Genomic DNA, 69,906 nt, shown 5'->3' with positions numbered 1-69,906 from the left:
TGATGAGGAAAACGAATTCCGTTTCGAGGTGGGTTTTCATCTGCGGGAAGGCGCTCGGTCTGCTGTGCGCACGCGCGGGCTGATGAGGCGACTCTGAGGGACGCCGCCCGCCGTTCGGGCCTGGTCAGCCCTGCCGGGTGTGACACAGCAGGTGCCTCGCAGCCACACCCAAATGCTGCAGGTTTTCCCGGCTCAGCAGTTTGGATGAGTAGGTTCCACCACCTGTTGCGTCTCCCGCAGAATCAGGCCCGAGGTGGGGGCCGGCGGGAGCCTGAGTGTGCTGGGGCCACAGGAGGTCCCATTCACGCTTCTCCCACAAAACGTCAAAAGCCAATGGCTGAAAACTGCAGAGAAAGGGGAGCATGTGTGGTCCTCTGGGGGCAAAACACTGCCGCCTTTGTGGCCCCCAGTAGCAAAGGAGAACCGCGTCGTTGGCGTGGGCAGCCACTTGAATAGTTTTCAAACCAGTAGGGACAGCTTGGAGTTGGAGTGTTTCTGCCATTTTCCTGGGGGCCGCGGAGAAATCCACACTGCTCAAACCTGAAGTAAAGATAATTTTTTGTTGCTGAGGTTTTTGAACAAAAAAAGTCCACCGTGGGCTCAGGCCCTTTGGGGCTGAATTCCGTGGTGACACATGGCCAGCACCCTCCAGGGGAGGCTGGGGGCTTCCTTGTGGGGCAGGACTTGGGGGTTGCAGTGCTTGCTCCCATCCGCGATTTGGGAGTTGTGATGCAGCCTTTCTCTGAGACGCACGTGAATTTTGGGTGAAAGGCCTGAATTTGGATGATTAAGCGAAGCTGCCTAGGGAAAGCGCCTGGAACATAATGGATGCCCAGAAACAAAGGAAATTCCCTTCTTCCTGGTTTTTGTTTATTATGCATTTTTCATCACAACAACAAAAGAAAAAAGAAGAACATTTGCAGAGTCCCAACACACATGCAGAAATAGTTTTTACCAAGTGGTAACACAGCTTCTATGATTCTACCTTTTTTCTTCCAAGTGTTTTCCCATGTTGCTACATAATCCTAATTATTTTAATGGCCACATACTATTTTGTGCATCAGCTCTTCAGGAGCAAAAGAGCATTTAGTGAGACAAAGGCATTTCTCCTAGTCCACTAGTCTATGTTTTTATTTGCAGGGATTTTCTGGGCATAGTGAAGTTCAGGTCAGGACATTTAGAGCAACAAACCCAGAGCTGTGTCCCGGGGAGGGACGAGAGAAGCACAGTATTTTCTGGGCGCCAGGGCCTCCCTGGGCCTGGCCTCTGGTTCCTGACACTGTGTACAAAGTCACCCACCGTTTGGGCACGCGCTGACATTGACAGCAGCCCTGCGAGGCTGACCCTGCAGGATTGCAACACAGGTTGCCTGCCACACTGCCAGTCCTTCTCTAACACAAGAACCAAGAACAAACTAGAAATGTGGGCCCGTACTCTGCGTGTGTAAAGAAAAGGGGTCTGGAGGGTCTTAGGTTCTCATATTCTAGACTTGCAGGAATTTCTCCATCCATCTGTAAAATGGACATGTGAGCATGTAAAAATGAGTCATTGTTCATGGTGCCATGACAGCATTTAGGGCTGGGTGGGGTCTGTGGGTTGGAGCTGGGGGAGAGAGGGGGGCCTGTTGGAGAAGAGAGAAAGCGCTTGATTGCTGGTTTCCACCCATTTCCACCTCCTGTCAGGGGCTGAAGGGGTGGAGGGTAGAGAGGTACCAGGAGAGAACGACCTGGGAGCCGGAAGGGCTGGGCGGGAAGAAGCCAGTGGCCATAGGAGAATATTTATTAATAGAGGAAAGTTTGTAATATGTTACAGGGTGAGAAACTTGTCTAAAACAACATGTATGGTAGATTCTGGTCAAAAATGTAAAAGTACATGTAAATTCTGGAATAACATAGTGGTACCAACTGGTATTAACGGAGCAATGACTGTGTGCCGAGCCCTGCATGGGAACTGAGTGCACCTTAGCATCCCACGGAATCCTCTGGCAACGCAGGAGGGGGCCCCGCTGGAAGGTCTCCACTTAACAGATGAAGGTACTGAGGCCCTGTGCCCGAGGAGTGGGCTGAGCCTCAGATCCCAGCTTCTGCACTTAGAGACATCCTTTTGCTTTAAAATGTTTTCTATTTTACTTTTATTTTTAATTTTGTAAGTAACACACAAATGCATTCTCTTAGCAAGGTATTTTATATATATATATATATATATACACACACACACACATATATATAAATATACAAAGTAGGAAGTGAAGACTTCTGAGTTTCTGACCTCCCCTACGTTCTATCTGCTCCCTCTTGGAGTGAACCATGGTGGGTGTTTGTGCATCTTTGGACGTTTTTCCGCTGATTTCAGATGGCTAGTGAGACAGGGGGTGTGTGGAAAAATGGAGACCAGGCTGGACAGTGCTGTCCTTGCCCCAGAGCTGCCGCCTCAGCCTCCTGCCCGTCTGCAGACATGCACGGGGTCTCTGCAGGGCCCACGTGCCTCCCCCACTAATAAGGAGTGTGCCCCTCAGGCATGGACCATCCAGGCACCTCACCTTACAGAGGGCATGACCTTAGGCAGGATGTTTATCTTCTCTGTCCAAGGGCTGGACATGCCACAATAATAGTACAGTATTTTACCCTTGCAGGTTTGTGGCAAGAATTAAACAGGGAAATCTGTGTCAGGTACTGGGCACATACCTGGTGGAGAGGACGAGGGATCCCCATCACTGGGGGCCCACCCGCCACACACCACATACAACACACAACACACACCACACACCACACACACACACACACACACACACACACACATGCCACACACACCGCACACGGGGCACGCACACGCAGGCACGCACGGCCTCTACACAAGACCTCTCTAAGCAAATGCATGTTTCCCACTGTACCCTCCTATGCACGGAGTGAAGTGTCCAGACGCCTGAAACGGGGGTTCACTGTGGTGACCTAGTACTTAAAAGTTCCTGCTACCTCAGGACCCTCTAGAAAGCCTGTCAGAGGTGGCGGGTCGGGGCAAGGTGTCAAGAAAAATAAACAGTATTTCCTGCCGGCCTGGCTGGACCCTCCTGAGCGCAAAGCGCAGGACCGCAGCATGCGTCTGCTGCCCAGCCCCGCTCTGACAGCCCCGCCAGCCCCGCCGGCCCGCCCCCGGTCGCCATGGCGACAGTCTGCGGCACCCGGGCCGGCGCCCCTCGCCCGCCTTGCTGGCTCTCCACGTGCGGCTTTGTCAGGGCTCAGTGTGTCCCTGCAGCTGTGGGCGAGGAGAAGACAAGGCGGCTGCCGGTGGGTGCCGCGGGGACCCTCGGGGCTGGGCCGGGCGGCAGGACCCCAGCGGCTTCAGTCCTGGGCTGACCCGAGCCTGGCCCTCCCTTGTGACCCGCCCGGGCGCCTCCCGAAGCTGTCCCAGCTCCGGAGTTTGCCTGCGCTGGGCTGTGGGGAGCCTTGGGCTTTTGTTTGTGTTTTAAATGGTTTTCGTCCTCAAGGGAAGGCGGTGAGTAGGATTTGAAAAGGTGGAGACTTTCCCTTGGTTCAGGTGCCTTCGAGATCCTGTGTGGGGTCGTTTTTCGGGGTGTCTTGGGCTGAGCAGCTGCTCATTTTCCAGGGGTGGGGCCCGTGGGACCCTTCTTCTGGAGGAGGGGGTGGCCGCCTGGTGTGTGATTTGAAGAGGGGCTTTAATCAGCCCCCTGCCCCCTCCTGAGCGTGGCAAAGTCGGGACTGGGCTGTGGAGGACACCGAGGCTGGCCTTGCGGCGGGTCCTGGGGTCCCTGGCTCTTGAAAGAATGATGGAGGATACCTGCTGAATATGTGCTAGGTTGCACGCTGTGCTGAGACCTGGCTTATTTCTGGATTTCCCACCCATGCCCGCTCTTTCCATTTCTTTTCGAATGGATGGAAGGGAAAATAGTGTGCTTAAAAAACACACCATTGCCTGGGAGGTTGCCCTGGCAATGGGGACCCCATGTCAGACTGCTTTGTCTTTCTTTTTGTTAGTGTTACTATCGCTGCTCGACATGTCCCCTAAGTGTCGCCTCTTGTAAGGGAGAAAATAAAACCAGGGTGAAAAGGGGTGCGTTGCTGTGCAGAAGTTTGAGGTTCATTAAGACAACCGGCCCTTGGGATAAACACGGCAGGAATTTTATAGAAAGAGACTGTACAGCCAAGCCCTGATTCGTGGTTTGTACCTCTGGTCCTCGGGGACTCCAGGTTGTCACTGACTCTTTGGCTGCATGTTTCTTACACTCCATGTCTGTGCATTAGGATAGTTAGAATGTTGTCATTTTCTAGGATAACTGGGAAACACCGGCATCGTTGTCTAAAATCAGTTTGAAGTGAAAAGAATGAGTGTGTGTGTCGTTTCTATGTATGTGTCTAAGGTGGTAGGATGCAATTTTCAAACTGTTAAGATGACAGCAAACCCCAGCCCTAGTGAGTTGTCCCAGGGGATTTGTATTGTGCAGAAAAGTTACACATTTCTCAGTGGCAGCGAGTCCCAGCTGCTCTCTGGCAGCCACCTGAGGCTCTTCCTTTCCAGGGCCCTGTGTGGGGGCAGTGGGTGGTCAGCTGAAGGCCACCAGGCTTTAGACACATGGCCTTCTGGCTTTGGACACAGGGTCCCAGGGGCCAGGGTCCCGGCCTGGCTCACCAAGGGTCAGCAGCTCACTCTGTCTGCTCCAGGGTCAGGCTGTGTCCTGAGGGCACCTCTTCATCCTCAGGCCTTGGGACTCAAAGAGAGACACCACTGTAGGCAGGGCTTGGGTGGGGGACAGAGGCCTCAGTTTCCTCATCTGCAAAGTGAGGGTAATGACAGCTTGTCCCTTGGGCACTTGATGAGGCTCCTAGATGACTGTCATGGTCTTGGCTCTGCTCCGAGTGCCCAGGAGCAAGGGTAATGTGCGGTCTGGGGTGTCAGAGCAGGACGCATCCTCCTGCCACTATGGGGTACACACACTGAGGGGCTGGTGCCTCAAAGGGAGATAGGTGTGGATGGAAATCTGGCCCCATCCTGGCGTGTTTCCCCAGCTGTAAATGGGGTCATGTGTCACCTGCCGGTGGCTTGCTGTGGGTGAAGGAGCTGAGGGGTGCATTTGCACCGTGTGTGGCCAGTATGGGAGCTTCTCATCCTCAGCTGTGTCTGACAAGTGCATGCTCATCTGCAGTGGAGCGTCTGCCCTCCCTGGCTGTGTGGGAGACATGCACGTCCATTTCTCATTGTCGCCGTGTGCCCCTTCCTCAGCCCATGAGCACCAGTGCCCACTCAGGCCTGAAGCTTCAGGTCAGCGTCGGAGTGTCCACATTCTCCAGGATATCCCAAGGAGGGGTGCCCAGGGAGTCATGTGTGGGGACAGTCACCAACAGGATGGCTTTGGGGTGCAGATGTGGCTTAGCAATCCTGGGTTCGCCGGGGCCACTAGGTGGCTCTTGGCCTGGCGTGCATCTGCGTGGGCTGGCAGTCCGCAAGGGTGACGTGCTCGTGTGTACAGAATTGTGCCCAGAAAGAGGAGTCTGAGGCTGCCCCTTCCTTGCCAGCACTGCTGTCCCTGGTGTGCTGCTGTCACTGCCCTGCCCCTCCTCCTGCCACAGCCTCCTGAGGAGCTCCCACTGTCCCTCCTGCCCAAGGAGCCCTATGCCCACCATCAGGGGCTCACCTAGCCAACTAACCAACCAACTCATCCACTCCCTTCCTTCTCGCCGTGGTCTCCCTTTTCTTCCTGCCCTCTTCCCTCTCTCCCTCCTTCCTTCCTCTTTTTTCTTTTCCTCCTTCCTTCTTTTGTTCATATCTTGTTCTGGAAAGGATTTGGTTCAGCTTAATGTACAAAGGATAAAAATAAGCAGATAAATAAAAAATGAGAGCATCTGTACAGAACAGTAAGATGACTTTGGAAAAGAAAAGAAAGTAACAAAAAGTGAGAGCAGGTTGTGTTTTTCAGTTAGATCTTGGAGTGGGGACAGTAAAGCCTGAGTACACACTTGGGAGGTTCTGGCCCCCCACGGACTTGCTGTCCCTGGTTGCGTGGGCCAGGACTGTTCTGTGGGGATTCTGGACTTGGGCCAACACTCCTGAGTCCCTGACAGCGGATGGGGGACGAAGGGGGTGGGGAAGAGCCATTCATGGTTGGCAAATTTAGCCCGAGACCCAGGAGGGGTCTGCAGAACAAGAGCCCCTAAATGAGTGGGGACAGCTCAGGGACAGTACTGTCCTCCCTGCCTAGACAGACGATAGTGGTGCCAGGGGCCCTTTTTGTGCCACGAGGAGGAGGGGAGCTGACACCCCCCTCTCCAGTGCTGGAGGTTTGCTTCTCCCCAGAGCTGGCTGCCCCGGTGCATCTGGCCCTGAGGAGAAGGAGGAGAGGCGAGGGGGCAAGGAGAAAGCCTTGGAGGGGGAGGGAGCTGCAGGGGTGAGGGCTGCCTCACACCAGGATGCTCCACTCCAGGTCTAGCGTGTTCACAAAGGAATCCAATTGGTCTTTTAGAAATTCAACTGCGGGGCTTTTAAAATGAAAATGGAGAATATGAATATATGCTTGTTGAATGAATAAATGAGGGAGGCATTTTGTTTTCTGGTAACTAATTTCTAGTCATTCTAATCATTCCTAGCCTGTCTTCTCTGGGTAATTATTTTGCATCTCAGATATTCCAGCTAGACACAATCTACAAGGTATTTTAATAGAATTTTGTGTTGAATGCATCTTACACTGAACTTGTAACATTCTAAAATAAACTGCAGCTTGTGTCGACTTTGCTTCTTGGGTTCTCAGTCCTTGAAACATCCGTACCCCAAGGATCCATGCAGCAGCTGCGGCGGCTGCAAACTGAGTGAACAAAACTGCTGGCCTTACACCATGGGAGCGAAGGAGGCTTGGGGGTCCTGGTCAGCAGACCGAGCTTTCTGGCTGCAGAGAGGGTGCCCCTTCTTCCCCAGGTCCAGGACAGATGAAATTTGGGGGTCTAAGATCTTCAATGGCAAAAGGGGCATCTGCCTCTCTGACCTTCTCAGTGATCTTTTTCTTTCTTGAGTTCTAAAAAATTTTGTCTGAAAAACAAACTGTGCTGCTTAAGGAATAATTAAGTGCCCTAATTTATCTATTAGAGTCCACGCGTGACTCCCCGAGGGCTTCTTAACATCCCCTGGTTTGCAGCTCATGTGCACGGTGCATGGGGTTGGTGGGGGGGTGGTGACCAGAGCACATCTTTGTTCATTCTCAAGTATGCAAAGGCCATATTCCTATATTATTGTTGAAAATCAAAATGTTATACATAAAGCTGAAACCCCTGTTGTCTTCCACCCTCCAATTCTAAAGCTCCCCTTAACAGTGTGAACAGTTGTGCCTGTGCTGCTCAGACCCCTGCTGAGGGACACTCCTCCCTCCCTCCCTTCCTTCCTTCTTTTCTTCCTTTCTTCCTCCATTAAGAGAGTGCTGCTGTGAGCATCCTCAGGTGCCGCCAATCCCATCTTTTCTAGTTATCTTCTCCTCCCAGGCCCCCCAGCTCAGCATCCAGCCCTTAAAGGAAGCCCTCTAAATAAACACATGCAGTTGAATTCTGAATAGCCTCTGGTTAATCAGGAGCTGAGACTAAAGACTGAAAAGTAAAGGGTGGATCCAAGTGACTGCGAAAATACCACTTGGCAGAGTGAGATGTCTAGATTGGACAGCGAGTGCCAGGAAGGGACGCCGCATCTCCCTGGGCTTGTGAGCAGCTCTGGTTGACGCTGCGCAGCTGTCCCATAACAATGCTGGAATTATCCTTTATTCAGGGCTGATTGAGTGGGGGCGTGGCCACCCCTTCATTGCCTTGGTTTTTATGTATCACTCTCTATTTACACATCGATAATTTTTTCTTACAGGGTGAAAAAAAAAAAAAAAAGCACCAGGCACAGCACTTTTGTGTAAGTGTAGACACATCAGAGCTTTCTGTTAGAGATAAGAAACAATTGCTTCCACTTCAAGCTCTACGTTATCACAGCCTATGCAGCTCTGTAATTACGTCTCCTGAGTGGAAAGCTCTCAAAATGTCACTTGTCTAATAGGAATTGCCTCTCCAGTTCAATGCTAAAGGCTCCTCTTGGCTAAGATGACTAAACTGTCGACTATTTTTAAAGGAACTTTTTTTCTTTTTTTAACTATGGAAGTAAAGCGGGCGAGACTCGTCAGTCAGCCCCTCACTGCCACACCTTAGCATTTGACATTCGCTCTCCCAGGGAGCCCCCAGTAGCCTGGCGTGGGGTGAAGGGGCTCACCCAACGTCACCCGTGCACGGGCCTCATGCTTCCAGAGCTGGGCTCGTCCACACTCCTAGCTGCCTGACCAGGAGGGAGGGCAGGTTATGGTAAAGGCAGCACCAAGGTTTAGGAAACATTGTCTGTCTTTGGACCAGATGCAATTTTAGTTTAAACAACTTAGAAAACTTTTTGCAAAAAATGTGTTTTCAGAAAGCAAAATTATACTCAGAGTCCCTTCTTTTTTGGTTTCTTGACCACATTTTTCCTTAGAGAGATTTAGAACAGCTAAGTAGCAATTAAATTTTCCATACATAAACAGACGTGGAGACAGCTGGCTTTTATTGGGCAATAGCTCCAGGCTGGGAATCTCGGATGAGCAACGGGAAGCTTTTATTCTCTTATTTTTAAACAGGTTGGTTTTTCTCCCAATTACAAATATAATAGATGTTCATTGTAGAAATGTATAGGTTACTGAGAAACATCGAGAAGAAAATAGAAATTCCTGGAAGCTCACTGCCCAGAGACGGCCACAGTCAGGGTTGCACTCGGCCTCTCTCTGGGGCCTTCGTTTCCCCTGGTTCTGCCTGCTGTTAGGTCTAATGTTCAGCAGGACTTGTCTTGGGGCCTGAAAGCTGACAAAGGTGGCCCCTCTCCAAAGCTCACTGGAAATAACTACTCTGGTACCACCCCCCTCCACCCCTGGCTAGTCTGATATCTCTATGGCTTTCTCCTGTTGTGTCAAAAGGATGAGAATAGCTCGATGGAGACACTTTGTCCTATCCTTGGGGTCTGAAGGGTGCCAGCAAGGATATGGGACCTGTGGCTTTTGGTTCCCAAAGTCAGGTGGGTGATGGGAGAAGAAGCTGGGCTCTGAGCCCTGTGCCTGTGCAGCCCAAGTGACTGGCTGTAACCCTAACAATGACTCAGAAGGGCAGGTGCAGGGGCCACGTTGTTCAGGAGGAGTGGCAGCCTCCTCCTTTGGAAATGGTCTTCGGAGCCTGCTGAGTGTTCTTCTGTACCTCGTAGCTTCTCAGCAAACGGTTGTTGACTGATTGAGTGAAGGCATTTGACCTCTCTGAACCTCGATTTCCTGTCGCAGACTGGGACTCTTACTTCCAGGCTCTTTACTTGCCTCAAGCCCCCTCCCCAAACCCCTGGCTTCCCCTGTCGTGCTCCTCGGACTGTGTCCTAGGCTACATCTCGCTAGGCTCTGAGTGGCATGGCATTGGCAGTCACTCTACCTCCCTGAACCATGGCTCTCTCTTCTGGAAGAGAGAAACGGAGCAGATGCTTGCAGGTTGCAGCATAGCTCGCCAGTGTTGATGGGAACTCATGGTCTGGCTGGAGGATGACAGTGACGCAAGGTCTGCCAGCAGGCAGACTCTGGAGCTTGTGTGGGCAGTGAGAGAGAACTGGCCAGGTGGCCAAGGAGCAGAGGGACAGGCGTGAGGGACAGGGCGCATGAGGGTAGGAAGGAGTGCTCCGAGTGCTGCTGGTGAGGCCAGGAACCAGGCTGGGAGGCCGGCAGGGGCCAGGGCTCAAGATGGCCGACTCTGTGATTCTGCCAAGGAATCCAGACATTACCGCGCACCACTCGTCAACTCACTGTTTTCCCAAGAGTCAAGGGACTCCATTATCTCTCTTTTTTTAAATGAAACTTTTTATTTTGAAGTAACTGTACAATCCCATGCAGTTGTAAGAAATAACACAGAGATCTCTGTGGGCCTTTATCCAGGCTCCCCCCATGGTAACATCTTGCACAATGGTATAGGACCACATCATAGCCGAGAATTCAACACGGATACAGTCAAGATACAGAGCAGCCAACACCACAGAAACCCTCCTGCTGCCCTCTGACGTCCACACCCACTTCCTGCCTGCCCCTGACAACCGCTAATCTGTTCTCTGTTTCTATAATTTTGTCATTTAAAGAATATTATATCAATGGAATCACACAGTACGTAACCTTTTGGAATTGTCTTTTCTCAATCAGCGTAGTTCCCTTGGGATTCACCCACAGTGTTGGTGTATCAATAGCATATTCCGTTTTATTGCCGAACAGTGTTCCGTGGTGTGGACATAACACAGTTTAATCACTCATTTATTGAAGGACATCTGGGTTGTTTTGGCTTTACGAATAAAGTTGCTCTGAACATACTTGTACAGATTTTTGTGTAAATATAATTGTTCATTTCTCTGGATAAATGCCTGGGAGTGCAACTGCTGGGTTGTAGGGTAGTCGCATGTTTAGTCTTGTAAGAACCTGCCAAACTATTTTCCAGAGTGGCTGCACCATTTTACACTCCCACCAACAATGTATGAATGATCCAGTTCTTAACATCTTCACCAGCATTAGATGTTGTTACTATTTTTTATTTTAGCTAATCTGATAGGTGTGCTGTGATAGACAGCTCACTGTGGTCTTGATTGGCATTTTCCTAATGATGGTGAGAACACCTTTCCATGTGCTTATTTGCATCTGTATATCCTCCTCAGTGAAATGTTTCTTAGTATCTTTTGCTCGTCTTTAAATTGGACAGTTCGTTTGGTATTATTTTTGAGTTTTGAGAGTTCTTAATGTATTTTATAAACTAGTCCTTTATCAGATATGTGGTTTGCAAAAGTTTTTCTCCCAGTTTGTAGCTTGCCTTTTTGTCCTCTTCGCAGGGTCTTTTACAGAGCAGAAGCGTAAAATTTTGATGAACTCCTATTGGTAAACTTTTCCTTTTATGGATCATGGTTTTGCTGTCAAGTCTAAGAACTCTTTGCCCAGACCTAGATCCCAAAGGTTTTCTATTTTTTGTTTAAGTTTTATAGCTTTACATTTTACATTTAAGTCTGTGATCCATTTTGAGTTAAGTTTTGTATAAGGTTTAAGGTTTAGGTCCAGGCTCATTTTTTGACTATGGGTGTCCTACTGCTTCCGCACCATTATGTGTTGAAAAGACTCTGCTGAATTTGTTTGTACCTTTGTCAAAAACCCACTGGCCAAGACTGCGTGGGTCTCTTTCTGGGTTCTCCGCTCTGTCCCGTTGATCCATGTGTCCACCCCTCGACCAGCACCGCACCGTGTTCAGCTCCGTAGCTGTGGACTGAGCCTTCTCGTTGGTACCGTGATTCCTCCCACTTTATTCCCCTTTGCCAAAATTGCTTTAGCTATCTTAGGTCCTATGCTTTTCCATAAAAATTTTAGAATAAACCTGTCTATATCTATGAAAGATCTTGCTGGGATTTTGATAAAAATTTAATTAAACCTGTAGATCACTTTGGTGAGGATGGATATCTTTTACTGTGTTGTATCATCAATCCGTGAACACAGCGTGTCTATTTTTTAGATCTTTTATTTCTTTCGTCAGCCTTTTGTAGTTTTCAGCATGTAAGCCTTATGAATCCTTTGTTAGATTTACACCTAAATTTTTTTTGAATGGGTGTAAATTGTGATGTAGTTTTAACTTTAGCGTCTGCTTGTTCATTGCCAGTATGTACAAATTCAGCTGATTTTTGTGAATTCATTTGGTATCCATGACCTTGCTGAACTCACTTATTAGTTCTGGGAGTTTTTAGTAGCTTCGTGGGATTTTCTTTGTGGACAATCATGCCATCTGCAAACATGAACAATTTTATTTCTTCCTTTCTGCTCTGCCCGCATTTTACTTCCTTTTCTTGCTTTATCGCACTGGCTAGAACTCCCACCACCATGTTGAATAAGTGGGGTGAGAGCAGACATCCTGCCTTGTGCCCATTTTTAGGGCTGTTATGGGCTTCAGTTATGGACACAGTTCACTGTGTCCCTGCAAAATTCATGTTGAATTCCCCACTGCCAGTACCTTAGAATGTGACCGTATGTAGAGATGGGGCCTTTAAAGAGGTAATTAAGTTCAAACGATGCTCTTAGGGTGGGCTCTGATCCAATATGACTGGTGTCTGATCCGAAGAGGTGATTAGGACACAGACACACAGAGAGCGAAGACCATGTGAGGACGCAGAGAATACGGCTATGTGCAAGCTAAGGAGAAAGGCTTCAGGAGAAAGCAATTCTGCTGACACCTTAATCTGACACTTCCAGCCTCCAGGACTGTGAGAAAGTAAATGTCTGTTGTTTCGCTTTCTCAGCCTGTGGGGCTTTGTTATGGCAGCCCTGGTAAACTAAGCATCACCCTTCAGAGCTCCACAGGTTACCACTGTTCTGACTTCATGAGCTAGTTCTGCCAGTCCTTGAACTTCATCTGATGTGGTCTTTTGTGTCTGGCTTTTTTTAAGATCCATCCGTATCATCGTTGTGTTGGTGGCTCATTCCTTTTTATCGCTGAGTCATGTTGCATGCATATTACAGCTACACCATGCTTTGTTTATTATGCATTCTCCAATTGTTTCCAGTTTTGAATTATTGTGAATACAGCTGCTATGAACATTCGTGTACAGGTCTTTGTGTGGACAGATGTTTTCTTTTCTCCTGGGTAGATACCCAGAAGTGGAATTGCTGGGTCATAGAGAAGGTGTTTGTTTAACTTTGTGAGAAAATACCAAACAGTTTCCCAAACTGGTTGTACAATTTTCTGCTTCCACTAGCATAAGAGTTTTGCCCTGAGAGCTCTGTTTGCTCCACATCTTTTGCATTGTCAGTCTTTTTAATGGTAGCCATTCTGATGGGGGTGTAATAATACTTCATTGTCGTCTTAATTTGAGTTTCCCTGATGGCGTGGGATGTTAACTACCTTCCCTTATGCTTATTGTCCATTTAGGTAACTTTTTAGTCAGATACCTGTTCTAGCCTTTTTCTTATTTTTTAAATTGAATTGTTTGTCTTTTTTCTTATCAATTTGTAGGAATCTTTATATATTCTGGACAAGTCCTTTTTCAGATGTATGTATGGCAAATGTTTTGTCTGAATCTGTGGGTTCCCTTTTAAAAATTGTTTTAAAGACTTAATTTTTTAGAGCAGTTTTATGTTCACAGTAAAATCAAGAGGAAGGTACAGAGATTTCCCGTATACCCCAACCCTGCACATTCAGGGATGCCCCCATTCTCCATACCCCCCACCAGCGGACACCTTTGTTACAGCCAATGAACCTGCACTGACGCCTTATCACCCGGAGTCCATATGGGTCTTGCCTTTTCGTGTTCCTAATGGCACTGTTTGATGAGCAAAAGTTTTTCATGTTGAAGAAGCTGTTTATCAAGTTTTTCTTTTGCGGTTAGTGCCTTTTATATCCTAAGAAATTTTTGTCAATCTCAAATTCATGAATATTTTCACCTATGTATTTTTACAAACTTTGTACTTTTAGCATTCACAGTTAAGATTTTGGTTCATTTCTAGCTATTTTCTGTGTCTTGTGTGAGTGAAGAGTCAAGGTTCATTTTTCGGTATGAATATCTAAACGTTCCATCACTATTTGTTGAAAGGACTTTATCTTTCCCCATTGATGTGCTTTGGCACCTTCATTGAAAATCGAACAATTGAACAAATGAATGAAAATCTATTGGTACCACTGATCTATTTCTCTATCCCTATGCTGATACCACACTGTCTTGCTTTTAAAATGTATTTCATTTTATTTATTATGGTAATTACTTTATTTAATAAAATAAATTACTGTACTTACTATAGTAAGTCTTGAAATATGGTAACTGACATAACTAGCTCTCTGTTGTTGGACATTCAGCACATCTCCAGCATTTCCGTTAGAAAGAGGACTGTTCGGATCGTCCTTGCTCATTTGTGTGGGTGTTTTGGAGGGTTGATGCCTGAAAAGGTGTTCCCTATGTCCTCATGTCCCCATATCCCCATGTTCCCATGTCCCCATGTCCCTGCTTCCCCATGTCCCCATGTCCCCATGTCCCCGTATCCCAGTATCCTGGTATCCCAGTGTCCCCATGTCCCCATGTCCCTATATCCCCATGTCCCCATGTCCCCATGTCCCTGTATCCCAGTATCCTGGTATCTCAGTGTCCCCATGTCCCTATGTCCCTGCTTCCCCATGTCCCCATGTCCCCGTATCCCAGTATTCTGGTATCCCAGGGTCCCCATGTCCCCATGTCCCTGTATCCCAGTATCCTGGTATCTCAGTGTCCCCATGTCCCCATGTCCCTGCTTCCCCATGTCCCTGCTTCCCCCTGTCCCCTTGTCCCCGTGTCCCCATATCCCTGTATCCTGGTATCCCAGTGTCCCCATGTCCCCATATCCTCATGTCCTCATGCCCATCACAAACGAGCCCAGGGTTTGCCTCATGCCATGTGTTTAGTGAACATAAGTGGCCTTCCTCCTTAAACCTTCCACTCAAAGGCTGCAAGAGCACAATGGGTGGCACGACTTCCCTGAGAAAGTACCCCCCAAGTGTCACCTCTAGACACCAAGTGGACACTTTCCCCACAGGGGCAAACTAGTAGCTCTGGGGAGGAATGGTGTGTGGTGGGGGTAGCCAGCCCATTATTTTTTTCCTTCTCCATATTTACTGGGTGGTCCGTCCTCTCCTCACTGATTTGTAAAGACATCCCTCTCGTGTTTGCTTCTGTGCACACACTCATACGTGCACACATGTATATGCAAACATCACACGCCCTTCCTCGCCTGCAGTCTTGTACCTGGCACTTTAATTGGGCAACCTGTTTGCAGGTCTCTCTCCTGCCAGCCTTTGGGCCACCTGAGGCAAGGTCTACATTCCTCACTCCTTGAGAGCTTGGCCTAGATTCAGGCCTGGTCTTAAATTCTCACTCTCCCTTTCCCCAATTGTGAGGCTTTAAGAAGCTCAGCGACGTGCCTGAGGTCACACTGCCTGTGAGCCGGGGTGTGAGCCCGAGTCCAAGCCCAGGTGCCCTTTGAAACACTGGTCACCCCATCCCTGTCACAGCTGGGCGTGGCAGCTCAGCTTCCTTAGATGGGTGGGGACAGGCAGGGTCAGATGGAACCTGGGGACAAACTCCATATCACCTTGGTCTTCGGCTTCCTGGAGGAGGACGCTCCACATATCCGGGGCTGGGATCCCAGGATCGGCACGTGGTCCCTCTCACTGCGTGTTTGTCGAGGGGGTGGACAAATGCTCCATCAGCTTGTCACTGTAGAATTCTTCCAATCTTCTTGGGTCGAAAGGAAGAATACCTGGGGGGTGAAATGAGTAGCATATTCCAGCCCAGCACCCCCACCGCACGCCCCACAAACTTTGTGAATATTTCGAGGAGCTGAGTGTGGGAGCAAGGCCCGCAGACGGCATCTGGGCACTCGTGGCGGAACCCCTCGACTTCGTGCTCCGTGGTGAGGTTGAGGGAAGCCACTACGGGTTGCAGAGATCATCCTCTTAACTGGTCCCTTTGATGTTTTCTTTAGCCATAGCTTGATTTCTTTTCTTTTCTTTTCTTTTATCTTCTCTTATTTTTTTTAGCACAGCAGAATATCAAGCAACATAGCTTGAATTTTTTGGTCACACACCCAAATGACGTTATGTCCTCCGTGCGAGGTGCTCCCACAGGTGCCTTGTCAATGATTGCCCAGGGAGCCCCCTCATGGCACTGTGAGGGACTGTACCCCTGTCTGACACCAAGGAGACTGAAGCCCAGAGAAATTGCTTTGTTTTTAAAGTAAGAATTCAAGGCTGAATTAAGAAGCTGTTACTAAAATTGAGGCAGAATTTGCAATCTAAGCCTTTTAAGACACCTATGTCATTGTTTATTGATTCTCCCCCAAAACAACAAGGGAGCCCTCCTGGTGAGTCTGTCCAGGGGTCAGGTGCTGGGCCCTGCCGCAGCAGCCCTAGGGACCAGGTCTCCCAGGGAGCACCTTGAAAGAATCTGTCTGCAGCAGGGCCTCTTCATTTCCCAACTTTCCGTGGCCATGCCACTGTGCCCACCCAGAAAGGTCTGAGGAAGCCTCTAATGGTGTTTCTGGGCCCTTTCCGGGCCTGTCTGGTCTGGGGCCAGCTCCCTCGCCGCCTGCCGGACCCCTCCTCCCTGAAGGCCTCTGCAGCCACAGATCTACTTGGCAAAGCCCACCGAGGCAGAAGCAGGCTATGGTGGGTCCTCTGTGCCCAGAGCACTCAGGGGCCCTGCAGGCAGCACCTGTTAAACTTTAAACCAGCACTGGCTGCTGCGGGCCAAACAGCCCGGCGTGGCGAAAGCTGTGGACGGTATGTTCACTGTTGTCCCGGCCACCCTGCAAATGAGGCACCTCCAGAACCAGCCAGCCAACCTCCTCTCTCTCCGGTGTAATGATGCGGAAATGCAAATACACCGTCGTTTTGTGACCCATATTGTGAAAATTAGAAAAAGGAAGTTGTGTTTTGCTGTTGCATGAGTTCAGCCCCGGAGGAGAAACACGCTCGACTTCGGAAGACCGGTGAGTGGGGCTTGGCTCCCAGGGTCTTCTCTGAGCCCTAAGAGCCTGCCTGGTTTTGTGAGGGGGATTTTGGGGTGGTGGGGGCATTCAGAGCAGGAGCCATTTGAGGGAGACGGATGTTTTCAAGGCAGGAAGCTGCTCTGGTAGCTCTGAACAGTGTCTTGTTTTTGTTCTGTCCTCTTTCTGTGGGTTCCTCTGGCATTATCTGCAAAAAGTTGGAGTTATTATGAGCATCAAATGGCAAGTGTGAGAAGCCTTTGTAAACTGCCAAGCACCGGGACAGTGCTGGCCGTTGTCTGGGGACGGCTCAGCTCTAACGAGATGGACAGTGGCTGCCTGCACCCTCAGCGAAGCCCGGCGAGGGCCCGGGTCCGAGGCTGACCAGATGCAGGGGCGCCTCCCTGGTTGGGCTGCAGGTGCCCCTGCCTCAGGCAGCGGGACCCTGGCCCAGGCCCTCTCACAGGACCCAGGCTGGGGGGCCAATGGTCTTCCTCTGTCTGAACAGAGGAGGATGGTCCCAGACATATCCTGGGGGCTAGGCCTTCCACGCAGTGTGGCTGCGGAAGCCTCCTCGGCAATCTGCTGTTTAGATATGAACAGACCAGGGCCGCGTAGTGCGGCGCTACTAGGAAGGAGGGCTGAGCCCACCTGGGCCTCCTCAGGACACCGTGCCATGGCCAGACAGCACCGGGCAGCTGCAAGGCCACCTTGAGAGGCTCATAGCCTGAGGGCAGGGTCACGGTGGCAGTGGCCGTACAGCCTGATTCCACCATGGTCGTGCCCGCTGTGCAGAAGGGAAGATGGGGGGGAGGGGGAGGGGCATATTCACGGACACAGGGCATAGCCACACCCAGAGTGCTGGGCTCCTGGGAACCTGCGGGGTGCGCAGTGCGGGGGCTCCTGTCATTGTGGCTCATCGGGGCCATTTGCATGTTCCTGGGGTCGGTGAGTGCTATGGGGTGGTGAGCTGCTGCCGGCCCCTGAGGGTGACAGAAAGGTGAGCCTGGGGCTTCTGAGACCAGGTCAGAGAAAGGAAGCTGGGGTGGCGGGGGGACAGGAGCTGTGGGGTGCAGAGCCCCTGCTGGAGCCAGCCCCAGTGCTGTGACTTTGGGTAGCTGCGCAGACTCTGCTTCCATTTCCTTGTCTGTAAAGGGGCACCTAAGTCGCGCCAGGCTCACCGAGTTTTGAGGCTGGGTGTGCTGAGTGCAGCTCTGCTACTATTCACATCCGTCCTCACCAGTGCCCATGACGGACGTTGTTCAGCCATTCTTGCAGGAGAGGAAACTGAGGCGCAGAGCACTCCACTAGCTCGCCCTGGGCCCCAACACAAGTCTTCTGAGCCCAACAACTTGTTCAGCGGCCCCGGAGTCGGGTGGGGCTGGCCAGCTGGGTATGGAGGGGAGGAAGTGGTTTGTCCCCAGCTGGGCTGTTGACGGAGGCAGGAGGCCACTGGTTCCACTCCTTGGGGGCTGAGATCTGTGTCTACACAAAGACCAGCACCTCCCCACGTGCAGGCCCTCGGAGCTGCACCGGGCTGCACTCTCTGCACACAGAGGCCTGCGGCCGTGCTCTGCTGAGGTTACAGCTGAAGTGACCTGGTCCCGAGAGGCCTGGCCACTGCGCGAGGCCAGGAGGGCCACAAGCCTCAGAGGACGTGTCTGGCTTTGCTGTCCTGTGCCCCCTTGAGGGCCCCGGGCGTGGCCTGTGGACTAGGACAGTGACCCAGGGAGTGGCTGCTGCGTGTGCTGAGAGCTCCCGCTGCATCCTCCCCACCTGCCCCAGGTGGCCCATCAGGACCCCCATTTACAGATGAGGACACTGAGGAGCCCCAGTAAAGCGAGGGGCAAGGGAGTCAAAGGCAGCGTTGGGCAGATGTGAAACCCAAACGAGAATGGGTCTGTGGAACATTTTGGTGGCCACAGGAGGCCCAGGGCCAAGCATATGCTGAAGACAATGAACAAAGGCAGAGGGAAGAGCAGAGCTGGTCACTGCGGTGCCTGCCTGTTCCTAGGCAGGATGACCATCAGCTGGTGGGGACTGAGCCAGCCTGGGAAGGAAACAAGAGATGAAGGGACCCTTCATTCATCCCTGACATTTCCCTCCAAGTGCTGGTCCCTCTGTTCTGCAGATATTGTGGGTCCTGGTGGGTGAGAGGGCCTGGTGTCTGGTGGGGTATACAGGAGCCGTATGCCTGCCACGGACCAGTCTGTGCTGGCTGCAAGGACGGGGTTGGGGCTTTACGTGAAGTGGGGGCAGCCACATGTGGGTCTGGAGCACGTCCCTGTGCCCACGGCACCCCCAGCTCTGCAGGTGAGATGGACACTTGGCCTCCCTGCTCTTCCCCTGGGGTTCCCCTTCCCTGCCCCCTCACCACTGCCCCACTCTCTTGCCCGGACGTGCGGGAGTCCCTGGCAGGCCTCCCTGCCTCCTCTTCAGCTTCTACAACCCTTTAAACACCTGAATGGGATGCCACTCGCCAACACGACCCCTGGCTGCCCGCTGCTGTGAGATCCGTCCTGATCCTACCCCCTCCCTCCCTGGTCTTGCCTGCCTGGGCACGCCGCAGCCCTCATGGCCTGGCCACTCACTCTCCTCTGCCCTGATGCCCTTCCCTCGGTCTGTGATGCTGTTCCCTCTGTCTGAGCCCCACTGAGAAATGAGGGATGACTGGTCACTTAGGTCCCTTGATGTGGAATCCTGGTCACTTAGGTCCCACGAGGTGGGATGACCTGGTCACTTAGGTCCTATGTGTTGGCTGATGATGGACCTTCCAAATCTGCCCTGGGGTTTTGGGTCCCCGCGTATGTACCTCTTGCGAGTCGTGTATGTGGCCACAGGAGGTGAAAGCGACGTCTGGGCCTCCCTGTCACAGTCATCGCCTGACCAGTCACAAGATGCTGTGGGGGAGCCGGGCCTAGTGAGGACCACAGGGGGCGGGCTTTGACTTTCCACGAGCTCAATTTGGATTTTGGATTTTCAAATTTGGACTCAGCTAAAGCACATTTTTGTTTGTTTACATAAAGTACATAATAGAAGGGAAATAAAAATTCCTTGCAATGCTGATTCAAAATCTATTTCTTTACTTACCAAAAATATTTACCGAGTTCTACTGCGTGCCCGGCTGGGGTGTGCGTGGTGAGAGCTGGATGGGAGGGCCACGTCTTCTCTAGGGAGGGCCTGTCTGGGGTGGAGCTCGATACAGCAGGGAGTAAGTGTGCTGCGGCTCTTGCTCAGGCTGGTCTCAAACTCCTGACGTTAAGGGATCCTCCCGCCTCGGCCTCCCAGAGTGCTGGGATTACAGACGCGAGCCACCGCGCCCAGCCTGAAGTTGCTTTTTGTGTATAGCAATGGACAGCGATTTTTCATTCATGGCTATAATGTTTGTATTTATATTCCTTCTAGATGAAAGAAATAAAAACAGAAACAGAAAAGAAATGTAAAATACAACTAAATAAACAATATTTAAAAAGAGAAAGTGAAAAGTAAGAGAAAAATATTCAGTATAAATAAAAAGTAAAAAGACTAAGTAAAAATGGTACAGGTGGTCGTTTCCTGACACTCCAATCCCGCATGTGACGGGGCCCTGTCTGAAGACGTGCCGGGACTTCCTGTTACAACCCCTGCATTGGACCGAATGCATTCCCGGGCTTGCTATCTCGGGCTTGCATCTCTGTGAGCTTCCTGTGCTTGTCGCTTGATTTTACCCTGTCCTGCTGTAGCTGAGCAGGCCTTGCGGCCTCTGCTTGTGACAGGGCCTGGGAGCGCATCAGGTGACACTCACCTGTTGGACTGACGAAAGCATGTGAAATGGCCAGTCTGAGGGTGTAGTTGTTGTGCGCTGCCTCAGGCTTTGGGAATCTTTACAGGACTTTTAATATGTCTATTGTACAGACAAGGAAACTGAGGCTCAGGGAAGTTGAGCTTGTTTGGGGCTGTCCACACAGTACGGGGTAGAAACAGGATCATGGTGGATCCAGAGTGTCGGGGTCAGCCACACCTGCACTGCCTTCAAGATGGTCTTACCGGGGCCCGGAATGCCGTGTTCAGTCTGGGGGTGCTGTCATGTCCCAAGAGACCCCTGGGGGTGGGCCTGGGGCCAGAGCCTCCTAGGAGGCTGGGGCTGTCTTGAGCCTCCTGTCAGCTTGACTGTCCCTCTGGGTGGGCAGGGGGACTCCATCTCTCCCCCTTCCTCCTTCTGCGTTTGCCACCCCCCTACGGTGAGGTGTTCACAGTCTCAGGAATGTAACCCACCAGGAGAGTGTTCCTGCATTTCCCCACAATCATTTATAGTAATATCAGGGCTGCCAGGATGGCACTCCTGCTCTGTGTCACCATGCATGCTGTCCCCCAGCCTCACCCCCCAGGTGGTGGCACCGCACTCTGCAGCCTGGAGGCCACACTGTGGGGCCTTGACTAGGGCCCACCCCACCCTGGGGTCTGTGCAAGCCCCTCCCCAGGGTGCCAGTTGCCTGAGGAGCAGCAATGGCTGCACAGTGGGGACCTGGAGGAGGAGGAGGGCAGGGGCCTCAGAAAGGGGCACTAATGATTCACCTCTGCTGGATACCCCCAGCTGGGCCAAGAGGTTTGTAAGGCGACAACTGGCCTGGTGCAGGGCTTTGTCCTGTGGGGCACATGCTTCCAGGTGGGACGTGTGGAGAAAAGGCTGCAAGAATAGAGGCCCTGGGTCCCTGGCATGGCTGCGAGTGAGTTTAGCTACTTTTAAATCATTGTCATCTTGGCATGAACTCACAGAACTTCCCGTAAGAACCTTCTGAAATGCATTTTTTAAAAGTTTTTCCTTTTAACTGTGGTAAAATACACACAACACGAAATGTAATACCTTAACGATTTATGAGTGCACAGTTCAGTGGCGTTAAGAACATTCACCATCCATCTCCAGAACCTTTTCATCTTCCAAACTGAAACTCTGTCCCCATTAAACACTAACTCCCCGCTCCCCCTCCTCCAGCCCCTGGCAGCCACCATTCAACTTTCTGCCTCTATGACTGTGACAATTCTGGGTCCCTCGGATGAGTGGAGTCACACGGAATTTGTCCTTCTGCATGTGGCTTATTTCATTTAGCATCGTGCCCTCAAGCTTCATCCCTGTTGTGGCATGTGTCGGATTTCCTTCCTTTTTAAGGCTGGACAATATTCCATTGTATGGACAGACCGCATTTTCTTTATGCTTTCGTCTGCGGGCGAATGCCTGGGCTGCTTCCGCCCTTTGGCTATCGTGACTATTGCTGCCGTGAACAGGGGTGTGCAGAGTCTGTTCCAGACCCGCTTTCAGTTCTCCTGGGGGAGACAGTGGACTCCCTTTGGAAACTGGTGTTGGCGCGGATGTAGCAGGTCTAAGAGAAGCTGCCGCGTATCTAGGAGAGGCAGAACCTCGGCCCCACCCCTAGCCTGCCCGCCCCCCTCCACGCTCACAGCCTTGGTGCCAGAGCTACGGGTCATTTTTACTTCCTTTTTGTTTTTGTATAATTTCTAAGCTTTCTAAGAGGACTCATACAGTTTTAAACAGTAACTTTCAAAGGTGGTCTGAGCCAATGGAGAGGTGCTGCTTTCATGCGTCTCCTCTTCCCCCTGCTCAGTCCCCATGCCCTGTCCTCTCCAAGGGCCACCGCCCCCCACCCCAATTCAGAAGCCTGTGGCACCCCACTGTGTTCTCTGCAGAGAGGATGAAGACCCCCGGCCATGCCCATAGCATCCTGAGCGTTTCCCAGGCTGGACCCCAAGGTGATAACTGTGCACTTCCAGGCATCTCTGGGTCACGGAGTGGCTTTAGTGAAACCAGCCGCCAGTCATTCCACTGGGCGTGGCCAGGGCACCTTGGGCCTTGCTCCCTGCTGATGTGTCCTCTGTGGGATTGGGACCTAAAGGCACCAAAGTTAAGCCAAGGAGAATCTGTCCGAGGACGAGTGGTGGCCTGTGCCCTGCAACTGCTGGTGTGCGCGGCACAAGCAGTTTATTGTGTCGCCTGCTGGCGCTTTCACTATTTGGATCCTCCATTGCAGCATATCCAACTACCCGAGTGGCATGAAGCTATAGCCACCCCATCATCATCATCCGTCATGACTCTGGGGCCGAGTGGGCTCAGTGGGGTGGCTCTCACAAGGGGTCTCCTGAGGCTCTCGCACACAGGGCTGGGACACACCTGTGTGGCCTCTGTGTGGCTGAGGCTTCCTCACAGCATGGCAGCTGGCTTCCAAGGGTGAGAGTCCCGGAGCTGTCCTTCCTACCTGACCTTGCCTCGAAGGCCACTCGGCCTCATGTCCACTGCTCTCTCTGGCTGGTCCGTGTGTCAGAGTTTGCCTCTAGATTAGAGGAGTGTTGAACATGTGTGCAGTTTCTAAACCACCACAAATGTGTTTGCTGCTCCCTCCACACCTACTTATGGAGTCCCTGCTGTGCACCGGGGCCACTGGGCCATTCCAGTGACAGCCTTGTGGGGCTTCCAGGGTGCTGAGGGCCAGGTAGCAAGGTGGATGGGTGCTGTGGTAGATTTTAGTGGAGTGACTCCCACCCTGCCCCTGGGGGGAGACATCTTACGGCAGGTGGAGCTGGGCGGTGGGCAGACTCATGGCCCCTCTATGGTACTGTCCCTGTCTGTCTTGTGGGGCCACTGAGCCATGAGGGCCTCCAGGGTAGGGACTGCAGCATTCGCCCCACCCTGTCCTCTGATTGCTAAGACGGAGCCACACAAATGGTCCAGGGCACCCTGGATTCTGGGGCATACTTAATTTCTTCATACTTGTGAGTCCCTTGTGTTGGATGGTGTCCAGGACACGTGCTCTGGCTGAGTCTGCAGCGGGTACAGCTCTCCTGGGTCAGCAGGCACCGACCTCACTCGGCCTAGGTAGCCTGGGGCTTCCTACAGGGAGAGCTAGGGGTGCCGGGTAGAGAGAACTGACCGCGGCTCCCTGAGCACCCGTGTGGTGACATGTATGCAGCCCTGGGTATATCAGAGTAACCCAAGTCCAGGGGGTTCCAGCGTGGCTAGGGTCAGCCTCTCTGAGCCTTAGCATCCCTGTGTGGAGGGTAGAAATGTCTCCCACCTTGGGTGAGTGCGAGTAAGAGAGTGTGAGAAAGTGCTCAGCACTGACCCTGCACATGGGGGTGTGGGGAGGTGTGTGCATATGTGTACATGTGTATGCATGTGTGTGCACACATGTGTATGTATGTGGTCATGTGCACTTGTATATGCGTGTGCACATGTGCCTTGAACTCCAGGTAATGGCCTTGCTGGCCCAGGGAGGCTGCTTCAGGTGAAACCTTTGGCTGGGCCAGGGCTCCGCCCAGGTACCTGCTCATCCTCCACCTGCCCGTCTATCCATCTTGCTCTGTTTTGTTACTGAACCAAACCCGGGTGTGCTTACCTGGCGCAGTGAAGCCAGACACTGACGCCGAGAGCTGCAGTGGGAGAAAGACGCTTTATCGCAGGGCCGAGCGGGGAGTACAGCAGCTAACACTTGCACCTGGACCCGCTGATGGCTTATAAACAGGGTGTTGAAAGGCAGAGTACATTTCAGGCAGGAAAATCGTAGACCAATAGTGGAGGTTATACATTGGCCTGACATCCTGCAGGGGCACGATGGAGTCAGAGATGCTCAGATTAGTGGACAGGAATGCTAAGGTGGTTGGTCCTGACAGGCCCCTCAGGGGGACATTGAGAACAAAGAAAGGCTGTCAGAGTTCAGCTCCTCAGTCCCCCTTATCTGCATTTTCCTTCTGCTGGGGGTTCCTGAAAAAGGACTCAAGGACTGTTAAGCTCTCAGTTTCCACAGGGAACCACACGCCTTGTGGCTCTGGCGTCCCTGGAGGGCCTGTCCTCATCAGGTTGCCCTTCGCTTCTCAAAGTGCCCAGAACATCCTCTGAAGGGACTCAAGAAGGACTCAAGATTTTCCTTCATTTCCAAGCTGTCCCCCGACCCCCACACCCTAAGAGGGGTCTCTGCCCCATATCATTTTATTTTTTCATTACTTCTTTTATTTTAGAGCTACACATACTCTTTGTAAGAAGTCTTTGCAACAGAACAGAAGGGAGTGAAGTGACAATGACAGGGTCCTCAACCAAGCCCCGCAGCCCCCTTTCCGCCCTCCCGCTCCCCTCCCCAGAACCCCCTAAAGACTTCACTTTAATTTGATTACCTCTGTAAAGATCCTGTCTCCAAATAACGTCCCATTCTGAGGTCCTGGGAGTTAGGACTCCAGTGTGTAGTTGGGGGAGGACCAGCACAGACACAATCCAATCAGCAGCACAGGTATTTGAAAAGCAAACCAGCAGGTGCAAAGCTGGAAGTGAGCATCCCACAGAAGCCCTTCCGTAGCCAGCCAGTGGTGATTCAGGGCCTCCCGGGAGCACAGCACACCCCTCTTCTCTGGACGGGGATGTCCAGGCGGCCGCCCCAGGCTGGTGGCAGCCACACGCCCCATGGCCTCCCGCCTATGACCCACCCTCCCTTCTGGATTGAGGAAAATGACGCTGGGGAATGTTTGTGACTCACCAAGTTCCGGCTACTCAGAGGCAATGAGGGTGGGATTTTTCCTAAGCCCTGTGAGGTGAAACTGACGTACAGTTAACTGTGTGCAGTTTGTAAGCCTTGACACATGTGTGTGCCCGGGAAACAGCCAAGGTAATGAGCACGCACATCATCCCCCAGAAGCTCCTTATGCCCCTTTGTACCTGTTAGGGTGGAAAACTTAGTAGGTGCTCGCTGAGCGGTTGGGAAAGACTCCTCACCCAGAGATTAAGATATATGATAGTAAAAAAAGTTTCTTTTACCCTTCTTAGAGGAGAGGGAGGGAGAGAGAGAGAAGGGAAGGGGGGCAAGAGAGCAGGGAGACGTGTGGCATCCCAAAGAAAGAGAAGGGAGATGCCAGCAGCGAGGCCAAGTGGCTCGCTGATTTTAAGGGGGACGAAGAGAAGAAAAAAACTCTGATGCTGTCAGTTGATAACAAAAGCAGCAGCGGGTAGATAACGGAAACTACAAGGATGTCACAGTCCAAGACTTGGTTTCCTGCCTTCCTTGGAGAAGGGATCATCACAGGAGATGCGACTGTGTCCTGGAGATACGGTTGAGGCTGTAGCTCGTTCTTCTGCTGTTTGCTCAGAACTCTGTAAAAGCAGATTCTCAAAAAAAAAACGATTTAGAACAAGAGAGATTTACATCTCTTTTCTGTTCATTCAGCTCTTTCCAGAAGTTGTGCAAAACAAAACGCCTGCAGAGTACCTGTTAGTGAGAGAACTCACAGGATTGATCTTTAACTCTTACTGGGGAAATTGTGGGATTCGGTACTTTCCTGTTATTTTTGCAAGGCTGCCCCTTTCATCACCCCTCCCCCACCCACACCTTCTGGGCACCCACTGGGCACCCACTGATCTGTGTCCTGTCACCACAGACTAGTTTGCATTTCCTAGAGTTTCATACAAATGGAAAAACACAATGGGTCTTCTTCTTTGTCTGGTTCCTTTTACTTGGCATAATTATTACTAGAGTCACTGATGTTATAGTCCCTTTTTAGTAATGTTCTGGAAAGGTTTGTGTAGAATTAGTACCACTTCTTCCTAAATATTTGATAGAATTCGCCAGTGAAGATCTCTAAGCCTGGAGTTTTCCATGTATAAAAATTTTAACTACAAATATTTCTTGTGCTTGGTGTTCATTGAAATTCTTAGATATGTGGATTTGTAGTTTATATCAAATCTGGAAAAACAATCTGGAAATTTTGGCCATTTTCTCCTCAAATATTTTTCCTGCCCACTCCTTTTTGGGACTCCAATTACACATATGTTTTGCTGCTGAAGTTCTCCCACATTTCACTAATGCTCTGTTCTCCTCCCCACCATTTCATTTTGGATAGTTTCTCTTGCTGTCTCTTCAAATTCATTATTTTTTCTTCTAAATTTCTAATCTGCTATTAATTCTTTTCAGTGTGTCTTTGATCTCACACTTCATGGTTTCCATCTGTGGAAGTTTGACGTGGGTCTTTTTATGTTTTCTACATCTCTACTTAACTTTTGAACCTCACAGAATGCAGGCATAATAGCCATTGAATGACCCTTTCTGCAACGTCTGCATCGGTTATGGGTCAGTGTCAGTCGACTGAGTTTTTTCTCCTTATTATGAGTTGTGTAGTCCCTCTGTATGCCTGGTGATTTTTGATTGGGTGCCAGACATTGTGAATTTTCCCTTGCTGGGTGCTGGATGTTTTGATATTCCTATAAGTATTTTTGAGCTTTGTTCAGGGATGCAGTTTTGTAAATAATGTGGCCTTCCTGTTAAGATTTGTTAGTATTTGTTAGGTGGGACCAGAGAGATGGTCAGTATGGGGCTAATTATCCATCACTACTGAGGCAAGACCCTGCTGAGTCCTCAACCTAATGTCCCGTGGACCTTGGGGCTTTGCAGGCTGGCTGGTGGGAACAGGCATATCCCTTTCCCGTGTGAGCTCCCTCTGGTCCATTCAGGTGGTTCTTTCTCCAGCATCGAGCAGTTTGCTCCCACACATGTGCTGAATAGTTCTTAAGGGACCCCCCTGCAGATCTCAGGGTTGTCTCTCTGTGTGCAGCTCTCTGTTCTCCAGGGCTGCATCCTGTGAACTCTGACCACCTTGGTTTCCTGGGACCCCCAGTTCTGTCTTCCCAACTCAGAAGGTCCACTGGGCTCCCCTTCCCTGATCCATGGGCCAGAAATGGTCTCCAGGCAGTGAGCTGGGGCAGCAGGAGGGCTCACCTCATTTGTCCCGTCTCTCAGGGATCATGGTGCTTTGCTGCCTGGTGTAGTGTCTTGCAGACTATTATTTTGTATGTGTTGTCCGTTTTTCTGTTGTTTCAGGTGAGAGCCAATCTGGTTTCTGTTACTTCATCCTGACCAGAAGCACAGTTACCCGAAAGTGGGGCTGCCAGGCAGCTGCCTGTGAACACAGCAAGGCTGAGCACAGCTCACATTCCACCTGGTGTATTCTTTTTGCTGTGTCATGTCTGACTTCTGGAAACTTGAGTTTATCTCTCATGCTATGAGAAGAATGCAGCAAAACATGTATTTTCTGTTCAGAAATCTTAAGATAGCTCCCCGTTAAACGCATTAAGAATGTGTCAGTAGCCAATAATAAATACCCACCTCAGTGATTTTGGAGTCACTTAAAGGTCCTCTCAAAAGGGGTTTTGCCACCCATCAACGCCCAGGAGCTTGCACCTGGTGGCGGGGGCTCCCCCATGGAGCCTGCCGGCTTCCACAGCCACGGGGGACTCCGCTGGAGCCGGAGCCTGAGCCTGAGCCTCGCTCTGCCCGGAGGCACATCTGCCTGCCCAGGGAGCAAGGCGCAGGCTCTGGGACAGCTTCTTCACTGTGCGCGTGTGAGTGCGTGAAGCCTGTTTCTTCACTGATGGTTCTTTACTCTGCCTAGCAAGTGAGGAAGGCAGCAAGTGTGGAAGCTGCTAGCAGAAGAATATCTGAGTGTGAGTGAGTCGGCGTGTCAGTGTGAGTGTGCAAGGGAGCTACCATGTGCATGTGACCAGGTGAGGGTCTGGGGTGTGGGCTGGGGAGGCATGTGGTGCTGCCTGTAGGCTCGCGTCACGCTGGACGGTGCCTACGCGTTCAGGTGACCCTTCCCCTTGGCCACCGGGCACTGCGTGGCCAGGAGCAAGCTCAGTCCTGGCCCCAGACTGACTTTCACGCTGAGCTGAAATGCTGCCCATTCCAGTGTGTGGCCACTGGGGCTGGCCCTGCCCTGCTCAGGGCTGTGTGTGTCGCCTGGTGGCCAAGGACATGGCTGTGCAAATGCCTGGGTCCTCTGGGCTGGGCAGTGGCATGGAGCTGTCCTCCTCCAGCCCCTCCCTTTAGAATCGGTGCCTCCGGCTGCTCCAAAGGCCAATTGGAGAAAGTGGTTTTCATTCTTCTCTAACGTTTTTCTCAGCTCCTCTTCAAACCTGCCAGGCAAGAAAGATTTCCAAGGAATCGCTCCAGCCCTGTGTGGGCCTCTGCGGGCCAACCCCAGCCCCCTGAAGAGAGCCAGGCGCCCGCCCGCCACCCTCAGCACCCTCGCCAGACGGACAGCGTCAGGTAGGGGGTGGGTGACTGCCGCTAGAGGCCCCCACTCCTCTGCGGCTGCATCTTGGGTTCAAGAGAACGATCTCAGGGAGTGTCGCCCTCCCTCCGGTCCAGTCTCCCTCGGGTCCTCTTTAGAGGAGCCCAGTGAATCCCTGTGCACTTAGAATTGGCACTTGGATTTGCCCTCCCCTTGAGGGTTCCAGCAGAGGCATGTGGGCAAATGTGAGGTGGCCCCAGTGCTCGGAAGGGACGAGGAGTTCCAGGACAAAGATCTTGGTGGGCGTCCTTGGGCGAGACCTGCCTCTTGTGTGGCAGGTCTGGCCTGGGGAGACGACGGCACAGCTAGGGCCGGGGCCTCTGGAGGTTGTCTTCTCACTTGTCCAACAGGCAGTATGATGGAGGAGGAGGCGGTGGCGATAGGGACACTGGCCTCATCTCCTGGAAGCGTCCTAGGGTGCAGCAGCACTGCGGATATGAAAGTGCTCTGTAAACAGCTGCGGTGCTCCTGTTGGTTATTGTCGCTATTTTGTGCATGTATTTTGAATTTTTTGAATAGTAGATAGCTTCATGCTACAGGATTACTTTTTTCCATATAGAAGAAACTTAATTTTAAAATAAAACATTTGCCATTTGCCATTCCCCAAAAGCCTGTCTGGACAGGACCCAACTGAAGCTGAACAGGGTGCTCACATTCCACATGCAGCCCCCAGCTGCCTCCTCTGGGCTGATTTTCTCCTGGGGGGTGCTGCCTGGGGGCTGCATTTGGGGGGCTGCAGCTTGGGGGGCTGGTCCGTGCCTGGCTGGCATTGAGCGAGGCTCGTTTCTGCCCCACAGGGAGCCCTGGTCCAACCTCGGACAGAGCCTGGTGAGCTTGGCTTTGAGGATGGAGTCAGACGAGACGCCCTCAACTCTTCCAGGACCCGCTGCTGCTCTGGGGATGCCAGACGCTGGCCCTGACAGCACCTCCCTGGGGAAACTCCGAGGGCTCCCCATCGGGCCCAGGGCCCATTGCAGGGACCCTTGTAGCCCAGCTGCAGCAGGGGATGGCTCCCCAGACACTGGCTCCGTGGGGGAGCTGAGCAGTGGCGCAAAGATCCCCAACCGGGACAGTGGAATCGACAGCCCATCCTCCAGCGTGGCCGGGGAGAACTTCTCCTGCGAGGAGGGTGGTGAGGCCGGCTCAGGCCCCGGAGTGCTGGGGCTGAACCCTGAGATAGCCCTGCACAGCCAGGTCCCACAGGACACCCCCCAGGAGGAGGCCAACAGTGACGTGGGTGAGGAGCCCAACCCTGAGAACTCTCCCCCGAGGGCTGACAAGGATGCCAGCCTGGCCCAGGTAGGCCTCCCCTTCTCTGTCCCAGGCACGGGCTGCAGGGCTGTCCTTGGGGGTTGGGAGTTGAGATTTTCTGTGGGCATCACCCCACACCTTGTTCTCAGGAATGAGGTGCACGGGCTTGTGCCATGCAAGGGGAGGCTCCAGGGATGGGGTCTCTGGGAAAAGCCCATGAGAAAGACTCACACACGCCAGGCTAGGCCCACCTGACACCTTGGGAAATGACCTCCATCCTGAGCCTCAGTTTCCATGTCTGTGTGGTGGGCACATCGCCTACCCCAGGAAGGCATGATGGCCAGTCTTACTGGTGGTGCTGCCCACAGCCCCCCTTCACAGAGTGCTCACTGTGAACCTTGCAGAAGTTCTAGGAGGGAGGCAGCATGAATGGGGAAAATGGCTTTTCCATATGGGGAAACTGAGGCACGGAGAGCGTGGTCCCTGCCCAGGGTCACTCATGGGGTATGGCACAGCCCTGGTGCTCTGTGCTCCTTGGGATGTGGGCAGGACCTGGGAGGCCCACACCATGGTGTGGAGGCCAGAGCAGAGCATTCCCAATACAATAGCAGGTGCCTGTGGCCTGGTGGGTCTGCCTTGAGAGAAAGTTTGTTTGCATCCTCTTTAGCCTTCACTGAGCTCTGGGATCCAGGCAGGGGGAGATGGAAATGCAGTAGATTTCCCAGGCTTAGAGAAACCTCGTGTGCACTGAGGGCACAGCATGGGTAAGCCGCCAAGTGACCAGGTCCTAAGATCATTTGATGCGTCAAACCTGCTGGCTCCTGGGTGATGACATTACTGGCGGAGATGGTAAGCATCAGGAGGTAGGCTGGGCAGGTGAGGGCAGCCCCATGCCTGGGCCACTGTGAGCCAATTTCAAGGAGGGAAGGCTGGGCCTTGTTTTAATGCAGGTTTTATATATTATTACTCAGGTACAGTAAGGCCAACAGATCAGGAAATGACTGCTGTTGAAAAGATAGTTTGCTACTCATGGTTCCCAAGAGGACGGGGCATGCCATGTCATGGGGGGCCACACGGGAAGGACCAGGGTCGGTCAGGAGGCAGAGAGAGCGAGGGGAAAACATGGACCCAAGCCTTTATTGTGGTTTCCATGGGAACGAACAGGCGTGGCAGGGCCAGCAGGCTTAGGATTGGCTAGTTTGAACCATTTCAGTGGGCTCTGGGCATAAGGGCTGTCCCTAGTTGTTCGGTACCTGCCCTGGGGTGACGAGGGCAGGTGGACAGTGGCCCAGAGTGTGAGAGACCCAAAGAGGAGCTGGGGCATGTGAGCTCTGGGTTGGTTGGTTTGCATTTGAAAGATGTGAGCACCAGTGAGTCCTTGACTGTCTCTGCGAATTGGCCAGCCCTGGGAGGGGCAGGCCCTCCAGGGTCAGCAAGGCCCAGATGTCAGAGCATCAGAACACAGAAAATAAAAGACCTGGTTAGTAGTGGCCACACCCTCCGAGGCTCTTAAGTTGTGCTCCAACCAGGACTGTGCTGGCTGCCTCAGTCTGCGGGTGCGGGGGACGGTGCAGACCCCTAGGCCTGGTGATTCAGGTCCTGGGGTGTGGCTGGAGTCAGAGGCTTGGCTGGGGAAGGCGCAAGTCTTTGTGTCTGTAATAGGAGGACTCTGATGCGTCTGTCACTGATGGGAGTGCGTTAGTCTTCTCTTTCTTGGGGTGGCTGGGTGGAACACTGCCCACCACACACTGGCCTGTCCTCGGTGCAAGGCACTGGGCCAGGAGCCTTGGGACCCTGTGCCTCATCTCTCTCCATGCTAAGGTAGAATAAGGGGTCCTGACGTGGGGAGGACAGTGACACAGGTGTACACACACGTCAGATTGGCAAGCTGGGCTCCGCACATGAGGAATTAGCTAGAAGAAAGCTGAAAAATTATAAAGGAAAGGCATTAAGGAAGGATTAAGGACATATTTCAGCAGCACATTTCTTGGGCCCCAAACCGTCCAGCTCTCAGGGGCACGTGGTGTTTCCTGGGTCAGACGTGAAGCTGCCTCTCACATGAGGATGTGGGGCCCTGGGGCTGAGGCCGCATGGGGGACGGGGGGGCTGGGCCGGTGCCCCTGGACGAGTGGGAGTTTGGGCCCCTTCCCAGAGAGGAGCTCTCTCCTAGGCAGGGTCTCCGCCCACCCTCACGGCCTTTATGTTTTTCAAGGGGGTGTCTTTCACAGTTAAGTAAAATAATTAAGGCTCAATTAGACGAAAACGTTTAGTTCCTTGAGTTTCTATCCTTGATACATGGTGGGGTGAGGTATTGAGAGGGTTGAGGACACTGCTAGTTTGTGTGCCCTTTCAAGGTTGTGCATGGGGGAGCCTGGGAGCAGGTCTCTTTTGCAAATAGAGAAACTGAGGCACAGAGGGACTGAATTATGTGGCCCGGATCAAGGTACTTCAGGCTGAACCCCTCACCTTCTCCCTGGTTCCCCTCCAGGCCCGTTCCTGTGAACGCACCCTCTGGGCACCCTGCTTTGCTCTTCAGAACTCATGGCGTCTCCCAGCTCTGTAGCTCGGTCCTCAATAATTGTGCCCTCCCCTCTGTGCCCACAGCCCTCCTGGCAGCACCCCCACCCCCACACTGCCATCAAAGACCTTCCCTCTCCTCCAGTTTCCTGGGCACTGCGGCCCCACCTGAAGGCGCCAGCTCTGGCCCGCCCCTAGCCCCAGGCAGGCCCCCTCCCACCCGGACGGCCTCACCCCTTCTTTGCTGGAGGCCTCCGTCTGTGCCGTCCTCCCTGGAGCCTTCCGGAAAAGTCGCCCGGAGGATTCCGCCCTTGGGTGCTGGCCCGTCTGGCTGCCTCATGCACTTGCCCCACTGACCCGCGGCTCCTTGCTGGGGAAGCGCCCGGCCTCTCCGCAGGCGCGCAGTCAGGACTCAGCCCCGGATCGGCCAGTGAGCGAATGAGCAAGCCACCCCCAGAGTGTTCAATAAGCTGAAAACGCAGATCCGAGACAAGACCGTTTGTCCACAAATAGGTTTGAGGAGGGATCATTTATCGGAGGTCTGTGAGAATCTGCCATGAAAACGATTGGCGGGGGCAGATGATACTGACCCCTGGCGAGGGAAGACGTGGCTCTGTCTGGTGACCAGCCGCCGCCTCCGGGACACGGGCTCCCCGCGCCTTCTCCGCAGAAGGCTTCGTCCCCACCCGGCAGCGGCGGAGCCCTGGGCGGACTGAGACTGGAGGCAGCTCGGCACACGTGCGACAGGCGCAGAGGCCAAGCCAGGAAGGGACGGCACCCCGGAAGTTAGCGAGGCCCCCTTGCCGGCTCGCCGGGAGTCGCACTGCATCTCTTTCTTCCCTTTCCTTTCTCTTTCTCCAAGCTTTAGCTTGAGCGTGCTAGTCTGCTAAAAATATTAACACAGGAGGCTGTGGGGGGAGGCCGAGGCCCCCCAGCAGACTGTCATCCCACTCTCCCATCTGTGCTTTCCAGAAGGTGCTGCTGTTAGCCCCGTGCTAGAGACGGGGAAGCCGAGGCACAGGGCGAACGTGTTCCCAAGTCTCTGTGCAGGGCTGTCGCGATCTGAACTCTGCATCCCCAGGCCCAAAAGACTTTTGTGTGTTCTTTTGGTATCCTGTGACTTTGCTGAATTGGTTCATTAGTCCTAACAATTTTTTATGGAATCTTTAGAGTTTTCTGCATATAAAATCATGTCATCTGTGAACAGAAAATAATTTTACTTCTTCCTTTCCAATTTGGATGCCTTTGTTTTTTCTTTTTCTTGCCTGATTGCGCTGTCTAGAACTTCCAGTACTACACTGGATGGAAGGTGAATTATTCCTGTGACATCGATTGTAATGTCCCCTCTTTCATTTCTGATTTTAGCTATTTGAATGGTCACTTTCTTTTCCCTAGTTAATTTAGCTAAAGTTTTGTCAATTTTGTTGATCTTTTCAAAAAACCAACTCTTAGGGGTTTTTTTCCTTGTCTTGTTTCTAACCTTAAAGGGAAAGCTTTCAGTCTTTCACCATTTAATATGATGTTAGCTGTGGGCTTGTCATATATGGCCTTTGTTATGTTGAGGTAGTTTTATTCTATTCCTAGTTTGTCGAGTGTTTTTATCATGAAAGGGTGTTGAAGCTTGTCAAATGCTTTTTCTACATCAATTGAGATGATCATGTGGTTTTTGTCCTTCATTCTGTTAATGTGATGCATTATTAATACATTAACTGATTTTTGTATGTTGAACCGTCGTTGCATTCCAGCAACAAACTTGGTCATGGTGTATACTCCTTTTAATACGCTGTTGAATTTGATTTTCTAGTAATTTGTTGAGGACTTTTGCATCAATATTCATCAGGGATATTGGCCTGTAGTTTTGTTTTGTTTTTTGTTTTTTTTCCTTTTTGGTTTTGTTTTTTGTTTTTCTTGTAGTGTCTGTATGGCTTTGGTATCAGGATAATTAATGCTGGCCTCATTGAATGAGCTTGGAAGTGTTCCCTCCTCTTCAATTTTTTTGGGAGAATTTCAAGAGGATTGGTGTTAATTCTTCTTTAATGTTTGGCAGAATTCATCAGTGAAGCCATCTGGTTTCAGACTTTCCTTTGTTGGGAGGTTTGTGATCACTAATCCAATCTCACTCATTATTGATTTTTTTCAGATTTTTTATTTCTTAATGATTCAGTTTTCATGGGTTGTGTTTCTAGAAATTTTTTTCCATTTCTTCTAGGTTATTCGATGTGTTGGCATAGAATCGTTCCTAGTATTCTCTCATAATCTTTTTATTCCTGTGGCATCAATTGCAATGTCCTCTCTTTCATTTCTGACATTTGAGTGGTCGCCCTCTTTTCCCTAGTTAATGTAGCTGAAGTTTTGTTGATTTCGTTGATCTTTTCAAAAAACCAACTCTAAGGGGTTTTTTCCTATTGTTTTTCTCTATTTTATTTATCTCTGTTCTGATCTTTATTATTTCCTTCCTTCTTCTAGCTTTGGGTTTAGTATGTTCTTTTTCGAGTTTCTTGACGTGTAGAGTTCAGTTGTTGATTCAAGCTCTTTTTCCCTTTTCAACGTACATATTTATAGCTATAAACTTCCCTGCTGGCACTTCTTTCACTGCATCCTGTAAGTATGTTGTGATTTCATTTAGTCTCACTGTATTTTCTAATTTCCCTTGTGACTTCTTTTACCCTTTGGCTATTCAAGTGCGGTAAATTTGCACATGTCTGTGGGTTTACATTGTGTTATTGATTTCTAGTTTCATTCCGCTGTAACTGGAAAAGTTACTTTGTATGATTTGTCTTTTTGAATCTTTTAAGAATTGTTTTATGCCTAACCTGAGGTCTGTCCTAGAGAGTGTTCTAGGCGTACTTGGGAGGAATGCATCTTCTGCGGTTATTGGGTGGAGTGTTCTGTATTTCTCTGTTAGGTCCAATTGTCTATAGTATTGTTCAAGCCCTCTATTTCCTTATTGATCTTGTGTCTGGTTCTATCCATTATTAACAATGGGCTCTGAAATCTCCTACTATTATTTTGTTGCTCTCTCTTTCTCCCTTCAATTCTGTCAAAATTTGTTTCACATATTTAGGAGCTCTGAGGTTTGATGCATAAATATTTATGCTGATTGTGTCTTCTTGGTGACTTGACCCTTGTATCATTATATAATGTCCTTCTTTGCTTCATAGAACAGCTTTTGATTTAAAGTCTGTTTTGTCTGATATAAATGGGACAGCTTCTGTTCTTTTTTGGTTACCATTTACATGGATTATCTTTGTCCATCTTTTTACTTTCAGCTTATGTATATTCTTATAACTAAAGTGAGTCTCTTGTGAATAGCATAGAGTTGGACGCTATTGTTTTTACTCCATTCAGCCAGTCTGTCTTTTGATTGGGGAGTTTAACACATTTACATCAAAAGTACTTAATGATAGGGGAGGACTAACTATGGCCATTTTGCTCATTGTTTTTTGTATGTCTTATAGCTTTTTCTGTCCTTCCTTTACTCTCTTACTGCCTTCCTTTGTATTTCATTGATTTTTTGTAGTGCTATGCTTTGGCTCCCTTTTCATTTTCTTTTTTATTTTTAAAATTTTATTGTTTTTGAGATAGGGTCTTGCTCTGTCACTCAGGCTGGAGTGCAGTGGCATGATAATAGCTCACTGCAACCTCAAACTCCTGGGCTCAAGTGATCCTTCTGCGTCAGCCTCCCAAGTAGCTGGGACTATAGGTGAGTGCCATCATGCCTGGCTAATTTTCTTCATATTTTGTAGAGATGGGGTCTCACTATGTTGCTCAGGCTGGTCTCGAACTCCTGGCCTCAAGTGATCCTCCTGCCTCAGCCTCCTAAAGTGCTGAGATTACAGGCGTGAGCCACTGTGCCTGGCTTGCATTTCCTTTTGTGTATATTCTATAGATATTTTATTTGCATTTACTGTTGCAGTTATGTAAAACATCTTTAAGTTATAGCATTCTCTGATAACTGCAATCGCATATAAAACCTCTACTCCTTTACAGTTCCACCTCCCCCTCCCTGCTGTATTCTTGATGTCACAAATTCACCTTTGTATATGGTATACCGATTAAAATAGATATAAAGTTTTTAAATGTTTTTGTAATTTAAATTTCATGGGCCAGAATTACAATAGTACAGTTTATTTTATTTGTCTATGTATTAACTTTTACTGGAGAACCTTATATTATCATGTGGCTTTGTGTTGCCATTTACCATCCTTTTGTTTCAATTTGAAGGATTCCTTTTACCATTTTTTTTTTTTAGAGCAGGTCTAGTGGTAATGAACTCTTCTTAGCTTTTATTTATCTGGGAAAGTCTTAATTTCTCCTTCATTTTTGAAGGACAGTTTTGCTGAAGACAGTATTCTTGGTTGACAGGGTTTTTTGTTTTTGTTTTTTGGTTTTTTTCCTTTTAGCACTTTGAATATATCATCCCACTCCCTTCTGGCCTGCAAAGTTTCTGCTGGGAAATCCTCTGATAAACGTATGGAAGCCCCCTTGCAGGAGACAAATTGATTTTCTCTTCCTGTTTTTAAGATTTTCTTTGTCTTTGACATTAGACAGTTTGATTATAATATATCTTGGTGTGATTCTCTTTTGATTTATCCTTGTCGGAATTCTTTGAGCTTCTTGAATTTTTATGTCCATTGCTTTCTTCAGATTTTGGAGGTTTTCAGCCATTATTTCTTTTCTTTTATTTTCTTTTACTTGGGAGACAGAGTCTTGCTCTGTCACCCCAGCTGGAGTGCAATGTATGTCATCATAGCTTACTTCAATCTCAAACTTCTGGGCTCCAGCAATCCTCCTGCCTCAGCCTCCTGAGTAGCTGGGACTTCAGGCACCCCCCACCATGCCTGGCTAATTTTTGTATTTTTGGTAGCAATGGGGTCTCGCTCTTGCTCAGGCCAGTATCGAACTCAAGCTCAAGTAATCCTCCCACCTCAGCCTCCCAGAGTGCTAGGATTACAGACGCGAACCATCGTGCCTGGCCTCATTATTTCTTTAAATAAACTCCCTGCCCCTTTTTCTCTCTTCTCCTTTGGAGACACACACATTATATATTTGATGGTGTCTCATAAATCCCTTAGGCTTTCTTTGCTTTTCTTCATTCTTTTTTGTTTTTACTTCTCTGACTCTATGATTTCAAATAACCTCTCTTCAAGCTTGCTGATTCTTTTACCTGGTCGAGTCTGCTATGGAACCCCTCTTATGAATTTCTCAGTTCAGTTACTGTATATTTTAGCTCCAGAATGTCTATTTTATCCTTTTGTATAGTTTCTGTCTCTTTGTCAATGTTCTCGTTTTGTTCCTGCCTCAATTCCTGGTTTTATTTTTTCGTTGTGTGCGTTCTCTTTTAGGTCATTGAGCATCTTTATTATAGCCATTTAGACTTTTCTCGAGCCGCTCATAGATCTGTGTTTCTTTGGGGTTGGTTTTGTAATTGTTATTTTGTTCCTTTGACTGGGCTGTGTTCTTCTGTTTCTCTGTAGCTTTCTAATCCACTATCTTGCTGACATTGCTCTGCGATATATTTTGATGTGCTTGCTGCAGCTGCCCTGTCACAGCCCCAGGAGGGTAGAGTCACCTCAGGGATGGAGAGGGTTTTGGGGGATTGGCATAAACTGTTGCACTTTTCCCAGAAACCTCCCTGGAAATAGCATCCACGAGAACTGGGTGCCACATCCCAGTCCCAGCGGCCTCATAGCCCTGGTTATCCTAGCACACAGCGGCAGCCGCTGTTAGGTGCTGCTCCCAAGGCTCGGCTCCCCAGGTGAGCTGCACGTCCTCTCTCCACAGCACTCTGACCCCCAGAAGCTGCTCCACATTGCCCAGGAGCTCCTGCACACTGAGGAGACCTACGTGAAGCGGCTGCACCTGCTGGACCAGGTAGCGCACGTGGCTCAGGGGCCTGCCTTTGTCCATTTTCAGAGTTTCAGTGGGCAGTTTCAGAGGCAAACTTTCTATCTCTTAGCATTGGTTGGGCATTACAGTTGGAGAACAAATTACTTAAATACTAAAACTCAGACAAATTTAAGTCTAATCTAGAAATATTTTTTTTGCTTTCAGTGGTTGTGGCGTGGGGCAAAGGATTTGTCCAGTAACCTTTCGGACATTTCTTCTTGGCAGTTGCATTATCTGAGAACACAAATGGGTTCTGGACACTTTTCTGCATAAATAGATGGGACAGTGGATGCTACTCATCCCTGTCCCTGTGGCAACACAGGGCTTATGAGCACAGGAAATAAAGCACCAATGGAGCCAGGGTTTTGACAGAGTGTGTTGCCTATGTTTGTGTTTCACAAGCCAGAGAAGGAAATCTGGACCTTCCATTTCCCATGCAAGGTGGCTGAGGAAGGATGCATATAAACCCCTCAGGGCACGGTCCCTGCCTCACCCACAATCCTTACCCATAAGTAAGCTTGCGTTAAGACCATGAGTTCTTCAAAGCAGTTTGACGGAAAGGGAGGAAAATGACTCTGAAGTTCATTAAGATAACACGAGGTGGTGGCAGCCCCTCCTGAGTGTCCACATATGTGGCTGATGCCCGATCATAACTGTCTGTGGTGGATGACCTTCAGTGGCCATTGTGTGGGCTTCTCCACCCCAGGTTTTCTGCACCAGGCTGACCGAAGCAGGGATTCCTCCTGAAGTCACCACGGGCATCTTCTCCAACATCTCCTCCATCCACCGTTTCCACGGGCAGTTCCTGCTGCCTGAGCTGCAGACTCGGATCACGGAGGAGTGGTGAGTACCGTCCATGGACACCTGGGGGTGACACTAAACGCCAGGCAGGCACTGGGGGAACTGTCTCATGGTGGCCTGCACGCCTCCCTTCCCTACTGTCCTGGGTCCAATCCTGACCCCACTCCTTTCTGGTTGAAAGTCTATCAGTGTATTTTTCTGCTTCTCGAAACTTATTTGTAAATTCCTGTCCAAAGCAGCAGTTAGTTTTTATTATCAGTACTGCAAAGTGCTACTTTCCCCATGACTTTGCCAGCAATGCACAGAGCCATGGTTTCTAAACTTTGCTCGCTGCAAGGGAGTAAAAATGTATTTCACTGATCCTCTTTGAGAACTGTGGCCCATCACTGGAGTGGTCCTACTTCTAATACCTCCTGTATTTGGGGCACTGGCTCTAATCCTGCACTGGTGAAGTGTATTATAGGCATCCTCTCATTTAATCCCTCAGTAACATACTGTTTTCTAACCCATGTGATATAGGGGAGGAAACTAAGCCTCAGTGAGGGTGACCAATTTGCTCAGCATCACACAGAGCTGGGAGTCAGGCCTTGCCCCGAGCCGTCACCCTGCCCGCCCCCCCGGGAAAATTCATGTCCACTAACCTCAAGCCTTTGTCCCACCTGGGCTATTTCTCTGATGATTTCACTCCCCCACAAAGGGACAGGAACCCCCGGCTCGGGGACATCCTGCAGAAGCTGGCCCCATTCCTGAAGATGTACGGCGAGTATGTCAAGAACTTCGACCGGGCCGTGGGGCTGGTGAGCACTTGGACGCAGCGCTCCCCGCTGTTTAAAGACATCATCCACGGCATCCAGGTAGGGTGGGCTGCAGGCCTGTGGGTGCAGACATCCCCGAGGGGCACAAAGCTGGGTGTGTTATTTTTAAAAACATAAATTTTTTACTCCAAAAAGTATTAATAATATATGACATTATTGAAATTTTGGAACATAGAGAAAATCACTAAAATTATGAGATGTGTCCAGATGCTCTGCTGATGTTTTGATCCTTACCATAACTGCCAGAGACAAATCATCATTCCCATTTCATGGGTGAGAAAATCGTGGCTCAAGAAGTCATGCAACCTACAGCATCATGAATAATTATTTGATAGAACCTGGGTTCAAAGGACAGTCTAGGATTCCACAGTGTCCCTCAATATCTAGTGCAGGCACTTTTAAAATGTTATATTGATCTTTTCTTTTTCTTTTTCCACAAACAGCCTACTCACAGCCCTTGCTGCTGTTGTCTCCTGCAAGGCTGGTCTTTTTCTTATTGATTTACAAGGTTTTTTTATGTTAAGAGCATCAATTGTTTTGTCTTGCATGTTGCAGATTCTTTTGACCTTTTATTTTTTAACCTTGTGGTGATATTTGCCATACAAAATTTTTGTTTAACTACATTTACTTCTTTATAAATGCATTTCCCACTACCTAAGATTATATAAATTATTTTTTTTCCCTAACTTTATGGCTTAATTTTAAAAATTTAAAAAGCTACCCCAGCATAGTTTTCAGGTAGATTGTGGTACGTGGCAAGAATCCAGTTTTATAGTTAGCTGCTTGTCCCAACATCACCAGCGACCCCGCACGCACAGGCACACATGTGTGCACATGCACACTCTCACACACTTGTGCACGCACACACATCCCCTGCCCCATTTACCCTGCAGGGCTCATGGGCCCTGAGCATTCTCTGTGGTGATCCTGGATTTGGGGTGGCCCCTTGAAACTTTCTGCATTTTCCCCAGACCCCACTGCCACCAGGTTACCACAGTTTCCTTGTGCAGAGTCCTAGGTCCTTTGAGTCCTTCAAATGTCCCCATCTCAGTATCAGCATCGGGTCTTAGAGAGGAGAGCCCTGTCCTCACACAGAGCCCTTCCTTCTCCCCTTCTGTGTCCCCATGCCCACGCCCCTCCATACCTCAGGCCCTCCACGTGGCTCTCACTCCAGCTGTCCCCACCGAGAGTCACTTCCAGCCTCCCCAAGCTCCATTTCTGCTGACCCAGCAGCCCTGCAACCTGTGCTGCCTGCGTCTGTGGGGCCAGGGTCCAATCGTCCCAGCTGGGGCGACAGCCAGGCCTATGGGGCAGACGGGGACCAGTCGAAAAGACGGATGCTTAGGCCGGGCAGGTGCTGTGGCTCTGCAGTCCCACAGAGGGGACAAGAACAAAGTCCTGCTTTCTAGGACGTAGTTTCCTTTTCCAGTAAGTGTGTTCCCCTGTGGTCTTGTTAACCATCCACGCCAGGTTTGCAGCTGCTCTTAGAGCCAGCACCGTAAGTTACCAATAGGGACCATGGCTGGTGTCTCCAGCACCTCCCTGACCCAAGGTCCACGGGGCCCTGGTGTCCTTCCTAGTCCTGATGCGTAAGTTTGCTATTTTTCTTTTCCTCTCTTCCCCCACCCCTCCTCCTCCCCCTTCCTCATTGTCATCATCATCATCATCATCATTATCATCAAAGCCACAATTGAGGAAGTTGGAATCTGTCTAAATTTGCATTGGCCAGTTAGTATCTGATTTGGTTATTCTCAGGAAGAACAGAAGAAAAAGACAAAATCAGGATGCATTTGGTTTTCTTCTCAGGTAGACGCCCCTCTAGGCTTCAGGATGAAGGGGTAGACGTGGCCACAGTCTGGGGTTTGTCCTTGCTCTGGAGGCGCCGCAGCACTGAAATCCTCCACAGCCACGAGGCGTAGTGGGACACGTGTGCTGTCGAGTGCGAATGAGTTCCTCCAGGTGCAGCGAAACAGGCTCTCACCTGGCACAGGCTGCGCCCCCCTGCACACCTGGCCAGCCAGGTCCTTGAGTGTGGCCAGCCTTCGGCGGGTAGACACCTTCTGTACAGGGAGGATGGACAGTCGTCTGCGGCAGCCGCACCAGCACTGCCTTGTCCTGGGCGCCGTCTGCCCAGGGATACTTGTGGACAGTCACGGTCCCTGGTCACAGGCCAGCTGCCAGTCATTGCGTCCCCTCATCCTGGGCAGATCTCAGGCGCTGGGCTGGGCAGGCTGTGGGGAGGACTGTCCACCCCAGGCGTAGCCACCCTCCGCGGATGACTTCACCGTCAAGGACCCAGGCTGGGTCTGCGCATGTCGGTGGTGCTCCTGGCACCTGGTGACAGGAGGGCTGGATGCTGTAGCAGCCGCAGGGCAGGACAGGACACTGCGACAGAAAACCGTCCCACCCAGATGTCCATAGTGCCGAGGCTGAGAAGCCCTGGCGTGGAAAAAACGGGATTTCGGCCCACCCCTTTCCCTGGCAGCAAGGAGTCCGCGGAGAACCCAGCTACCCTGGCCCCAGCAGGGATGCGGGCGCCCCAGGAGTGCAGGGCTACCCTGGGCTTCCTGGCCCTCGAGGACTGGCCAGAGACCAAGGCTTGCCGGGACAGCCTGGGAGACAGGGCCTGGCGAGCAACTGGCAGAGGTAGCTGTGAGTGCCAAGCGAGAAGCCTTGGGTGCTGCAGGGATGATGGGCCCCCCAGGACCTCCTGGGCCCCCTGGGTACCCAGGCAAACAGGGACCCTGTGGGAACCCTGGCCCTCGGGGCATTCCTGGCATCATCGGGGCTGTGGGTCAGATTGGCAACACGGGGCCCAAGGGAAAACATGGAGAGGAGGGTGATCGAGGAGAAGTGGGACGTGGGCACCCGGGGATGCCTGGGCCCCCAGGAATCCCAGGTCTCCCTGGCCGGCCTGGCCAGGCAGTCAATGGCAAGGATGGAGACAGAGAGTCCCCAGGGGCTCCAGGAGAGGCAGGCCGACGTGGCCTGCCAGGCCCCGTGGGGCTGCCGGGCTTTTGTGAGCCTGCAGCCTGCCTCGGAGCCTCAGCTTATGCCTCTGCCCGCCTTACGGAACCCGGGACCATCAAAGGGCCATGAGCATGAGGCCCGAACAGCAGCGGCATCCTGGGTGGGGTAGAACCAGGTCCCCTCTGGGTGGACATGCACCTCGTCCCTCAGCCCAGGAAACCAACTTTCCCAGGACCATCTGTCTGGAACCCAGGAGCCCTGAGGAAAAGGAATTCTAAAACATGGGGGAAGGGGAGGTAGGGCACTAGAGTGAAGAGGTGAGGCCGACAGACAGGGCAAGGGTCGCTGGAGAGTCGAAGCTCCGAAGGGAGTGGGGTGGCTTTCCTTCCCGGAGCATCACTCAGCTGTTACCACACAATGTCTCCTTAACCTGCACCGCTCTCCACTGCCATCTTGTCCTTGGGGCAGGCGGACTGAGGTCTCTGCTGGTTCCTGATCCCATTTTCACTCTCTGGACTTACTGGGTGACTGCTGATGGGTGACAACCCTGACAGCTATCCTTAAGCCAGCCCCACTACTTCCTTCCCGCCTCCCATCTGAGTATTTAAACATTCGTCTCCCCTTCCCTCTCTGGCATAGCTCTCCCTGCCACCCCCAACCTCCACGTTCTTCCCAGATCTACCCAGGCCTTTCTGTAAATAAAAGCCCCCAACCTGGGTACAAACCAAAAAAAAAAAAAGAAAGAAAAAACGGGATCTCGTGACAACGAAGGTTCCTGTGGCCTTTGGAGGTTTCCTTTGTTCAATCCAAAGCATATTTTAAATTATTTAAACTTTTGTTTCGAAATAATTTCTGATGTTTACAGAAAAGTTGCAAAAATGGCAACCTGTTAACATTTTATCTTCTGTATCTTTCTCACTGAACACACGTATGATTATTATTTTTGAGCGTTTCGAGACTCAGTTGCAGGCCCCGCAGCCCTTCATCACTGAATGTGCACAGGTGTTCTCTTTTATGACCACAGCGCAGTGACCAAAATCAGGGAATTTTACACTGATGTCACAGTACTGTCTACTCCACAGCCCACACTCAAATGTCACTTGTCCCAATAATGTTCTTTTTTTTTTTCTTTTTCTTTTTTTCTGGTCCATAACCCAACCCAGGGCCATACATTGCGTTCGTTATTGCATTTACCTCCTGTCGAGAACAGGCCTCTCTCCTTGTCTTCCTGCGGGGTATAGGCCCTGCCTGCAGCCTGTCATTGGTCCACAGTTGGATTCGGGCTGTGCCTTTTCACCGAATGAGGCTGTGTCCCTGTCACGGAGCTCTGCCTGGGGGCTGCGATCCTTGCCTGTCCCTTTTCTGGGGTTGCTCACCTGATGAAGGTGCGTCTGCCAGGACTCTCAGGTGCAGTTAGGTTTCTCCCCTGTCAAGAAGTTCCTGTCGGTAGACACTTTGAGACTGTGTAAATATCCCCTTCCTCACCAGCCCCTGAGATTCTCACAATTGAAACGATTGTCTTTAGCAAGGTTGCAAACTAGGGTTCTCCTCACTCTGCTGTATCCAAGGCATCTTTGAGCTCATCCGAGCCGGAAGCCGTTCTGTTCTGGGCCCTGAGCCCGGTGAGAGTGGCTGAGGCCCTCGAGTTGCTGGCACGTGGGTGGGGGATGCAGGTGGACGATGACAGGCAGCAGCCCTCTCAGCCAGAGGCACTGCCGAGTGGGCATCGTCGGGGGAGGAGGAGACAAATGGCATGGGCAGGAGGACCCGAGTGGGGAGCACAGGGGTGACTGGTGACAGCATTCAGCACATGTGTGTCTAGGGCTCAGGTGCTGGCTGGAGGGTCTGGATCCCCTGGCAGCAGCGAGGAGGAGCTGAGGGGCTGGGAGGGAGCTGCGGGGCACCGGGGACAGTGCTGGGCAGGGACAGGGCCTCGAGAGTCCCAGCACCCTGCGTGCCACCTGAACACTCACGCTGTGTTTGTGATGAGAGGAGTTTGCAGAAGGACCGTCAGGGCGGCTTCTGGCGTGAGAGAGACACCGACCCGATTCACGGCGAAGAGAGCTGGGCAAAGCTTTGCTTGGTTTCTAGGCAGAGGGTGGAAGGCGCTTCGGGCCCACGTGGATGTGAGTGGGGAGAGACCATTCGGGGGCCGGGGGGAGGCGGTCTGGCCTGGCGCTCACTCTCTCCAGTGAGGGCGTGATAGAAGAGCAGGCTCTGGATCCAGAGCCGGCCGCCTGGGGCCATCCTCGCTCCGCCAGTCAGCGTTGCTGAGCCTCGCTTCTCCCAGCTGTCAAGTGTGGTCTGTGCCAGCCATCTCGGCCTCCTGGGGCTGGTGTCCACACGCTGCCCTGTGTCCCCCACAGAAGGAGGAGGTGTGCGGGAACCTGACGCTGCAGCACCACATGCTGGAGCCTGTGCAGAGGGTCCCCCGGTACGAGCTGCTGCTGAAGGACTATCTGAAGAGGCTCCCGGGGGATGCCCCAGACCGGAAGGATGCAGAGCGTGAGTTGGGAGGCTGCAAGGCTGAGGGCTCCTGTGGGAGGCAGGGGGATCTGCCGAGAACCCTGGAGGCGGCGAAAGGGGGAGGGGGAGACAAAGAGAGACAGAGGGGGTGGAGGGAGAGAGACATCCAGAGAGATAGAGACAGAGAGAGAGTGGGGGGGAAGAGAGACAGAGACACAGAGAGATGGGGGAGAGAGAGAGACAGAGAGAAAGAGGGAGACACAGAAAGAGAAAAAGGAGAGACAGAGACGCGGAGAGATGCACAGAGAGAGGAGGGGACAGAGAGAGCGGGCCCCCTGAACAGCTCAGGAAGTGACTTAGTGTCTTCGAGGGCGGAGAAAAATCGCTCCTACTTGCAGTGTGAGGGCGGATATTGGTCTGGGTGAGGTGCTGCTGGATGCGGGCCCTCTCCAGAGCTTAGACCCAGGAGTGGGCCTCATGAGGCTGGCGGGGCCCCTGGGCCAAGGGCAGTGACCGGCGTGGCCGGCGGGCAGCACAGGGCAGGGGTCTGTGCAGGAGAGTGGGAGGCCCTCCTGCTGTTGGCCCCAGCAAAGGGGCCTGTCTGCAGGTCCACGGGTCACACCCCTGGTCCCCAGGGCCAGGCCTCTGGAACAGCCCAGGCACCCGTGGGCAGGGCCAAGAGCAGGGACAGAACCTCTCCCTGGCAACAGCTGCCCCAGAGCTCCAGAGTCAGCTTCTCGGGAGAAAGTGTGGAGCCCCCGTGGCCCCCAGGCTAACCCTGCATCTTGCCCCTGCAGGGTCGCTGGAGCTCATCTCCACTGCCGCCAACCACTCCAATGCAGCCATTCGGAAGGTGGTGAGTGCATGGGGAGGGGACCAGCAGTGTGGTGCAGGGACAGCCAGGGCGGGTAGGCCCCACCCACGAGCACCTCCACCCCCTGTGCCCCAGGGAGCCCCCTGAGTGAGCACCTTCACTCGCATGCGAGCACACTCACTTACACACACACACATACACACACACCCCCATCCTCAGGGGGCCGGGGGGCCGTCTTGATCTGCGTGGCCTGCCCCTTGCTAGCCCTGTGATCCTGGGTGAGTTATTTAGCACTCTGTGCCTTAGTTTCCTCCTCCGTGAAACGGAGGCACCGACAGGACCTGTCTCACTGGGCTCTTGTGGGAATTAAAAGAATATCTCTACGTAAAGTGCTCAAGGCAGGACCTGGCTCAGTAAGCATCAGCTCTCAGAGTTGGTGTCATTCATTCATTCATTCATTCAATGAAGCTGTAATCGTCGCTTTCATGGGCTGCTCTGTGCACACCCAGCCCCCCAGCACATGACAGGTGCACACCCAGCCCCCTAGGTGCATGCCGGGCACACGCAAACTCCACTGGTACACCCAGCCCCTAGTAGAAGGCAGGTGCACGCCCAGCTCCCCCGTATCCATACCAGGGACCTACCCACCTCCCCGATTCCCACAAGGCCCTCGGCCCTGTCCCAGTCTGCCCCTCTAAGCTCTCCACTGCTGGCTGCTCTCGTGCCCCTACACTCTGTGCTGTGCCCTGTGGCCCACTTGCATCTACCTGCGTCTTGCCAGAGGCAGAACGGCCAGCAAAGCAGCCTGCTGAGGGTGTGTAGGCTGAGATCACCCACGTCCAAGGTCAGGGGCTGCTGAGGCACGGCAGGTCCAGACTCAGATAGTGCTGTGTGGTTGAGGTTCCTGCGGGCTTGGCTCTGCCTTCTGTGTGTTGGCTTCCAGCTCAAAGCTGCGGCCATAAGCTGTGACCCTGTCCCTCTGCACCTCAGACTCCTGGTCAGCCATGTGACCACCCACCAATCACCACGGCCAGGGGAAGGTAACGTGCAGATTGACCGAGTCTGGGTCATGGCCACACAACTTCTCCATGCCTCAGTTTCCTTGTCTGTAAAGTGGAGATATTAATGGCACCCACCTCATAGGGTCGGTGTCAGAATTAAATGAGTTAAAACATGCATCATGTGTAGACCAGCACCTGGCTCAGCAATGAAGTTAGCTGCTGTCGTTATTTATTATTGTTGTTGTTATTCCCTGCATGGTGAACTTCTATTCATCCTTCAATACCCAACCGGAATATCACCCCATGTTTTCCATCCCCACCTGTTGTCGGGAGGCTCACTGTCCTATCTGGATCCCGGGTCACGTGGCAGGACAGGGCTCAGTGCCTCTGAGTCCCCAGCAGCCCCCACATGCCTTGCATCTACCTGAGCCTCGTGTCTCTTGCAGGAGAAAATGCACAAGCTCTTGGAGGTGTACGAGCAACTGGGTGGGGAGGAGGACATTGTCAACCCGGCCAATGAGCTGATCAAGGAGGGCCACATCCAGAAGCTGTCAGCCAAGAACGGCACCACCCAGGACCGCCACCTCTTCCTGGTGAGCCCAGCCCTGCCAGTCCAGCCACAGAGCCTCCCTTGCCTCCTCCCCATGGCCCCGGCTAGTGCTGGCAGGGCTCTGGTTGCCCAAGGACATGGCTCTTCTGTGGCCTCTCTTACTGGGACTGCTGGCACCATCGGTGACCCCCCGTTCCCCCAGCCACGTGGAGCCTCATTCTTCCACATCCAGGCACCAAGCCTTTGCCAGGGCTCTGCCCCATGTGCTGCAAACGTCTCCTGTTTTTATCCCTCTCAGCCAACATCCTCATTCTCCCTGATCTACCTCTGCTGGAGTTGAGCAGACTCCAGCTTGTAGCAGCCAGGGGAGCACAAAGAACCACAGCAGGGCGTCATGATTTCAACTCTCCCAGAACCAAACCCCGCCTGGAGTGGGGGAAAAGACAGGAAGGAAGTATAAAGAGAGAGCCACCCTGGCTGCCCTGAGATAGTAGAAATAGACGTGATTCTTCTTCCCATTTCAATTTTCCTCTAGGTCTTCTTATATAAACAATTATGTCTTCGAAAGGTTTTTATAAAGTTTTTAAAATTTACATTGAGTAAAACTCACTTTTGCTGGAGATTTCTGAGTTTTGACAAATGCAGTCGTTGTAACCACGATGAAGTTATGGAACAATTCGATCACCCTCTGCCAAATTCCCTTGTCCTGCCCCTTTGTGGTTAAGCGCTCCCCCCCCTCCCCCGCTGCCTCTGCCCCAGCGACCAGTGATCTGTTCTCTGTTTCTATAATTATGCCTTTTCCAGAGTGCCACATAAATGCCATGAGATGAGTCTGGCCTCTTTTGCTTGACTTGTGCATCTGAGAGATTCTTCCATGTTCATTGCTCATTCAAAAGTTTTGGTTTTTATTACACAATTTAAAAAGACTTAAAAATTTAAAGTCTTGTTTTAAAATATAAAGAGAAATTTGGACAAAAATAAAGCTAGTATCTATAGTCTCCTTGCCCAAAGATGTAACCATAGTTAAAATAATGCACACATTTACTTTATAACATTGAAGGGAAACTTAAAAAGGTCCCACATGCAGCCAGGCACAGTGGCTCACACCTGTAATCCCAGCACTTTGGGAGCCTGAGGAAGGAGGATCCCTTGAGGATAGGAGTTCAAGATCAGCCTGAGCAACACAGTGAGATCCTGTCTATATAAAAAGTAATTTTAAAAAATTAGCTGGAAAGGGTGGCATGTGCCTGTAGTCACAGCTACTTGGAAGGCTGAGGCAGGCTGAGCCAAGAGTGTGAGTTTGCCGTGAGCTATAACTGAACTACTGCACTCTAGCCCAGGCAACAGAGTGAGACACTATCCCCCACCAAAAAAAAAACAAAAATGTCCCATATGAGAAGCTCACTGGGGCCTCTGGGTCGCCCACTGAGCAGCCCCTGCCCCTCACCTGTGCCCGTCCCTCTTGCAGTTCAACAGCATGGTCCTTTACTGTGTGCCCAAACTGCGGCTCATGGGCCAGAAGTTCAGTGTCCGGGAGAAGATGGACATCTCGGGCCTCCAGGTGGGTGAGCCCCTCCCTCCCAAACCTGCAGGGCTGAGGACACCTGGGCTCTGGACGCCTCGGTGCTCGCCGCTGTGCAGCCTGTCTCCCCTGCCCACTAATCCAAGCCACAGGCTCTATCCATGACTAAGGCGTTGTCTGAACATCCGTCCCGGGCTGGGTGGGCAGGGTTCCCCCTTCTCTGTGCTTGGCCCACCCGCCAGATCACTGCCACCTCGTGCTGGAAGGATGGGGCTGAGACAGGCAGTTGTTAGGAAACAGTGCACAGCCTCTAGGGCCACAGGAGATGCCATGGACAGTGCCAGGACCTGGGCAGACCCCTGTCACCTGTGGGCCAGGACTCAAGGCCCTATTTACAGACCCAGAAATGAAGCTCAAGGTTGCAGGACAAATCTGGGGTAGGGAAGGGTCTCTGGCCTTGCCTGGTCCCTGGGTCCCGAGCTCTCTCCTGTCTTGCACCATCTCGGAGCCAGGAGGAGGGTCAGAGACGCCTGTGCAGGGTGGTCTAGAACGGCCTTTGTCTTTGCTGCCCCCTGTCCCTCAAGCCTGTTCTCTGTCTCATGGTGGGGACTGGGCTGGAACGGGTCCCCATCCCCTGTGGATAGGGCTCTGAATTAATGGTGACCCAAAAATATTTGCTAAATCAAAGTATGTAATCATTTCAAAAAGTAAAGTTTTGCTTAGATAATACCAAAAACCCGTCTTACCTTGAAATCTTCTGAATCCAGATTGAGAAATACTATCAAAAGCAATGACCAGCTAGTGAAAAACACCTTTTGATATAGTTAGGAGAAACCATTTTTCTAGTGTTTCTCCACAGAAATCAGTTGTATTTTAATTAATTAAGTATATTAATGCAGAAGTTCTCAACTGTGGGCTGGGAATGTCCAGAGGTTCTGGGCAGGGTCCAGGGTCTGTACGTCCCTAAGGGCACCAGCTGGCCAGTCGGCGGCTGGGATGGGGGCTTGGCTCAAGGACCACCGGGAGCCACCACGCCTGCCGCTGTGCTCTGTGGTCATGTCCTGATGGAAGGGGCTGGAATCCGAGTCTGCAGTTCTATGGATAAATGACTGTTTCATCAGTTCTGGGCACACAGTGTCCTATTTACATTTCTAAACTCAGGGCACACCTATTCAGGGGACTCAGACATCTTCGGGGTAGCTGAGGCCCTCCTCATTCTTCTTAGGAGATCCTCATCCTTCCCAAGGGGAGACAGCTGCTGCTGGGAGGTGGTGCCCCGTGGAGAAAGACGGGCTCCACCAGGGCTGGCTGGGGTGGGTTTGGTCAGCAGACCCCAGCTCTGTGCAGCAGCCGGCCTGCAGCCACCGTGACCCTGAGCCTCGGTGGCCCCCTCCCTGCAGACCTGAGGGGCTACTGGGTCACCTCTGCCGCCTCCTCAGGGAAACACCTCCAAGTCAGAGAACGTGAGGCTGGAGTCACTGCCATGACCGGCTTGGTTTTGTTCATGTTTTGTTCTTTGTCCTTGTCCCTTCAGGTGCAGGATATCGGCAAGCCGAACACAGCACATACATTCATCCTAACAGGAAGAAAAAGGTCGCTGGAGCTGCAGACTCGGTAGGGCTCGGGCTGCTCCAGTGTCCACAGCCGTGTGCATGGCTTTGACCTGAGACTTTAGCAGATGGCTTTTTCCCCCTAAACTGGATAACCTTGTAATATGTTTGTATTCATTTATTCATGGTTTAAAATGTAACAATACCAAGGGGAAGTCAGTGAAAGTTAAGCCTCTGCCCACCTCCTGTCCCCGGGCCTGCAGATATTCCTAACCATCCCTTAAGTACCCTTCCAGGATGTTCTATGCACACACACATATATATCTACTTTTTGAATCACAGATGGGGTTTACTGCATAGCTGGTTCTATATCTCCCCTTTTTTCTCTTAACTTATCAAGAATCATCCCACATCAGTGCACTTCCTAAAGCAGCATCATTCTCCACTGTGATCATCAACCAGCTCCCACTGATGGGGGCCTGGGCTCCCGGCGAACCTGCCATTGCAAGCAGTGCTGCGAATGGTGTCCTTGTACTTAGGTTTTCGTGCATACGTGTCCTTATAGCCATCAGAGAGATTCCTGATGTAGACTTGCTGGTCAAAGGGTATACATCCATTTTAAATTTTGGTGGCTGTTGTCACATCACCCTTTAAGGTGATGCCAGCCTGATGCCGTGACTGGCCGTGTGTGGAGGGTCCCATCTCCCACATCCCACAGATGATGGGATCTTTGTAATGACCTGTTATGGCCCAGGGAGACGTTGATGCACATCTGTGACAGAGGGCTTCACGTGGCTCACTGGCCCCACCGGGCCCCGCCTGGCCGGTGTTTTGGAGCCCTTGGGGCCGATCTTTGCCTTGAGCTGCATTTATAAGACAGCGAGCGGCTTGGGTGCGCGCTGCAGGGCTGAGAGCCGGCTGGTGGTTTATGGTCGGCATCCAAGACTAGATTAATAAAATACTATTCTGGTTTTATAGGACGGAAGAAGAGAAGAAAGCATGGATTCAGGTGAAGTTCCTAAAGTTTTAAAGTAACCAAATGACCAAGTTATTGAGCAGTATAGTCATTCATGTTGGAGCAGAGAGAGGGGCAGCCCCGAGGCCCCCAGCACCGCTGGTCCCTCACGTCCTGCCTGAGGGATGCAGCAACTGAGCGGAGCCTTCACAAGGACCTTCAGATGCCACAAGCCTTTCAGACCATTAGCTTGTTTGACCGCCCCCCCCCCGCCCCAAATAAATAAACAGAAATGGGCCCGAAGGAGCTGCAGCCTCAGTGTCCTCTCCTGGGAGGCTCCCGAGGTGCTGGTTTGGGGGAAGTGAGATGGCTGGTGTCCGGGGAGCTGTTCTGAGAATGCCAGGACCCTCCCGCGGGGCGGCGTCCTCCCACACTCCCTGATGGCCCTGCTGCCTTGCTGCTGTGTTCAGATCATCCAGGCCACCATTGAGAAGCACAAGCAGAACAGCCAGACCTTCAGGGCCTTCGGCAACACCTTCAGCCAGGACGAGGACCCCAGCCCTCCTCCAGACATGCCCGTGAGTCAGCAGCCTGGGCCGTGGAGGGACCTTGAGGGCATGTGGCTGCGTGCCAGGAAGCAGAAGGGGCGGGTGTCTGGGTGGGAAGCTCGTCCCCCTGGTGCTTTTCCTCATGCCGGGACCCAGGACCAGGGTGGCTGGCAGCTGGTGATGCCCACTCATCCGTTCCCCCTTTACTGAGCACCCACTGCGGCCGGCTGGGCCCTCAGGCCAGTGGTCAGCGCCCAGGTGTGGGGAAGGAGGATGCAGGTGTGGAGGAAGTGTTCCCTGGAGAGCAGTTTTGTCATCTTGTGCCCTCTGCACTGCAGCCCTATGCACTGAAGGTCATTGTCTTATCCTTGTGGAAGCTGAGTCTCAGAGAAGCTTGGTGACATGCCCAGGCCAAAGGTGGTGGAGCTAGCGTCACAGGGCCATGACACCCTTCCTACATACCATGTGCACAGCATGTTCAGCAACTGCAGATACCTTTTTGTAGTTGTGTTTTTTCCCCAAATGCCCCCGTACCCTGGCACCCTGGGAGGTGGCAGCTCAGAGGACCTTGGAGGGAGAGTGGGGACAGCTCATTCCCTGTCCCCATGTGGAGCTGCCCTAAAGGCTCAGGGGGAATTTCATGTGGAGACTGGGATTTCATGCAAGAGTCAGGGCTGCAGGGTCTCCATGGAAGAGCCAGGCAGCGGCATCAGGGCTGTAGCCCCAGGGCCCAGCCTCAGCTACTCCTGGGCTTCTCTGGAGTCAGGGCGAGAGGATTGGACAAGGAGGCAGATCTCTGCCTGCTGCAAGGAAGGCCCTGGAGTGGCTGGTCCTGGGTCAGGTGGTGGGGGGCTGGGGCTGCGGCAGGGACACACCTGGGGAGACACCCAGGAGAGACGGTGCCCTGGGCGCAGTCCCGGGCTCCAGCCTTTGTGGGGGCACCAGGCACGACTTCAGGGTGAAGGTGCCTGGCTCTCTCCACTGTGGCCAGCCCCAGGCTGGCTCCTCCCTCCCCACCATGTCCCGGGGTCTGCTAGCAGCAACCCAGCTCGCCAGTTACCCACTTCGTATTCGCATGAAGTCTGCTGGCTCTTTTCTGCTTCCCAAGCTTATTTTGTAAGCAAACTTTGCACCATTCCCAGCCTGTGACCAGCCTTGAGTGAAGGTGACCTGGGAGTGGGCGACACTGAGCATGGCTGTCGGCTCCATCCCTTTCTGCCCAGAGGCTGAACCCAGTGCCTTGCTCTGCGTGAGAAAGTCGAGGGCTGCAGAGACGCTCCACAGGGACCCCTGAAGGATGAGGAGGGAATCCAAAGGGACTCTCCGCACTGGGCGACTTGGTGTGATTTAGAGCCCCCATCAGGGTGGGCCACAGGGAGGCATCACCTGCCCGCCACCCACCGTGCGGGGAGATGCTCATTCCCGAGCAGGCCAGGAAGGCAGCAGCTTCTCCACAGTCCCAGCAAACACTGGACCCGAGAATTCCTTCTCCTAAACCTGCCCTCAGTGCACAGAGCTGCTGGAGTTTTCCGAAAACGTCCCCCTGCTGCATGGGGCTGTGTGGCCCCGGAATCTCCTCTCACTCGGCCCCTGTGTCCCTTCCAGGTGGGGAGCACCAGCTCCGGGGAGCCTGCGGTGACGGCTGAAGGCAGCGGGGCTGCGACAGGGGTGAGTGACCCACACCCAGCGGTCAGCAGGGGCAGAAGGTCAGACCAGGGTGAACAGGAGGCGGGGACCGGACCAGGGCCACCTGGGGGTCAAGGGGCAAGGGGTCATCCTTACCCCCCGCCGTGTGCCTGCGGGCCTGGCTGTGCGAATGTGAAGCTGTGTCTGCGACTGGGGACTCTGCAAGGCAGGCACACGGGAGCCTGTCGGCGTGGGGATGTTGCTTACTTGGGCCAGGAGTGCACAGCAGTGCGCACGTGTGAGAATCCTCTGAGCTCTTCGTGGCGTTTGTGCTCTTAATGTGCATGACTTGTGCCCGGGTAAAGCATGTCCTAGTGTAGCGCCAGGTCCTTACCAGGCTCAGTACCGCAAAGAGGACAGCTTAGTCCCTACCCCGAGCCAGGGCCAGGGAGGCCTGGGCCTTCTCACTGCTCCCGTCGTGTTCTGATCCCCCTAAGGCAGCGTGGCCCACGCCTGTGTCCACGTGTCTGCCTGCCAGGGACGGCCATGGGAACTGGATGTGGGCCTTCTCCCTCCACGTAACCTCGGAGGTAGAACAGGATGCCGAGTGTGCCACTGCGTCACGAGCAGCAGGGCCTGGAGCTGTGTCGCTGGATCTCAGCCTGAGGCTCACTCACACTGACAGCCACACGCACAACCCTAGACCACCCTGGTACAGCTGTCGCGCCCCGCGTGCTGGGAAAGTGATTCTCGCGGGCACCTCGCCTCTCCCTGCTGCTGGCCAGGCTCAGGAGGAATGATATGCACCTGCCTGGGTCGGCTGCCTGTGGTCTCCAGACCACCACTTGGGGACATAGCCCCCACATTCTCTCCTACAAGCCTCCCCCGGCTTGTGCTCAATCTATGTCTCTTAATCTTTCTCGCTCTCATTCTGTCTCTCTGTCTCTGTCTCTCTCTCTCACACACACACACACAGAGACCCGGGCCGGCGCTGCATCCCAGATAGGCGTAGCCATGCGTCCTGCTGGCTGAGGCACAGAACAGCTGATGACTCGGCCTGAACTTTAACCCCTATCCCCAAGAGTTCTCTGTAGACATTACCCTGCTGGGTTATCTCAGCCATTCCGGGGTTTTGCTGTGGCCAACCCCATTTTATGCCGGAGGAAACAGGCTCAGGGAAGTGAGGCGAGCTGGCCTTGACGAAGGGAGAGGACCCGCCATGGGGACAGGGCCTCCCGGGGGCAGGAGTGGAGGGAGGGTGGGGCTGACTGGCCACCTTTCCCACCTCCTGCTGGCCCCTTGGTCTCAGGGCGCAGGCGTCTCTGTCCTGAGCTAAATCTCCAGGATCAAGACAAGAGCCCCTCCTCTGGGCTGCCTGCGTGGGCCAGTGTTGAGTCCACTGAGGCGGGCCTGTCCAGCCAGCTGGTTGCTGGCTGCCGCGCCCTCCTTGTGACCTAACCGTACCAGGTCGTGCCAGCCGTGTCCTCGGGATGGCCAGGCATTGGGAAGCGCGATGAAGCCGGGAGGCTTCAGGAAAGGATGTAGCATTTCAGGACACCACAGAGTGCAGGAGGGAGGGGGGACTTCAAAATGAACACGAAATGGGCAGGAGGAAAGAGCCACGTGCTCTGCAGTGCACCCAACCACCCGGAGGGGACATCTTGTTAAAACTGAAAATCAGGAAGTCTGAGCACAGCACAGCGGTGTCCTCACTGTCTAAGCTCCTGAGCGGCTTTCTGCGTCTCGTCTGGGCTCTGTCTGGCCTCACCCTGCTTCCTGGCCACCCTCCCTGCTGTGGCCTGACCATCCCTTGCTCCACCAGGCCCCGGGCCCTTGGCCCCTGCCTGCTGCCTGCCCTGCCCACGTCTTTGAAGCCATGTGGCCTCCCCTGGAGTCCCTGGTGAAAACATTTCCACAAGAATCACCATCAGCAACTGTTTGAATTGCCAAACCCTATGTGTGAGGCTCCGCACCTCAGAATCATATAGCTCTAGCAGCCCCTTTTCCTGAAGCCTTCGGGGACATTATGAGAAAGCAGCATGTACTCACGAGTGTGCAACTGCACTCACAAAAGCATGAGCTGCCCAAAGTGGGCACACAGTTACACGGTCCCAGTGGGGGGACTCTTCAGCCCTCATGCATATGTATGAAGCACTCCCAGATCAGCCCCGCACCCCTCGGCCAGGGCCGGCAGCATAAAATCTCCACAATGAGGCCCTGGCATGGAGCACTGCCTCCCACCTGGATGGCTCACATGGGGAAGCCCAGCCGAACCGTGCACAGTGACCTCCGCCATTCAGCCCTGGGCCCTGAGATGGTTTCCAGAGGCGTCAGTGGTCACTCGCTGGCCGTAGAGGCATCAAGGTACGGTGAGAGCCACCCATTCTTTGCTGGTGCAACTGTCCCTGGATGTGACCCCACAGGCCCCGGAGATGGGACCCTCAGTGCCCTGGGGACACAGGGAAGCAGAAATGGGTAGGGGCCCCGGGGTGGGCAGGACCTGGGCTGATTATAGGAGGCCGGGGCTGGCCCGAGGGCATTGGCATAGGCATCTGCAGGTAGGACAGGGTCCCACTTCAGAGGCTGACTGGGGTTGGTGCCCAGATCAGAATGTTCTAGCTGGAGGAAACCTGAAAGGCTATGTTTTAGAATGTCTTAATGTGCGGAAAGACACAGGTCGGATTTGGCCCTGGAGCCAGGCTTGGGGCAAGTACTGCCTTTGGGGCCTCTCTTTGCCCTGGGCAGAGATTGAAGAAGAGTCAGGTGCCCTTTGATGGGAACCCAGCAGCTCAGGGCTCCCGTCCATGTCCGGGGCCTGCCCGGGCCAGGCTGTGGTCGGCAGACCCGCTGGGCCTTGATGGCCATGCCTGGCAGGGGGACGTGCAGTCTGCCCCACTCACTTTCCTTCTCCTGACCCAGAGCTCAGCCCACCTTGGGTTCTGCAAGTCCCGTGGCAGCTGGATGCTCGGGGTCACATTCCAGTTCCAGGCTCTTCTCTCTGTGCCAAGCCAGGGCTGGGCCCCACAACAAACAACCAAACAACAGACCCAGCTCCAGCACGGGGCCTCGCCGCCACCAGTGGATGTGGCCTGGTCTGGCCATGTGTTTCTCAGTGGTGTCTTCCTGTGAGCAGAGACTGAGCACAGGGGAGATTTGGGGGGACCTGGGACAGCTCAGTGTGTGTCTGCTGCACTGCACAGGGTACGCATGGTGTACATTTTAATACAAGGTGCTGGAAAGTGAGTTAATTCTCACACCAAACGGAGTGATTTTTGCTACATCTTACCAAACGTAACGCTTATTCTTAGCATATTTAGAGAGGAAAATAAATCCACTCAGGGGGATGGTTTTATTTCCTGAGCCCTGATGCCTTCAGTCGCGTAGTCTCTGTAAGCCCCTCTTTCCCAAGAGAAGCTAAACCCAAACCAGGAAGCTTTGCAAGGGGCCTCCCAGAATTCAAAGCCTTCTCTGTTTTGCAAAAGTCGCGTTGCTGTAAACAGTTGCACAAAATGTCACAATCTGAAAGACCTCCCAGGGCCCTAGACCCACCATGGGTGACACATGGACCCCCTCCAAGGTGCCAGTGAGTCACCCGCCCCGGCCTCCCTTTCACGGGCTGTGCCAAGGGCTCTTCCCTCGTGCTGCCCTCCCCCGCAGCTCTGGCGCTGCCTTTCCTGGGTCAAGGCCCTGCCCAGGGGCTCCTGGCAGCATAAGGAGTAGAGTGGCCGCCACCTCTCCAGCTGCCTCCTGATGGAACAACCCCAGGCAGTGCCTGAACCCCACGGCCCGGGGCTCATTTCCCACCTCTGACATAACTGATGTGGTTTCACTGGGGCCACGGACGGGGGTCTGATTCTGCCTTACCGAGCTGCTCCCCCTGTCCCCAGATGTGCAGCTAAATCTGCTGGCCCTCGGTGGAGACCACTTTCTGGGTTGACTTTGGCATGTTTTGGGCACTTTGGGGTAGAGTCGCTCAGCCAGTTATCTCCATCTTCCTGGAAAGGCTCGGGCCAGCCTTCCTGATGTCCTGACGGCCACACAGAAAACCTGAGGCCCCTTCCCTTGGTCAGCCTGCCTGATAACATCCAAGAAGGGAGTGTGGTCAGCCAGGAGACCTGTCCCTGGCCACTCAGTGGGCTCCTTGTCCCTCAGTCACCTGGTCCCCTGCCATCTACAAGTCCAGCCAGACCTCAATGTTGGGGAACCGGTGTGGTCAAGGGCATGGCCACAGCAAGGGTGGCCCCAGTGGGCTACAGTCCTCAGCACCGTGGAGCGGGTCAGGCCAGGACCTCCCCTGCCTGAGCGCACCGCTCAGCTCCTGGACTGCCGACCATGGGAAGACTCACCCGATGAAGGAAGCCAGTGGGACCCTCAGTGCCAGCCCCAGCCCTGAGCCACGTTGCCTGCCCCCGGAACTGCAAACTGACCGGTCCTCAGCGACTGAGCTCCTGGCTGCACACCCTGGCCCACTCACGCCTCGCCTCCCCTGTGGGTTGGCCTCTGCCCCGCCAGCCCCCTTCCTGCCCCCTGCCCCACAGGGATTCCCTATAGCACCCACGGCCTCCTGCGTTCTCAGCCCCCGTGCACTGCTGCCTGCTGGGTGCCGTGGCAGGGGTCCCCTGCCCAGGGTCCCCTAGAGCAGGCAGTTCTGGGCCGAGGTGCATGTCAGGCTGCCCTGCTGTGAACCACTCCCACTTCTGGCACTCTTGGAGTCCTCACCTGGAGAACGGGGATTTGGGGACACCCTGAAGGTGGGTGGAGGGTGAAGGCTACTGGGCCACGGCAGATCCTGTGGATGGCTTCATTCCCTCTTCTGTCCCTCCCCTGCCCCGGGTACCTCTCTCCTCTCCTTTTCAGTGCACGTTTGGGTCCCCCCAGCGTTCCTGAGAGACAGTCACAAGGGAAGAAGCCCTAAGTGGGGCAGAGAGCTCTGGGGGGCCGGGTGAGGGTGGCACTTAGGGAAGAAGGGAGGCCCAGGGGAACACGGTTTTGCTGTCAGCCCATTCCTCCCCTTGTGTGCTTGGAGCCGACTGTGGTCCAGAGCATGAGATGAACCACAGAGGGAGCCCAGGGTTGTCCCACCCCTGTGTCCTCGGGGGAGGCCCCTGAGCTGGAGGTCCTGGGGGCCGAGGCAGAGCAAACTTCCCGTCATCTTTGGAGGAGCCAGCCCTGCTCTCAGGCTCCTGTGCAAGGTGGGCCAGGGTGCTGGCCTCATGGTGCTGGGACCTGCAGGTGGGGACAGTTAGGGGAGGCCACATACCAGACCACACAGCTAGCAAGTGCAGGGCCAGAATTTGCACCGAGGCATCGGTTTGCTCTGGCTGCCATAAAATACCATAGACTGGGTGGCTTAAACTACAGAAATTTACTTTCTCACAGTTCTGCAGGCTGGAAGTCTGAGGTCAAGGGGTCAGAGGACTAATTTCTCCTGAGGCCTCTCTCCTTGGCTTGTAGACAGTGGCTTCTCCCTGTGTCCTCACATGGTCACATCTGTGTGTCTGTGTCCTCATCGCCTCTTGCTATAAGGACACAAGTCAGATTGAATCAGGGCCCACTCTAAGGACCTCATTTTAACTTAATCACCTCTATAAAGGCCAAATACCGTCACATTCTGATGTACTGGGGGTTAGGCTTTCAGGTTATGAATTTTGGGGACACAGTTCAGCCCATCACAGCCTCCAGTGCTGACACCCAGTCCGAGCCACCCCTTCCTGGCTCCCCCACCCCCAACCAGTTCATCTCTTTCTCCTTAAACTTGCAGAGTTTATGTTGAACATATTTTTAGCTTATTTTGTTCAACTTTTTATTACGGAAGTTTTGGACTCACGCGAGTAGGGGTAACAGTGCAGTGAGCCCTCTTCCCTCCCAGCCTCGGAAAAATGCGACTTTATGCCATTCTTGCTTCCTCTGCCCCCGGCCTGCCACACGCACATACTTTTTTTATTTTTCCTGTAATATTTTAAAACAAATCCCAGACCTCATTTTATTTTACTCAGAATTACTAATGGTAAGGTAATTTTAGATGTTTTTCTTTTAAACAGAATGCCTCCAGGCCTCAGTTCCCTGTCTGTGCACCAGAGAGGTTGAGATAAACATTTCTAGTGGCAGTTCCAGCTGTGACATTCTGGGGAATTTGTAAATATCTTTGGCATTTCTTAAACTCTTAGTGGTCTGTGTCAGCAGCAAGGGGTGTCACGGGAGGCCCCTTGCTGGGAGCTGTGGCCTCCTCCTCTGAAAGGAAATGCTGGGGGTGGGGGAGTTTCAAAGCACAGGAAGTTATTTCATCAAAGGATGGGGCACTTCCGGAGGTTTGCAGGCCACTGGAACACGAAAGGGTAATTGGCGACTTGCCAAAACAGTTAAGACTTCGTGCACCGTAATGAGGCTCAGGGCCCCAAGAGTGTCACTCATCCCATTTTACAGATGAGGAAACCGAGGCTCAGAGAGGCCAAGTGACTGGTCCAGCATCTCACAGCTGATGAGGGGCAACAGCCTGGGGTCTGTCCCCCACCTTGCACTGCTCATAATCAGCCAGGGAAACTGAGGCTCGATGGGGTGACCCCAGGCTGCACCTGCTCCCGCCCTCCACACCGCCCTCCTCCATAGGAAGTTCAGGCGGCATCGCAGGAGGCAGAGAGGGGAGTAAAGCCCCTGGTTCCAGCCTTGGCTCTCCTTTGGTTTCCTCACATGTGCTCCTGGATGTTTCCTCTCTGCGAGCGCAGGCCAGGTGCACATGTATGTTCATCCATGTGGTGCGCCTGGCAGGATGGGCGCCCCCTGGAGCCCGCACAGAGCAGGCGCGTGGCCGGGTGCAGGCTGGAGCTCTGGAGCTCGGCCCGGGGCAGAGCATGGACACCCCCGTGTGCAGTGCTGCCGGCTGTGTCTGTGCCCACTGCAGCCCGCCCCAGTAAGTGCTGTTTTCTTCCAGCTTTGGCTCCCCTCGATATTTGCTCAGACGCACCAGATAAACGCATTGGCCAAGTTGTTCCAAACATAAAGGTCTTACTCCGTTTATAATCTTACTCAAGGTGAGGCACCGCCAGGCAGCCTCTAACAGGCGAGGCTGGGAAGGGGACGTGGGGCTCTTGGCTCTGTATTTCATTCCCTCCGGCACTTTTTGCCCTGAGTAGACGTCGGTTGAACAATCCATAGAGCTGCCCGTCCACCAGCCAGTGGGGCGGGGTGCACACATGACTCAGAAGCTGATGGTGGTTATCTGCCTCCTTGTAGCTCGAGCCCAGAAAACTGTCCTCTAAGACCAGACGTGACAAGGAGAAGCAGAGCTGTAAGAGCTGCGGCGAGACCTTCAACTCCATCACCAAGAGGAGGCACCACTGCAAGCTGTGCGGGGCGGTGAGTCCCAGGGAGAGGGCGAGTGGGGGCCGTCCAGGTCCTGTCTCACAGATGCAGGTTCCCTTGAGAGTGAAATTGTCCCATCTGAAGGAGAAGCTAATCACTTTCTCTGGCCAGCTCTGGTGTTTGACAAACACCTTGTGATTGAAAATGTGCTAGATTTGGAACCACAGAGCCCCTATATAGGTGACCTTGAGAACCAGGGGAGGATAGCGTCCTCACGCTGTGCAAGGTGCATGGGGAAGGGGAAGGGGAAGCATGTGGCCGTCCGTGGTGGGAGCGCCTCCTGCTGGCCTTTGCCCCGGCGCTCCAGGGGTGTGAAGGTTGGTAGGCCTGTGTGACAAGGGGGACGTGCTGTCTCCGACTAGTGCCCGAGGTGCACACCATCTCCATGCCTCCTCACTCAGCCCAAAAGCCCTCTCTGGAGAATGGGCTGCTGAGTCATCGCTCAATAATTGAACATCGGCCGGGCGCGGTGGCTCACGCCTGTAATCCTAGCTCTCTGGGAGGCCGAGGCGGGCGGATTGTTTGAGCTCAGGAGTTCGAAACCAGCCTGAGCAAGAGCGAGACCCCGTCTCTACTAAAAAATAGAAAGAAATTAATTGGACAACTAAAAATATATAGAAAAAATTAGCCGGGCATGGTGGCGCATGCCTGTAGTCCCAGCTACTTGGGAGGCTGAGACAGGAGGATCGCTTGAGCCCAGGAGTTTGAGGTTGCTGTGAGCTAGGCTGATGCCACGGCACTCACTCTAGCCTGGGCAAAAGAGTGAGACTCTGTCTCAAAAAGAAAAAAAAAAAATAATTGAACATAAACATATCCCTGAGAAAAGAACTAATGATTGAAGCATTTTCAGTTTAAAGAACTAATGATTCAAGTATTTTTAGGTTAAGATATTAAAATTGAATCTATGTTAGCAAGTGGATCTCAGCACACAGCTGCCTTGGAGGTGTTTTTCCAAAGGGCACCAGCAGGCTGTGCCTGACCTGATGTTCCTTGTTGCACCTATTCACACTAGTGGGGGGCAGGGGGAGGTGGATGGATGGATGGACAGATAGAGGGATGGATGATGAATGGATGGATAGGTAGATGGATGATGGATGGATGGATAGGTAGATGGATAGATGAGTAGATGGGTGGGTGGATGAAGGATGGATGGATGGATAAATAGATGGATAAATGAATAGGTGGATGGATGGGTGGGTGGATGGGTGAGTGGGTGGTTGGATGGGTGGAAGATGGATGTGTTGGTAGATGTATAGATGGTGGATAAATGGATGGATGGGTGGGTGGATAGATGGATGGATGGATGAATGGAAGTATGGATGGAAGTGAAGATGTAGGAAGTATGGACGGATGGGTGGAGAATGGATGGATGGATAGATAGGCAAATAGATGAATGGCATATGGAAGTATGGATGGATGGATAGATGGATGAAGGATAGGTAGATGGATAGATGAGTGAAGGATGGAGAGATGAATGGGTGGATGGATGGAGGATGGACAGATGGACAAATGGGTGGAGAATGGGTGGATGGCGGAAGGTGGATGGACAGGCAGATGGGTAATATGATCTGTACCTCTTAAAGAATGCTCAGTTTGGGGCCCAATTTGCACTCTCTGAGATTAGGGGATTTAACTCAACCCTGCTTTCCCTATCAAACTTGCGTGGAATCTGTTGATTTAATTTAAGAACCATCCTAAGAATATATGCCCTGCTCAGCTATGGGCTTCACTTTGAGACTATTTGGGATCAAAAGCTCCAGCCTCTATTAATCTTCCCCGGAGAGAGTGTCCTCATGGCCAAGCTGGACTTCTCCACCCAGCAGAGGTGGCTCAGGGCCCTCCATGACATTACTGCTTCTCTGTGCCAGCCGCTGGGGCTTAGTCTGGTTCTCATCGCCTTGGTTTGCACAGTGTTTCTTCTTCCTCACAAAGGAAGTCATAAATGAAAGAGAAATTCCGAGAACAAAATCCCCATAAAACTGAGACTTCAAAAGAGGGTGCCTTCCATCTACTTAAAGAGAATAATCTCTCCCTCTGCCGAATCTCCTAATGCCCGTGAAATGGGTCTCTATGTTTGAATGCCGCGGTCCCTCAGCAACTGGCGACCACAGGGTGCGGTTCAAACTAGACTCTCACAAGGTTGGAGCAGAGCCCTCCGGGTCCTACAGCACCGGTGCGTGAGACAGGAGGCGAATGGGAGAAGGGGGTGCCGGAGGGGGGAGTGTGGGTGGCGCTGAAACTGGAGGAGACGCTCTGTGTGCTAGGAGGATCCAGCAGAGGGAGGGAGACTGAGGCAGAGACAGGATAACCAATAGGATGCAGCCCTGAGGAGCCACAGCAGGGGAGCCGAGGGGTTTGCCGGAGCAGGGTGGGGGCCGGGGTGGGAGGAGCTCCGGAGCAGTCTTGGCTTCCTTCCCGTGCTCCGCCCACCCATGTCAATAACATGGACCAGACTCCTCCATTCCGCTGCGGGAGCACGTGGGCTGCGTCCCACTTTGCTTCTTCACATTTTGGCTGTTGTGAATAATGCTGCTATGGACATGAATATACGAGGGTATGTTTGAGATCCTGCTTTTGATTCTTCGGGGCATGTACCCGGAAGTGGAACTGCCGGATGATATGGTAATGCTATATTTAATTTTTTGAAGAACTGTTCTCCATGGAAGCTATTGCGTTTTACATCCCCACAAGCAGTGCACATATTCCAGTTTCTCCACATCTGTGCCAACACTAGTTATTTTCTGTTTTTTGGTTTCTGGGCTTTTTTGTTTTGTTTTGTTTTTTTGATAACAGCCATGCTGAGGGGTGCAAAGTGTTTTCGTGATGATTTTGGTTTGCATTTTCCTGATGACCAGTGATGGGGCGTTCTCTCATGTGCTTGGTGGCTTCACCCACTCCTCTTCCAGTGCACACAGACTCCTGGACTCTGGACCATCCGGGCAAGGAGAGCAGGCCCTGGACGTCCAGTGGGACCAGCCTCACTCTCTGCCATCGAACGGGGCTCCTGGAGGAGGAGCCCTTACCCCTCCTGCCTCTCCTGGCCTCTTCCTGGACAGTCCTGTGTCCCTGGGAGGTGGGGTCACAGGTGCCATCTGTCTTGTAGGTCATCTGTGGGAAGTGCTCCGAGTTCAAGGCTGAGAACTGCAGGCAGAGCCGTGTCTGCAGAGAGTGTTTCCTGACACAGCCGGTGGCCCCGGAGAGCCCCAGCCCTGAGGCTTTGGCCGAGCCCAAGCAGAGCACGGAGGTGGGTGCTCCGGGTTCCTGCTCTCTTCGGAGTGGCACGGCAGAGCCTCCTGGATCAGACACTTGTCCATACCCCCCCCCACCCCCATAGCATCAGCTAACTCTGCTCCCAGAGCTCCCCGGGGCCCGGGACAGATTGGGGGTGTCTCAGTGGGGTCCACAGGCCCTGGGAAGCAAGGAGAGCTGCTGGAACAGCTGGAGCAGCCACAGTTTAGTGTGTGTGTGTGTGTGTGTGTGTGTGTGTGTGTGTGTGTGCGCGCGCGCGCGCGCATGTCGAGCTTATCAGGACCAGCCAGGGCTGTGGCTTGGGAACCATTTGCACCCAGGTGTTAGATGGGAACAAGTGTCAGCCTCACACCTGGTCACCTTGGTTGGAGGGTGAGGCTTAGAGCTGCCCCCAAGTCCAGACCTTGAGACCTACCCAAGGGGAGACGCTGCCCACGTCGTGGCCTGTCCCACTGCGAGCTGTCAGAGGACAAGCAGGGCGCTGGAGGCAGGCAGGGCATTAGCCCTCCTCCCCCTCCCCTTTCCCGCTCTTTCCTCCTCTCCTCCTCTTCCTGAGGTTGGCTGCTGCCTTCCCTGCCTTCCTTCCTCAAGAAAACAGTCCCTGTTTTATAGGGTCACAAGAAAGCTGGAAAAGAGAAAACATGGTTTTCCAGAAGAGTTCATTTTCCTTTCTCTCCACTCGATAGAGCCAGCTGCAGGCTGCCGTCTCCTGGGAAGCTGTTTATAATGTTGGTTTCTCTCCCAGAGGCTTGGCAGGGTGGCTGGATGGGCTGGGGACAGTATGTTTTCAAGGTTCCAGCTGCTCTGACTCAGGGGTGGTTGGAGCCTGATCTGGGTCTTTGGTCTAAGAAGTCAAGGACGTAGTAAGTATATTAGGACCGTGTGTAGAACGATCTCAATGGTGAAGAAAGACGTTTGCATGGCCCACTTGCGCCCTCTCATTCCTACAGTTTAAATACTGTGGTGTGTTCTGGGAGCCCCAGGCCTGTGGGGCGCGTGACTCAAGGGTGTGCAGGGGGGCTCTGGCCTTGCAGGGGCCCCGAGTGTGAGGGGCACCAGCTCCAGCAGGCAGTGTCTGAGCCACATCCAGATGGCTCAGGAGACTCGTCTCCATGCTGCCCTGAAACACACGCGAGGGAGGCTGTGTGTGCACTAAAACGTGTGTGAACTAAAACACACTCAGTCCCTCGGCCATGACCCTCCCTCGGGTCCTTGCTGTTGGGTTTTCCTGTTACACCGATGCTGTCCTGACCCAGCACGTGGACTCCCTCCCCTCAGGGGGTCCAGCCTACAAACCCTGCCTGATGCCACACTCACCTGTGTTCTGCAGGCCTGGCTTCAAGTGACCCGTGGAGCTGGGTGAGGCTGGTCCCCATCTCTGCCCAGGCCTCGGCTGTGCCTCCATGGCCAGCTCCTGCCAAGCGGTGGCCCTGGCCCTGCCCCAGCCTCCTCAGGAGAAAGCATGACCACTGTAAGTGAGACCACCCTTAACCTGTGCCTCTGTGTCCCCAGAAGCCACCCACTGCAGACAGCCGGCCCAGCCTGCTCTGCGGCCCCCTACGGCTGTTGGAAAGCAGCGAAGCCTGGAGTGAGGTGTGGGCTGCCATCCCCGTGTCAGACCCCCACGTGCTGCACCTGCAGGGAGGTAGCCAGGTACGTGTCCCCACCCCCAGGCTGGGTGGTGGGGGGTCCACTTTGCTCCTGTAGCCAAGAACCTCTGGCCTGGGGTGCCCACAGCAGGCCTGGGCCACCTGCATGGGGCCCACCCGCTGAGCAGTGTCATCTGGGCCTCAGTTTTCCCAGTGCCCTCTACTTCCCCTCTTCTGCCCACTCACAGAGACGGGACCTACTGAAGCCAAGACCCCAGGGCCAGAGGGGTTTGAGGGGGGCTGGCCTCTCCTTCCCATATGCATTCATTTAGTCTCCCTTTCATTCATTCATGCATTCTGGGAGGGCTGGGAGCTGCAGAGCCTGTTAGGCCCGGCTCAGGAACCCATGCAGCCCCTCCCCCAGTCAGGGACCCTCACCCAGCCCTTTGGAGCCCTAGTTGCTGCCCTGTCAGGGCTTCATCCTGCCTGTCCTCCCAGATGTTCGGCAGTCCGAGGGAGGCCATGGGGTCCAGGCATCCTGTGAGGTAGGCAGGGTGTCCCCTCCCGTATCCTCCCTCAGAGAGCTAGTGGGCCACCCGGCCTCCTATTGACAGAAGGCAGCGCAGGTGTGGCCACCAGGCCCGTCTGGCTGAGCACCCGCCTTGCATGCATGGGGCTGGGGGTGGCTACCTGGGAGGGCCTGAGTCACAGGGGTGAGCCGGAGGCCTGGGGGCTGGGGCCCCCTCTGACACTTTGCTTTTTGCTGCAGGACAGCCGGCTGCCTTGCGCCATCCCTCTCGCCAGCTGCACGGTGAGCGTGCCTGGCCCCGAGGAGAGGCCGGACTCAGGGCACGTGTGGAAGTTGCAGCAGGCCCAGCAGTCCTGGTACCTGAGCGCCCCCTCTGCAGAGCTGCAGCAGCAGTGGCTGGAGGCCCTGAGCACTGCCACCCAAGGGGACATGGCCCGGGACAGCCCGGAGGCTCCGCAGCCTCAGGCCCCTGCTGGCACAGCTGCTCTGTGAGCTGAGCCTCCCACTGCCTTCACCCCGCCATGCTGGGCCTGTGTTCTCCTGGGAGGTGGCATCGGAGGTCACATGAAGGGTGCCTGGAACTGCTGAGAGTGGGCTGACAGCCCAGAGCTCAGGGCACTTGATCCTGGAGGATCCCCTCTCTTCAGAGGGGAGGAAACTGAGGCCCAGAGAGAGGCAGCCACTTGCCCAAGGTCACCCAGCAAGTCTCAGGCAGGAGCCCAGCTTCCAGCCCCAGCCCCAGCAGTATGGCTCAGAGCAGGGGAGCGCAGGCCAACTGCCAAAGTAAACATCATTCAAGTGGGCTGCATGGTGACACCAGCTCCAAAAGGCAGAAGGAGGCTGCTTGGGCACCGCTCAGGGACAGCAACGTACTGCCCGGTCGACAGATATCTGCAGTGTGGTCTGCCCCGGCCTCTGCCCGTCCATCTACACTGTGTAAGCTGAATCATGACTCATTGCCCCGGGCTCCCCGTCTGCTCTCTGCCCCTCTCCTGAGGTCCTGCCTGCAGCCCACGGGAGGGGTGAGTGATGGGCCTGCCCCGTCCTGGCTGGACTCATGGTTCCTGAATAACCACACTCAGAAACTCTTCCAGGAGACTCACCCCAGCCACCATGTGGCCAGTGTGAGATTTGTGGCTGCCCCTTTGCAGGCAGCGTGCAGTACTTATCTGCATAAATAAATGCTGCCACCAGCAGGTGGCCACAGCCTTAGCACTCTCTCCCTAGCCCCTCATCAGGGTCCCCCCACAAGGCAGGCCGACTGGTAGACAGTTGGGGGACAAGGGTGACAGAATCTCCCAGGCCACATGCCTCATCTAGAGAGCAGTTCTGCACCGTGGTCCTGCCAGGGGGGTCCTGCCAGAGCACTGTGCCATGTAGCAGGCAGGTGGCCAGGCTCAGAGGGGGAGGGCAGGGTGCCAGGCACTCAGGACGCAGCTGTGGGGACCTCACAAAGGTCTTGGGGTGGGGGTGCTCTTTGCACCAGAGCCCTGAGGGCCTCCAGCAGAGAGTGGGCAGATTTAGGGATCAATGACTGGGATCCCTGTCCCTCAAAAGCCCATTCCTCTAATATCCACACGGCACCTCCCAGGGGTGGTGCTGAAGAGGGCAGGAGTGGGAGCCAGAAATGGCGGACTAGTCACAGATGAGGTGGGGGCACAGGTGAGGTGGAGACAGGTGAGGGGGGCACAGGTGAGCTTATGCAAGGTCTAGCTGGGCTGTGCTTGGAATGCTGCTGCAGCCGCTGCACGCAGAGCCCCTGCCATGTACCTGGGCCTCTGCCCCATGGTCCTCATGCTGCACTGGGTGGTCTAGTAGCTCCACTTCACACTGAGGAGCCCAAAGCTCAGGGAAGCGAAACCCCGTGTGCTTCCATGCTGGATGGTGCCACCAGGCAGGGATGGGATAGGGCTCTTGTGGCTGCCCAGAGGCACCTGGCCCTGTTCCAGCTACTGCCCAAGGAAACACAGTAAAGCCCCTCTCGCGGCTGGGGCAGGGACAGTGGGTGGAGGACACTGTGAGGGCACCCCCGTCCTCCGGCACTGCCCTCTCCCTAACCAGAGCTCAGCTGTGACACACATTCATCTCGTGCTCGCTGTCTGCACTGGAGCCTGCTCCCTGGCACGTCTATGAGCACCCACTACAGCCTGAATGAGGCCCTTTTAGGGTCAGGATTTTGTCCTCTGCCTCCTGCAGTAGTTCCATTTCTGCCATCCCACCACAACCCCAGGAAATTCCCACTTGACAGCTAAGGAAACTGAGTCACAGAGAGGAGGCCCCCATGAGACCCACAGCCCTGGAACCGAGCGGGCCACTGGAGGTGGCCTGCCGGGCACAGTGACTCTAGCAGGGCCGGGGTCTGTGGGAGGCCACAAAACTATGCTGTGAGGTCCTGACCGCAGGTCCCCTGGTCCCAAGCCCTCTCCTCTCTCGCCCACTAGCCTGGCTGTGGGTGGCCCAGGGACCCACACACAAGGTGTCCACAGTGATCTCAGGAGGCTTCCTTCCTTTGCTCAGCACTCTGGAGGGGACTGTGAGCAGAGGGGCTCGGGCGAGCTCGGGAGTCTTAACAGACCCCTCTGGCTGCAGGGTGCAGTGGGGGCGGAGATGGAGACTGGGCCCTCCTCCCCTGAAGGTCATGGCAGATGCAGACCCTGCAGTGGCCAGTGGGCGAGCAGAGGCCGATGGCGTTGGCGATGTGGGAAGCCTCGACAACTGTCCCTGCCCAGGTGTCAGCCTGTATGGCCAGCGCTTCCGGCTTTTTCTAGAGATGAGAGAAATCCAGATGTCCTTGTAAAATATCCTGATAAACTTTAGTAACTGCTGCAGAGTCTGAAATCATGGTGTTTCCAACCCACCCTAGGTGGGTGGCCAGAGGGGAGTCCTCTGGGAAGCAGGGACAAGGCATGTCACCACAGGCCTTGGGCAGGGTGTGCCTCCAGACTCTGTCACCTGCTGCAGGGACCTGCTGGATGCCAGTTGGCCCAGATCCGGTCTTCTTTGCTCTTACACCAGCAGCCACAGGCTGTTCTCATTTTTTCCAGAAGTGGAAGCCGAGGCTCAGGTAGGGAGAGTGAAGGGCCTCCAGTGTGCAGAGCCCCCGTGCCGCATCTTAGGGGGCCAGCGTTCCTAGGGCCTGTCCCCGGAGAGCCCTTCTGCTGCACGCCCCAGAAAGGGGGCTGCTGAGGAGCAGGCTGCTGTGGGGTGTCCACACCTGGGTGTTGGGCCTCCTGCCACTCACCACCCCGCCCCCTTGGCCCTCCTCC

At 53.2% G+C, this 69,906-nt stretch overlaps 1 protein-coding gene across 1 annotated transcript; it reads left to right on the top strand.

Moving 5' to 3' along the window:
- The first annotated feature begins 16,519 nt into the window (after nt 1-16,519).
- Nucleotides 16,520-67,297, top strand: FGD3 (FYVE, RhoGEF and PH domain containing 3). Its single transcript, XM_012651816.1, has 18 exons — nt 16,520-16,546; nt 28,469-28,614; nt 29,437-29,938; nt 38,192-38,281; nt 39,003-39,139; nt 39,795-39,951; nt 45,249-45,387; nt 46,146-46,204; nt 47,610-47,756; nt 49,182-49,274; nt 50,770-50,849; nt 51,764-51,794; nt 52,211-52,318; nt 53,894-53,956; nt 61,145-61,267; nt 64,377-64,517; nt 66,035-66,175; nt 66,881-67,297. Exons 3-18 carry the CDS (start codon nt 29,486-29,488, stop codon nt 67,130-67,132), a joined length of 2,214 nt encoding a protein of 737 aa, XP_012507270.1. The 5' UTR covers nt 16,520-16,546; nt 28,469-28,614; nt 29,437-29,485; the 3' UTR covers nt 67,133-67,297.
- Nucleotides 67,298-69,906: the final 2,609 nt, after the last annotated feature.

This window comes from Propithecus coquereli, unplaced genomic scaffold (assembly GCF_000956105.1).
Source record: "Propithecus coquereli isolate 6110/MARCELLA unplaced genomic scaffold, Pcoq_1.0 Scaffold370, whole genome shotgun sequence".
Classification (NCBI taxonomy): Eukaryota; Metazoa; Chordata; class Mammalia; order Primates; family Indriidae; genus Propithecus; species Propithecus coquereli.
Note: the sequence above shows the minus strand (reverse complement) of the source record. Positions and strands in the feature narration are given on the sequence as shown.

What these genes read in the sequence shown, in the direction of transcription:
- FGD3 (XM_012651816.1), top strand. Translation starts at nt 29,486, where the DNA reads ATGGAGTCAGACGAGACGCCCTCAACTCTTCCAGGACCCGCTGCTGCT. An exon ending in AGGATGCCAGCCTGGCCCAG is followed by an intron (nt 29,939 to 38,191) that starts GTAGGCCTCCCC and finishes CTCTCTCCACAG; the next exon opens with CACTCTGACCCCCAGAAGCT. An exon ending in GCAGCGGGGCTGCGACAGGG is followed by an intron (nt 53,957 to 61,144) that starts GTGAGTGACCCA and finishes GCCTCCTTGTAG; the next exon opens with CTCGAGCCCAGAAAACTGTC.